The sequence below is a fragment of the Notamacropus eugenii genome, chromosome 1 (assembly GCF_028372415.1).
Source record: "Notamacropus eugenii isolate mMacEug1 chromosome 1, mMacEug1.pri_v2, whole genome shotgun sequence".
Lineage (NCBI taxonomy): Eukaryota > Metazoa > Chordata > Mammalia > Diprotodontia > Macropodidae > Notamacropus > Notamacropus eugenii.
The window spans coordinates 676,131,664-676,203,752 of record NC_092872.1 but is presented as its reverse complement, the minus strand read 5'-3'; the positions used below and the strand labels follow the sequence as shown (position 1 = coordinate 676,203,752).

The 72,089-nt window shown below is 39.8% G+C and overlaps 2 long non-coding RNA genes across 2 annotated transcripts; one reads left to right on the top strand and one right to left on the bottom strand.

The window, feature by feature from the left end:
- Positions 1-1,711: 1,711 nt before the first annotated feature.
- Positions 1,712-5,500, bottom strand: LOC140528254 (uncharacterized). Its single transcript, XR_011975127.1, has 2 exons — positions 5,124-5,500; positions 1,712-2,078 (listed from the first exon to the last, which is right to left on the bottom strand). It is a non-coding gene; the product is annotated as an uncharacterized lncRNA (long non-coding RNA).
- Positions 5,501-21,961: 16,461 nt separating this feature from the next.
- LOC140528259 (uncharacterized) lies at positions 21,962-48,447 on the top strand. The gene is made up of 5 exons (XR_011975128.1): positions 21,962-22,040; positions 24,090-24,143; positions 46,257-46,362; positions 47,143-47,191; positions 48,145-48,447. It is a non-coding gene; the product is annotated as an uncharacterized lncRNA (long non-coding RNA).
- Positions 48,448-72,089: the final 23,642 nt, after the last annotated feature.

Sequence of the window (72,089 nt, the reverse complement as noted above, 5' to 3'; positions counted from 1 at the left end):
GAAACTGAGGTAAACAGAGGTTAAAGTGACTTGCTCAGAGGCGCACAATTAGCAAATATCTCAGTCAGAATTTAAACTCAGATCTTCCTGAATGAAAATTCAATGCTTTATCCTTTAAACCACTTAGCTGCCTCCTTTTCAAGATGCACTACCCCCCAAAAGAATGAACCAAATTTTCCCCTGAATGAAAGACCCCTATTTCTGTTATCAGCATTCTTCTACTAATATTTGGCAGTAAGGCAAGGAATTGCAATCCCTGAAGAATTAAAACTGGGATCACCCAAAAGGTAACAGAGAGGAGCTTGGGGGACATGATCAATTATGAAACATTAGAAACAAGGGGCTATGTAGAAATGTTGCCAAAACCATAACCACTCCTCTCAGATTCCCTTTCCTCTTCTGGAAAAATGGGGATAATTACCACAAAGTGTTATTGGGAGAACTGGATGATAGAATGCTTGTGAAGTGCCTGGAAAACTAAAAGTGCTATATAAATGTTAGCTGTTCTCATTTATCTTCTCATCAAATAAGCATTCATTAAGTGCTTACTATATACCAGGCACTACAGAAACAGTCTTCATCTTCAAAGAGTTTACAGTCTAAGAGAGGGAGACCACATAGACATATGTAGGTACGTACAAGATAATCTTAGAAGGGAATCTGGAAGCACAGTGGAAAGCTTCCTACTGAAGGCAGCGTTTGAACTCAGGCTTAGAGGAAGCCAAAGGTTCTAAGAGGCAGAGGTGTGGAGGGAGAACATTACACAAATAGGGATTAGCCAGGGTCAAGATTCAGTGATGCGAGATGGAACATAGAGTGTGAGATAGGCCAGGAGGTTTTGATCTTACCATTTGTGAAGTGATGTGTAAGAAGCTGGAAAGATAAGAAAGGTCCAAGTAGCCACAGTAGAATGTAAACTCTTGGGAGGTAGAGATGGTTTCTTTTTTTTATGTTTTTCTCCAGCTTGTGTATTCTCAGTATTTAACCAGTGACTGGCCCCTATTCTGTACTTAAACGCTTTTTAATGTTGTTGAAAACACCTTGGCCAACATAGGGATAGTCCAATGGAGACACTGATCATTTAGGTGCTGAAATGTGCAGGGCAGCAGTTGGTTTTCCCCAAGCATCAGAGAAGACCTAATGGTAATAGCTATTGGAGCTCTTTAAATTAGGACCTTCAGCCCCTTTCCTGTGGCTAAAGGAGCTCAGGCTAAGGAATTTGGCTCTTGGTATGGAATAAAAAATTTTAACAAATCAAAGACTATTTACTTAAAGTGGCCAGTTTGAGTGGCACGTCAGCAAAAAACAAAACAAAACAAAGCAAAATCAAAATAAATAAAACCCGTTAACTTCAGGAAATCTGTCCAACAGATCCATTCATTTATAAACAGGCCATTTTTGGATTTGTTGATGTGTGCGTATGCATGACACGTTAGTCCTCTGAGGAAGAGGTTTCAGGTCTATGAGAATTTTGCCTTCTAAAGTTGCGTTCTTTATAAGTTAAAAAAATCATAATAAAGTCCAGGCTTCCCCCCTCCCCTCCCTCCCAACAGTGTTTTCTACAAAATTATGAGTCGTTACATTTTGATTTTCCGAGCTTGCTGCAAATGGAGGTGAATCGGACTACATTCCACATCATAATTGCTTTCTGTATGAAGAGGTCTTTTCCAGGCCCGTCTGGAGGCTGCTGTTTTAATCAGAAGCCTGTCTATTTGTATGTTAATAGTTTCATCTTGGTTTATTGGGCTTGTTGATGGAAAAGCTGGAATCAGATGCTTCACTATTTTCGAGATTTCCTATTAATCTACAACTTTTGTGCCAACATGAACCCATTTCAGCCTCCTCTGCTCTAAATCCTCTTAATGAAAGCATGAAGAATGACAAAATACTTCCTTTCAGAAAGTGAGGGCTGCGCCAATTCCCTTTTTCCATGCTCCTTCAGTGGGGTGGAAGGGAGATGGGGGCGACTCCACAGGTGCTTTGCCCAGCAATCATGGATCCCCAGTAATCCATTCAACTCATCTCATGCTCTCTTTGGGCCTGAGCCCAGAGTGGACCAGCTGCTGCTGTGAGGTCACCTGGGATAAAGTAGGAATGGGAAGCAGGTCAGGTGTGTGTTGAATTCTGGCCTGCCTGAAGGTGCTTTCTAATGTCACTGAGAGAAGATAGTCCACACCAGAGAGGACACACAAGTCAATTCTTCGCTCTTTGTCACAGATTATTGAAGAGTAAAAAACCTGGAACTTTCAGAAGCTGTAGCAATTTAAGCTTCTACTGTGATCACTGTACCCACCGGAGGGTTCAGAGTTTTTTGGACAGGGTAAGTGGCCATTTCAGTTCAGTCTTTGAATTAAGAACACACACACACACACATACACACACACACACGCACACACACACACTCTGAACGAGGACATTTGGACACTTCCCTCAAGGAGACATATCAAATGGTAAGATGGGGGTTGAAGGGTGGGACATGGTGTGTACACAAATTTGGCACAAATCAGGACGTAATAGAGGAAAAACAGATATCCAGAGACGATGCTCTAAAAAATCTGAGGAGAGATTACTTTCATTGGGTGGAGGGAGGCAGATGAAGAAGAGATTAGGTAGGGAGCAGAGAAAAACGTGGAGGAGGAAGCATTTGGAAAAATACTATGGACTATAGGGGAAAGAGTACTTTACTGAACTTCTACTGAAGTCAGAGAATCTGAGTTCAAATTTCAGCTATACTAAAGACCTGTGAGTTTTTGATCATATTACTTCCCTTCTTATGTTCCGAGTTCTGAAAAAAATGATGGGTTAGACTAGATTGAGGATTCTTAACTCTTTTTGTGTCATGGACCCCTTTGGCAGTCAGATGAACCCCTCTCAGAATAATGCTTTGAAAGACAAAAAATAAAATATATAGGATCACAAAGGAAATAAATTATATTGAACTATAGTCATCAAAATAAATATTTTTTAAAACCAGGTTCATGGACCCAGGTTAAGAACCCTTGGAGTAGCTTGAAGGCGATTTGAGAAGAGGATGCATTAGTAACTTAACATCTAGAAATGGATTCCTGCAGAAGATAGGGTTTGAGTTGAAACTTGAAGGAAGCCAACAAAGAGGCAGAGGTTATGCAAAAATATTTTATTTTAAAAAGGTGCTTACCACCCCCAGGTTAATAACCTCTGAAGTAGATAATTCCAAAGATCTTTTGTAGTTCTAAACCTGTGATCTCTTAGGACTCTGGTATATCTATTTTTCTTCTCCTTCCACACTCCTCTAGTAGAATATAAACCTTTTGAGGGAAGAGACTATTTTCTTCCTTCCTTCCTCTTTCTTTCTTCCTTTCTTTCTTCCTCAGTTGGGGTTAAGTAATCTGCCCAGGGTCCCATGGCTAGTAAGTATGTGAGGCCGGATTTGCACTCAGGTCTTCTTGACTCCAGGTCCAGTGCTCTATCAACTGCACCACCTAGCTGCCCAGAGGGCAGGGACTAGTTTCACTTTTTGTTTTGTCTTTGTATCTTCAATCCCTGGAACATGATAGACACTTAATAAGTGCTTTTCTCATTATATCATACATTTAAAGCACCATAGAGATCATCCAGCTCAGCCTCTTTATATTACAAATGAGAAGACCAAGCCTCAGTAAGTTTAAGTGACTTTCCCAAGGTACGTCAGAGGTTGGGCTTGAACCTCACATTCCGTGACTGCAGCTCTGGTATTTATTTAATCACTGGACCACCCTGCTTCTCTTGCTTGCTAGAATTCAATTGGTCTGAATCTTGAAATAAGAAGATTTTAATATAGCTGTGTGATGTTGGGCAAATGATTTAACCCTTGTTTACCTTAGTTTCCTCATCTATAAAACGGGGATAATAATATCTTCCAGGGTTGCTGTAAAGCTAAAATGAGATAATAATTGCAAAGCATTTGCCATAGTGCCTGGCATGTAGTAATGCTATATAAATGCCAGCTATTACTGTAATCGTTACTATTGTTACTGTTGTTATTGATAATAATGATTGATGAACATATAGAGAGATAGCTAGCTAGCTAGATAGATGGATAGATAGATGGATAGACAGATGGCTAGATGGATGGACAGACAGATTGGAGAGATAGAGAGACAGAGAGAGATTGGAGGGAGGAAGTATATTAAAGGCATTCAGGACAGCTTGAATGAATGCATGGACCCAAGGGGAGATCACAAATATACTACCTAGTAGTTAAGGTTGTCTGGGACATTGAGGACATCAAGGAAATTAATGTGAAATTACAGTGGAAGGGAGATACATTGGAGCCAAACTATGGAAGAACTTGAATTAAAAGGGTTTAGGAGTATACATTTTATGCTACAGGCAATAAGAAGCCTTTAAAGGTTTTTGAGTGAGAAGCAGGACTAGAGAGGAGTGAAACTGGAGGCAAGAAGATAGTCTAGGAGGGGAGGTAATGAGGGACCAGAATGGAGAAGTGGCAGTGGGGATGGAGAGGAAGGGACATAAAGGAAGGACATTGGCAAGGAAGAATCCATAGGACAAGGCAGATAACTAGGTTAGTGCCCTTGGATGAGCTTCAAGGGCTTCTCAACCTGGGATCTGTAAATTACTTTGTTTTAAAGTACTTTGATGACTATTTCAATATAATTGACTTCCTTGTATTCTTATATCTTTTATTTTGTGCAACTCTAAAAACATTCTAAAAAGATCATAAACTTTATCAGACTGTCAGCGTTGTCCAGAACTGATGCGCGCACACACACACACACACACACACACACACACACACACACAAAATTAAACCATAACAACAAAAACCAGGGTTAAGAGCTCTTTCTCCACAGGGCCTGGTGAGTCTCGAAAGAGAGGCAGGAGGCTAAGTAACCCTCTCTTTCTGTTCCTTTCCTCATATGGTGACCAAGTAAGGCCCTATTGTCCCTTAGCTAGAGAGGCAAAAACCAAGGGACCTTCCTCAATGGAGTTGCCCATGGCTGTGCTCTCTCTGTTTTCTTCAAGGTCTTCCTAAAAGCAGGCCACAAGGGAAAGGGTTTTGGAGGAGTCATCCGAACTACATTCTACCTCCAGCTATGGTGCTCCCTTCTTATGTCACCACAAGGTAAGTCACTTAGCTTTACCTTTTTCTTCTGGTAACATCACATTGCCTGTAAAGTCCTCAGAGTCCAGAACACACACCAGAAATACTTTCTTCATATAATAAGGCTTGGATCTCCCAACCTGATTTGATCAATGTGTGTTTTGATTTCCATCTTGTCTCCTTGGTGAGTGACTATTATGATGTTTCATTCGCACCACTCCCTTTCTGACAGTCAGGTCACATCTAGTATGTAGATGGAGTGCTGTACTGGGAGTCACTGGGAGCCTCTGATGGCTCGACCAATCTGAACCTTAGTTTTTTTCATGTGTAGAAAGAGGGGGTGGGACCCAGTGGCCCAGTTTATTTACTTCTAGCTCTAAATCTATGATCTTACAATAAAACCTGGGTTTAAATACTGCTTCAAATACCAGATTTCTGACCCTGGGCCAGTTATTTTTTAACCCCTCTCAGCCTCAGTTTCCTTAGCTATAAAATGGAAATCATAATTATGGTATATCCTCACTGGCTCAAAAGAGGTATTGTATCATAATGTATCATCACTGTATCGAGAGTATTGTATCATATTGAATCATAAACATAGTGGGATTAGCTAACTTAAAAGTCATATGTATTTTATTGTTATCCAAGGGGAAAAATTATGATGCTTATTCCAGATCTTGAAGTAGCTGAAGAGCAAAGTCCCTAGGATTAGAACTTACCCCTTGAAGTGCCCATACCTAAATATCAGAGGTGAGAGAGATTTATGGGTCACCTAGCCCAAACCCTTTATTTTATAGGTGAGGAAACTGAGTTCAGAAGAAGGTAAGTGACATATGTAAGGTCCTCTGTGGGTCAAGAGGCAGATCCAGAATCAGAATGCTGTTCCCTATCCACTGTGCTTTGACCATACTATACTTTCTGTGACTGGAGTCCAGAGTTCTTCCAATAACACCACCAGTCAGTGGCCTCATTCCCATTCCAGCATTCAGCATAGATGAGAGTTCTATGGCCTGGGCTCTGACCCAACTGAAACCACGTGGATTGGCCAGGAAGGCCTGTGCGTAGAGTGCTCAGTGGGACTGTTTCTCCTCTGGAATGACTTATTCTGGTTATGATTCAGCTAGGAACTTTAATACTCCAGTGGGTGTTTGGGAGAAGGTCTTGAACCATTCTTCACCTATCTGAGACCAGATTGTCTCTTCCTCCTGGATTCATGTGGTAGAGACAACCTGGAATGGTAGAGGTAACAACAAAAAAAAAGGTGACGTAGCCATGGCATGGGGCAGCTAGGTGGTACAGTGGATGGAGCACTGGACACGGAATCAGGAAGACTCATCTTCATGAGTTCAAATCTTGCCTTAGACATTTAATAACTGTGTGACTCTGGGTAAGTTATTTAGCCCTGTTTGCCTCAGTTTCCTCATCTGTAAAGTGACTTGGAGAAGGAAATGGCAAACCATTCTTGTATCTTTACCAAGAAAACCTTAAATAGGGTCATGAAGAGTCAGACATGATGGAGACAACTGAACAACAATAAAAAATCATAACATAGTTTACATAGTACTCAGCATTGTCACTCCCCACCCCTTCTCTCTTTTTTCTTAATATGGCACAGTTTTACCCTCCATCCCTTGCTGTCTGTCCTTCTTATTGATGCATAGATTCCTATCCATTGCCTATCACAGGGAAGAAAGATCTGTTACCCTATCCTTCTCAGTGTTATGTCTTCCATTTCTCCTTTCTTCTCAATGGTCTATAACTTCTGTTCTTTTCAGGGAGATACAGCATCTCCTCTCCCCCTCCTGCCCAGGAGTCACAAAAAATAGTTCTGGTCAAGGCTCTGTGAGTCTACTCCTATAAGATTCCCAGTATTGGAATTCCCTCCACTAATGCAGATTGGCAGTTCATCTGTATTAAAGTTCTTAATTTGGTATCTATGAACATGAAAAAAATAATAACTATTTTAATATAAGTAGTTTCCTTTATAATCCTACATATTTATATATTATTCACTCTAATTCATTCTAAGAAGAGGTGCATAGGTTTCAGCAGATGGTCAAAGGAGTTCATGATGCTGATAAAAGGAAAGGACCCTTGATCCATAACCAATAGACTAGATCATGGGTTCATAAATGGAGAGTTGGAGGGGGTCTTAGAAACCACCTGGTCCATCCATTTTATTACACAGATGAAGACCTGAGGTCATCTCGCACTCAGGTTCTCTGACTTTTAAGTCCAACACACTATTTTTCTTCTCATGTACCATGAGAAAGAGGACCATGGTTTGAGATTCAGAAAGAACCTTGTCCAACTGTTGAAACAGAAGCCCAGAGAGATGCCATAACTTGCCTCAACTGTATGGAAAACAGATACCTCTCCTTTCCTTCCCAAGGATAAGCATCTTGACCATTTTCTCAGACACTTCCCATGTAGACTGGGCCAGAACAGCCTGGGAAAAACAAAATCGTTGAGGTCATGGTAAGTGAACTGATGCAGTAGCTTGGCTATTAATTTACCTCTTTCTGAGCCATATACTAGACCTTCTGTGGAGGTGTCAAAGTGAGAGGGAACATACCGTTCCTGCCCTAGAGCAATTTACTGATGATAACGTGCTTCATAAACCCATTACAATGATCTGGGCAGTGTCTAAGAAAGAGCATTTGATCTGGAGACAGGACAATTGAGTTTGGATTCTAGTTTGGTCAGTGATAAGTTGGGTGACCCTGCGTGGGTTATTTCTCTTTCTGGGCCTCAGTTCCCTTCTCTGTAGAATGAGGATAATAAATCTTGTATTACCCTGGGTAATACGCTTCCCTTCTCCTGGCCTTAGTTTTTTCATCTGTCAAATGCAGAAAATAATGCTACCTCACAGGGTTATAGCAGTAGTATTAGTTGTGGTGGTGGTGGTGGTGGTGGTGGTAGTAGCAGCAGCAGCAGCAGTAGTAATAGTAGCTAGCATTTATACAGTGCTTACTATGTGTGAAGCATTGTGCTAAATGCTTCACAATTATTATCTCATTTGAGGCTCAAGACATATTAACCCCATTTTAAAGATGAGGAAACTGAAGTAAACAGAAGTGAAGTCATAGCTAATAAGTAACTGAGGCTGATTGGAACCCAGGTTTTCCTGACTCCAGGCCTACAGCTCTATCCACTGAGCCACCTGGCATCCCTTCTTTGTAGAGAAAGAATTTTATAAGGCATTAAATGCATTAAATGTTTGAGCTAGTATGTTTTACATAGATATATGTGTGTGTGTGTGTGTGTGTGTGTGTGTGTGTGTATGTGTGCATCCTAGACTCATGATTTCACCAATGTAGAGAGTTCACAATGTGGAAATTATCCTCTTTGATGCAAAGAGGCAATTTGTCTTCAACTTTTGAACTTAGAGAACTGCCTAGGGCAGCAGGTCTCAAAATTGTGGATCTTGGGTCCTTTCTACACTCTTAAAAATTAATGAGGGCCCCTTTCCCCCAGAGAGCTTTCTGTTTATGTGGGTTATATCCAGGGGTGTTCTGGAGCCAAGTCAAATGCGCTTACAAAAGATAACTCTTACATTTCCAGTATGAAATTTGCAAGCTACAAATCAGGGCTTGGTTTATTGTTTTGTTGATTCTCCAGACTTAAAAAAGTGAAGGAGAAAATGTTAATAATTCATAGTAAACTCAAAAGTATATTGTACATACATTTTTCCCTCTAGGAGAAATGGTTGCTAAATATTTACCAGCACACTCCTAGTTGTATCTATTCATATTTACCATATTAGAAATGAAAACATCAGTGCTATTATGAAAATAGTTTTCACATTATGAACACCCTGAATGGGTCTCAGAGACCTCCATGGGGTCCATGGACTATAATTAGCGAGCACCATTAGACTAAGGGCATAGAAAAGTTAAGTGATGTGGCCCCCATGCTGACAGGCCTCAGAAGCAGAAGTGAAATGAAAGGGACCTTAGAGGTCATTTAATACAACCTTTATTTTATTTTATTTTTAACAGGTGAGGAAACTGAGGTTCTGAGAGGCTAGGTAACTATTTCCAAGACACATAGGCAGGACTGGAACCCATGTCCTGAGACTATAAGCTGAAGTACTCTCATCCATTCTGTCATGTTGAGCCAAATGTGTTGATAAAATTGACAACAGTAATTCGGCCTCCCTTGGTCATTTTATACCCTTTTAATCTACAAGAAAACTATACTGGAGATTGTTGTTAGCAGAGCAGATAGAATGCTGGGCCTGGAGTCAGGAAGACCTGAGTTCAAGTCCCGACTCAGAACCTCACTAGCTGTGTGACCCTAGTAAGTCGCTTAACCTCTGTTTGCCTCGGTTTCCTCAACTGTAAAATGGGGATAATAATAGCACCTGCTTCCAAGGGTTGTTGCAAGGATCAAATGAGATCATAACTGTAAAGTGCTTAGTACAAGGCCTGGCATATAGTAGGGGCTATATAAATGCTTATTCATTCCCTTATCCATATCCCTAGGTTTAATGATGCTTGACCTTTTAATGCTTCTGTGATTTTTAATGCCTCTATTGGACAAGGACAGTAGACTGAGAGAAACAGAAGGCATCTTCTGTTTGTATATGTACATTTTTGAAAGGGTAAGGTATAATACTGGGTCTGCAGTCAAGGAGAGGCCTGAATTCAAATCCCTCAAAGCGATGCTTATTTGTTGTACAGCCATGATAAAATTCCTCAATCTTTGGGACCCTCAGTCTCCTCATCTGTAAAATGGGGATAATCATACCTACCTCAGAGAGTGGCTCTGAGGATCAAATGAGATGATTATGCTAACCACTTTGCAAACTTATGATTGCTATCATAATGTCAGCTTTTATTATAATCACAATGACAGAGGTGATGATGCTGAAGACAGCTGTTATGTTGGTTTCTCCCCTTGATTCTTATGGAAATTGGTTTAAAAATGCAGATTTTAAAACTATGCAGTGACGTAAAAGCCGGCATCTCAAAATGCCTCTTTTGAAGCATTTTTGCCCAAACATCTAGGGATTACAAGCTTTTCTATAACTCCTTTCTTTGTTTTAAAACAAAGCCAGTTCACATTTTATTATTAGCCTACTCCAGTATCAAGAGATCCTCTAACTCATGTGGTGTACCTTGAGTGGCCTATGGCAAATCTTTATGTCTCTGGATAACAGGGCTCTCTGAGCATCTTTTTATTTATTTATTTAACCCGCACCAGAATTATGGAGCTCTATTTAGGAATTATGGGATGAGGTAGGATGGTGCCCTGCTGTGTCTGGAGAAAAATTGTTTGAATTCAACTTTCCACAGTGAACTAGTTAAAATAGGATACTTATATGTATTTTTTTAAACCAGTAATAACCATGTCAAACTGCCTATTTTTGGTAAGCAGGGGGTAGGAATCATTCTTCCTTTTATTAAATTCACATTAAACCCTATAACAGAGTCATCACTTTGCAATAACTTCATTCAACCAAACACTGTCATTCTTTTAAAATCCCTCTTTCCCTCAGGATGTTTGAAATGGATTTAAGAAGGCAGGAGTTTTATACATACACATATTTGACTTCTTACTGGTAACAAAAAAATGAACAAAACATGCACTCCTAGATCTTCACTTCTCCACTGAGTGGGAAAGTCCTCCAAAGAGGAACAAATAGAAATATCCATTCAAAGACCACCAAGCATTTATTATGCACAAGGCATCTTTTTAACCTCTGGGGATACAAGGACAAAATGGAAATGTTCTCTGTCTCCCCTCATTGCAAGGACTTGCATTTGAATAGGAAGATTAATCAATTCAAAACCATCATTCCTTTTAGAAAGGGGATGGCAGTTGACTTCCATCTGGATCAGCTTACCACCCCTGTGACTCCCAAGACTAAGCTACTCCCTTCCATGACCATTATTTCTTTGCATATGTTATCTCCTCCTATTAGAAGGAAAATTTCCTCAGGGCAAGGGTTGTACTTATATCCTTAAAATTGAGGATAGTACCAGGCATATGGTAAGTGCTTAATGAATGGTTTTTTCATTCATTCATTCATTCATTCATTCATTCATTCATTCATTCATTCATCTATCCATCGTAAAATGAAATCCTCTTTGTAAAGCACTTAACTTGTATCAGGTGTGTGAATTAAAATCTAGACAATCTACATAGATGTATCCCTCTAAGGATTTTTTCAGCTTAATTTGGTGAAATGTAACTTTTTAACTGTATCAACACATTTGCACACATACATACACAAATTACAAACTTTTCTTGAAAACAAATATTACTTTTATTTTATATAGCAGTTCATAGTTTGGGTTTCTGAAGTATCTGCAGGTCAGAGTCTTACGATGCTAACTTGTGACTGATTTCCATCGCTTGTCTGGTTGTTGTCTTCTACTCCTCCGTTTTCAGATACCTGCAGGGAGCTTGCTGTTAAGAAACAAAGTTCTAAAAACAGTGTGTACATGTAACTAATACTTGGTGCCTTCTCTTTTCCCTTCCCTTTAATCATCTATTCATCCATCCATCCATTCATTCTAGCAAAGGAATAGAACCCATGATCAGATAAATATACGCACAATAAACCCAACACCTAGGGGATTAGGAAAAGCTCCCCTATTAACTAGTGGGAAGCAGACAGGATAGATGACTTGAGTTGACCCTTAAGGGAAACTTGGGGATTCTAAGAAGTAGAGGTGAAAAGCCAGTGAACTGGAGGCATGAATGACAGCCTGGCTGATCCGGAAGGTACAGGAATAGGACAGAGAATGTTGACTTTAAGAGGTAACAAGTGAAGATGAGTTGGAAATCACTTAAGGGGAAAGCTACAGGAGTAAGTTGGAGTAATACCAAGAGTCGTTATGCTAATGTTTCCATCAGGAATGGGTGAAACTGTCCCCTTGACAGGAGAGAAACAATTAGCAGTGGAGCTCTACACCAAGGTCTCCCATTTTTCACAGAAACCAATTAATAAGCACATCTTCCTTTAAAGCAAAGGGGGGTAATTTCTTACCACCTACAGGCTTGGAAATCTACTTTAACAATTCTTCCTGCCATCTTATCACAACTTCTATCACTCTACTTAGGAAATGCAAATATTAATTATTAGTTATGAAAGGTTGATATGATTACGAAATGGGCTATAGTCTCATTTGTGCAAATGGTCAGGTGCACTCCAGGCATCTGAATTCAAATCAATTCAGCAAACATTTATTATGTTTCTGCCCTGTGCAAGGCCAGGTCCCAGGTGAATAAGAAAAATGATTTCAGGATTGTCATTTACATCCTTCAAACAATCGCATTTCAACATACTGGAATGAGCCCAAACAAAATGCATTTTAAAATACCAAAGGATGGATTTCATTTCTTCTCTCTGGGTCTCAGATTTTTTTCTGTGAGGCTGTGATTAGATGGCTTTCTCCATGCTATTTTAGAGATGAAATTCTCTGTTCTGAGGGCCCTTCCTCCTCTAACCTTCAGGGTGTGAGTTGCTACAGTCTCCTCTACCTCTGACATCCAGTGCTGTGTGCTAAGGACTCCTCCAGCTATGACCTTCCAGGTCTTATGCACTGAAGTCCCTTTTACCTCTGCCTGTCCCAAGGCTCTCTACACTTATGACCTTCTGGTTTCTATAAGCTACAATACCTCCCCATCCCTCTTCCTCATCTCTACTAGCCTATGTCATTAGAGACAGCTTGTGACTCAGGGGATAGAATGCTAGGCCTGACTCCAGGAAGCTGTATGACCCTGGGCAAGGCATTCAACTTCTGCTTGCCTCAGTTTCCTCAGTACAAAATAGGGATAATAATTGCATCTACCTCCCACAGTTATTAAGGAGATCAAATGAGGTAATATATATCAAAATCACTTAGCCCTGTACTTGTAACAGTCTGTGCAATATAAATGTTTCTACCTTTCTCCATGCTCCATCATGTCCTAAAGGTCCCCTCTATCTCTGACAAACTCTTATTCTCTAAAGAACTGCACTTCCTATACAATAATCTTTTCTTTTCTATTCTACTATGTTATAGAAATGCTTGTTTTAGTTTTTAAATTCAGAATAAAATACAAAACAAAAAACCACAGTTCCCAGTGTTCTAATGGGACATCAAGGAAATCTGGGGAAATCAAGGCAGTTTTGAAGGTAGCTCCAAAGAAGAAAAAAGTTGGAACAATAGACAGATTTTCCTTATGTAATTCAAAGGGCCAGCCCTCCAGTTATTTTTATCCATGGAGCTCTATGCAGACACTCTTCTTCTCTTCCTTTTGGACAGACTAGTTTTCTCCTCAATGCCTTTTTATTCTAACCTAGCAGGGGAATAATCAAAGAACAGATTGGACATTCTTATCCTATTTTCTTTCTTTGTGGGCTCTGACTGGACATTGACATGGATCATCTCTCTCCCTGTCTCTCTCTGTCTCTGTCTCTGTCTCTGTCTCTGTCTCTCTCTCTCTCTCTCTCTCTCTCTTTCTCCAACCGCACTTCTCAGCCTTGTGTACCTTACCTGGACTCCTTTTCCTTTGAGGAGGCTTCTTTTTAGGGTTACTGAGACTCAGCATCAGGGAATATGATGATTTAGAGCATAAATCTGAAGAGATGTAGCCCAGAACCTTCAGTTCAGTTCTAGGACTGCGCCAGGGAAATACGTCTAAGCAAGTCAACAAACCTTGATTAAGCCCACTTTCACCTCTTGTCTTCTTCCTCGGAGACATAAAGCAAGGTGTAGATCATTCATGATGAAGGAGGGAATTAAAAATCACATGGGTTGCACTGAGATTCCTAGGATGTCAGAGTGGGAAGGACTCTCCCAAAATAATCTAGTCCAATGCTTTTGTTTTATAGGTTATAGTGTTTTTCCTTCATTCTTGAAGAGGATCATAACATCAAGATGATGATGTGACTTTCAGCTGACTTTGATTTGAGTGAGGGTTGTTTTATAGATATAGGAACTAAAGCCTATGCTTAGAATCCAGAACAATGGTGGCAGTTGGTTTCATTATCCTCTATTCTGATCAGACCATACTTAAAATATTTGTATTCATTTCTGGGCATCACATTTTAGTAAAGACATCAACAAACTGGAAAATGAAAGAAGAGTGTTAATAGGATAAGGAGGAGACTAGAGACAATCCCTCATAAGCATAATTTAAAGGACCTAGACTATAAAAAATTTAGGATGGGGCACGATATCTGTCATCAAGTATCTGAAGAGGCTGTCCTGGGCAAGAGGACTGTCTATCTGGCCCAAGAGAGATGAAGAGTAGACACTACAAAGAAACCAATTCAAGCTGAATGTCTGGAAAAACTTGCTAACAATTGCAGTTGTCCAAAAGTAGACTGGGCTGCCACTAGAGGTGGTGGATTCTTCATCACTTTAAAGAGAAATTGAATGACTATTTTTCAAGGATGCTCAGAGGAGGTTCTTGGCCAGATATGGAGAGACTAGTTGATTTCTGAAGTCCTTTCTAATTCTGAAATTCTGTAATTTTATGAAATCACTTGGCCAAAGATCAATGGCAAAACCAAGGCAAGAAGTAGTGGGTAGAAGGTATGTGCAGGCACACCTTACAGGGTGCATTATCATTGGTCTTGCCCTTGCCCTTCAGGGAACTAAGGGATGGTGGTGGTGTTAGAGCAAAGTGTGCAAGCTTATAGGGCATACCCTTAATCTATTTTGATTAGGTGTACCCTGGCATTTTTGATCTCCATGTTTTTCCCCATTACACCATATTTCCTTGTCTAGAAGTTGATACCCATACATAAAAACCCATCCAATATTAAATATTGCTAGTACTTCTATAAGAATGTTCTTCAGGAATTAATGAAATAAAGCAAATTTACACTTCAAACCTATAGTTTTTGAAAGACTGAAATTAGAAATTGGTCGATAGAAACCAAGTGGGTAAGATGAGATACTTGTGACTTAAGGAATTTATTCAGGAGAAGTGATTTGAAGAATGTGATCAGGGAAATGAAACACTAGAAGAAAAGTCAAGTCAGTCATTGGTGAGAGTGAGGGAAAACCAACCAACAGTTTACATGTTCTGCAGGTATCCACGCAAAGTCAAGAGAATGTAAGTCCTCATCATGTTGGTTTGGGCCACAGTAGAATTTTTATGGGAAAACATGCCTAGAATGGGCAAACATGGATGGGTTGAGAGACAATATTATTGAAGTTATACTTACATAAATACTATCACAGATCTATTGGTAACGCTGCCTGTCATCTGTGTATGAATTGTGAATGTCAAGACAGATGTTCCCTCCTCCCCCCCTTTTTTCATGTGCTATTTGATGTTTCTTTGAAAGTCTGGTGATTTAAAAAAAGAAATATGGTGAAGAGGTATGAATTCGGTGCCAGAGGACATGATTTTAAAGACAGTTTCTAAGTGGATGACCTTGGGAAAGTCATTGAATATTTCTGGCCCTCAATTTCCTTCTTTGAAAAAGGAGTGGCTGGTCCCACGTGACCTCACAAGACCCTCTCAACCCTAAATCTATGATCCTATTAACCCAACTGGAGTCTAGCTATCAGAATATCCCAAAGCTAAAATACCATAGATTAAAAAGTAATAAAATCACCAGTTAATAGTAGATATTTGGAGAAGCCCTCTGATTTTATGGGACTTCACAGGGGCCACTTTCAATGTGATGGGGTTTCTAAAAATTCATGCCCAAGCCTGGCTATGGGGATTACATTTTGCAGTGGGTTTCCCAGTCATGGGGAAAAAAAGTGGTTTCATCTTTGCAACCTATTCACTCAGTAGCTGCTTGTGCATAAGATCCCCAAATGCTCAGCTTAAAGTCTCCCACTGGAGAGAACAGACTGATTATGACAAACTCTGTCAATTTTTATTAGCCAAACAGCTGTTATGGTGAGATGAGAGATCTGACCATCATTCTTTCAATGACATGAGCTTGGGAACTGTAGCAGGCAGCTTCCTTTTCCTCCTCCCTGTTTCCCTCCCCAACCCCAGGCACATGTGAGTTTCCTGCCATTCATCCCAGAGATAGCTGCTTGTCCCAGAAATCTGGACTATGGCCTTCAGGCTGACATGATCTTAGCAGGAAGAGATAAATGGGGCTTCACGCTTTATGACCCAGGATGGAGGAAATAGCCATTTCTACGCACATGAAGTTGAGAGAGTATCTTAAAATGGAGAGTAAAATAAAAAAAAACAAACAAACAAACCACCAAATCCAGTTCCTATTTTGTACCCACTGGGTGTGTGTGTGTGTGTGTGTGTGTGTGTGTGTGCGTGTGTGTGTATCACTCAATTTGAAGATGAGAATAAAATTCTTCTACCAGCTCAACTGTTCTTGGTTTGCACCTGAACCAAGACAGTGTTGGGTTTACATTCCATATTTTTAACTTCTTTACACTAGACTTGGGAAACTGGGCAATTTCTAAGTTGTATAAAGCTACACATTTCCAATTCTTGGGTGCATGGATGCTCCCTATATACCCTTGGGAACCAATAACTCCCTAACCTGGTAAACACCAGGAGACAAATAGGGGTAGCCCTAGACATTGCCTTCCTAAGAAATTCTCTGACCTTCCAACTTCTCTCTTTCCATCCTATCACATTTTCCCTTCTAGCGCTTCATTCTCTGCTTTTCAAAGTAAAGCTCAGAGACCTAGAGAAGTAATGGATTTCTGAGCCCCTCTAGTACAGATCTCTCATTTTATAGATGAGAAAACTGAGGCCCAGAGAAATTAACTGATATCCCCCAAATCATACAGTATCAGACATTAGCTTTGAACTCAGGTCCTTTGACTCTAGAAAAAACCAATGTTCTTTCCACTCTATACAATTCAATTCAGTTCAAAACATTTAATATTCAGTTTCTGTGTAGGATACCTTATACTAGGTGTTGGGGATAGAATTTAAACTCAGAGTTTTTGATTCCTGATCTAATATTCTTCAGTATTTCATACTGCCTGAACAGTTCATGCCTAAGTCTTTAGGAGAGGTTTGAGAAAGGCTTTGCTTACAAGAAATTGTTGCCCACCAAGCCAGCAAATTTCCCTTCCTGTATCCTTACCCTCCACCCCCATTCTCCTCAAGTCAATATCCTTGTACCAGACAGGGCTCTGTTATATTGAGGAGGTGGAGTAGGATAGGGAGGGACGAGTGATATATCCAAAGATCCTAGAAGTGGTAAGGAGGAGTAGGGAGATAGCTTTTATTCCAGGTCAAAAATGGTATCCAGGTAACCAAGTGGATAGAGTGCTGAAGTTGGAGTAAGGAAGACCTGAGTTCAAGTTCTGAGTCTGATTCTTACTCTGTGACCCTAGGCAAGTCACCTGATCTCTTTCATCTTCATCTTTAGTTTTTCTTCTAGAAAACCAGGAATAATAATAGCATCTATCTTCTAGGGTTATTATGAGAATCCAATAAGGTAACACATCAAAGTGCTTTGCAAATGTCAAAGTGCTATATAGATGATAACTATCATTATTGTAGGTGGAGTTGCCTTCCAGTTCTACATGCATGACCCACCTCTCAGTTGCACAAAGGTCTGCTGATTGGAGTTTTCCCAGGCCTTCATCAACTGATCACACACTCTCATAGTCTAAAAAGTGGAGTTAGGTAGCAATGACAGCGAGTTCGCACCTGGCACATTCCCACCCCTAGTTAGACACAGGCACTCAAGAATTATTTTGACAGTCACCACCCTACCTCCTCCCCCATTCAACCCACTGAGCATGTAAAGACACACTTTTGCACACTCAAAAATCCTGCAAACCTCACACAAGAGACATTCATATTCTCTGCAGACTGTTTCATATGCTGTACATGATCCCTTCCTGAGGAAATCCTGTCAAAACCTGCCAACTTCCCACCCTCCCCCCAGAGCATGGGAAGAAAAGAGTGGGGTATGAAGGGGATGATCCATTGCTCTCTGTTTTCCTCAGCTTACTAAGGCCAAACCAAGTTTGTACTTGGAGAGAAGACTGGAAGGGGAGGCAGAACTATAGCATGCAGGATGTGGTTTTGGCCACAAAATCTGTGGCAGTTTCTCCTCCAAGTCAATGACATCTCCAGGCCTAGGGTACGCAAAGGAAGGGGAGGGGATTCATATTCTTCCGTATTATTGGTATCTGAGTCTATATCTTATCCCCCTACTAGATTCAAAGTGCCATCAGAGCAGGGCCATGTCTTATCTCAACTTTGTGTCTCAGACTCCCAGCTCAGTGTTCTCAACACACACACACACACACACACACACACACACACACACACACACACACCACTTAAAATTTGTTGAATGAATGAATGGATGCTGCATGAGGGTCTTAAAGCCTCTTCAGACTCTGTCCCGAGATTCTTTACCCCAGGTGTCAAGATGCTTGAGTTCCATGGCCTTTGATGTCTGTCCTAGGAGTTGGAATCCCAGACTGGACCTGTTCCAGGTGGTCTTTGATAATCCCAAGTGGTAATTGCATTCCATCAGTAGTTTTAGTTGGCTCAGTTCTACACATCCTGTCCTCAAGGGGGAAGAGGTGTTGCTGCTTTGCATGCCAGAGGTGGCTATGTTTCAAGCCTCATAAAGTTTCTAAATCACCCTGGAATGCCTTGGAGGTGAATGATGCTACAGGCAGACTCCTGGACACTTCCTCTGGTCCTGTGCAAAATCTCCCTTCCCGATGAAATGCCAGTGGATAAAAACACGCATGCAACTCTTTCCAGGGGTTAGCTCATTGAGCATCCAGCCCTTTGGAAAGCAAAATAAATATTTGCTCTGCAAATCGGTGCTCCTCTTTAGAGTTTATGAAGCTCTTTTAGGTTTTGAAAATATACTTTCTTTTGAGTTCCAAAGATGTGTGTGTATGTGTGTGTGCGTATGTGTGTGCATGTGTGTGTGTGTGTGTGTGTGTGTGTGTGTGTGTGTCTTAAGACTTAGATTTTGAACTGGAAGGGCCCTTAGAAAACACCTGGTCTAAGCCCCTCATTTTACAGAGGCTCAACTAAGGCTCTAGGAAGGAATATTATTTGCCCACGATGCCAGAGATAAGTCAGTAGCAGAGCCAGGGTATACATTCAGGTTTTCTGACCCCAAATCTAGCATGCCTTTTACATTTCACAGCAAATGATCTATGAGTGAGACAAATGTAACTGACTGTACTCATTTTACCAGTCATAAAGCCAAGAGGATCTGGGTTCAAGCCTTCCCTCTGGCACATCCTGGATGTGTGAAGCTAGGTAGATACTTCAGAGAAAGTGTCAGTTTGAATTGGTAGAGGGATCTTCCTCTTCCAGGAATTCCCTGTACCAACAAAATCAGGACTCCAGTTCTTACCCTTTTTCACAAACTGAGTCCAACTTGCTGACTAGAGACCTAACAAACAGCTTAACTAATTGTTTGATAAAATAATGGCATGCAGATTTGAGGGTAGCGGCTCACACTTCCCTTTCCCATCCCCATTTTCCAGAAATGTAAACTGAGATAATTGAATTACAATTTTTCCAGGATTCCAGGAGGCATATAAGGAACCAATGTGTAATTTCCTCCTTCCCCCATCTGAGCTTCACTTTCCTCATCTGTAAAATGGGGAGAGTTGGCCTCATTGGCTTCTGAAGCTCTTTCTAGACCTGTGATCCTATGATGTGTAACCTTACTTGCAGAAATTTTCTGAGGGGATATTTTTGCACATTTGTAAGGAGAGACCCAGACATTTAGCCAAATGCCTGCTAACTGTTTTAATTCTTTAAACAAAGGTGGGAAATAGCTGAATTCACTGAGGTGCTCCTCCCATTGATTTCAAATCCCCTAGAATGGATCTTCCTGTGGGCAGAATTTGGCCCCAGGGTCATTCCCAGATCATACTTATTTCTGAGAACATGCTATTTCTTGAAATTGGTGATGCAATGCAGTAGAGTGTTTCAGGGCTGATCAATTACATTCCAGGCTGTCAGGATGTACTGTAATTTGACTCAGCTCAATAAATCTCAGCTTCATGAAAAAGCAAGCCTCCTTCAATGCCTCAAAATGCCCAAGTGAACACAAATAACCCCCCTTTCCACAACCAGGCAACATCCTCATCCCTGCTATTAAAACATTTCAACCAAACAGGCAAAATGAGTGTTAAAAGTCCATGGATTTGTTCCTTACTGTGAGCCTAGGTCTTCGGGGGAGCCTCCAGGTTATCTTAAAATCTTCAGTGTCTCAAGATGTAAAACCTATTTCCTTCTTGCATGGCTGGCAGAGAGGGCAAGGATTAATGACACTGACCCTAGACCCTTTGGGGTGAAAGATATAGAAGGTCATGGGGTTTTGAAACAAACTTGTTTACTTTACAGATGAGGAAACTCTACCCCAGAGAGTGAAGGTCACTAGCCTGAGGTCATGGAGGTCATAGACTGAGCAGATGGTAAAGTTATTTGGGATTCAAATACAGGTCCTTTGGCTCAATGTCCTTCAGAAAAAGCAGAGCAGGACACCTTCTGTGTAGTTAGAACTGAAAGTTTTCAGGAAATGCCTCCTGTTCAAAGATATACCATGCAATGTTAAACAGTCAGAGAGCTATCTGTGAGTAGGTGATCCCGCCCAGGATCTTTGGGATTTTGCTCACCTTTAAAATGAAGGACTAGGCAAGATCAGTGGTTCTCACAGTGATTCTTGGAGATCTCTAGGAATCCTTGAAATCTTTTGAGAGTTTCTGCAAGGTCAAAATTATCTTTATAATAATGTTTTTGTTATTATTTAGCTGTTTTCAGTTATGTCCAACTCTTTGTGACTCCTTTTGGGGTTTTCTTGGCAAATATACTGGAGTGGTTTGCCGTTTACTTCTGTAGCTCATTTTACAGATTTGGAAACTGAGCAAACAGGGTTAAGTGACTTATTCAGGGTGATACAGTTAGTGTCTGAGGCTGGATTTGAACTCAGGTCTTCCTGACTCCTAGCCCAACACTCTTTCCACTGTATCACTTAGCTGTCATTCATAATAATAGTAAGACACATTAATTTTTAATAGCAAATATTGATAGATATTACTCACACAAACAAAAGCTCTTTGATGGGGAGTCTCCAATAATTGTTAAAAGTATAAAGGAGTCATGAAACCAAAAAATTTGGAACTAGATGACCTCTCAGGCTCCTTCAGCTCTGACATGTCATGATTTTTTAAAGTGTATTCTTTTAATTGAGATTTTCTTAGTCAATAAAATCTGCCCTCCCCAATGAAAAAGAAAGGAGGGAAAAGCTATTAGATATACATAGGCATGCCAAACAAATTCCTCCATTGTATTTAATGGCTTTTCATGAATCATCATGAACAATAACTTCCATTTCTGTCACACTTTAAGTAAATTAACAAAGCTCTTGCCTCACAATGATCTTCCATAGCATCCTCATCATCATCCTCATCATCATCATCAAAGGTGATGAAGTTGAAGCTTAAGAGAGGTTTCATACCTTGCCCTTGGTCACAAAGGTCATGCCAGAGCTGGGATTTGAACCCAGGATATTGACTTGAAGTGCAGTACTTTTCACTATTCTACAAAATATACACAAAGAATTTGTGCTTGTCAAATTTGTGAGATGACCCAGTGCTGGGAATGATAGTGAGTATACAAGGTCTGTGACAGCATCCTTGTAGATGGGATATCTATGGATTGGAAGATGCCTCACTAAATGGATTTAAAGTTGGTCAAAAGGCCTGTGGAGAGATTACAAGAGTTCCATAAAATTAGAGAGTGGAAAATTATATCTTAATTTTCGTTAAACTCATTGAAATTCAGTATTTCCTTTAATTATTTAAAATTATTATTCTGAGGAGTCTATAGATTTCACAAGGTTACCAAAGGGGTCTATGAAAAAAAAAAGAAGTAAAGAAGTTAAGTATCCTGGGACTAAATGATCTTTAAAATCCTTCCTAGGTCTAAAAACTGGAATGAAGGCATACTTAGAAAGTCAGTGTCTCGGCCCCAGTGTCCAAAGCTGACCAGAAGCTTCTTTGAAAAGGTCTGAATCTGTGCATGCTTCTAATATGTTCTTCTGATTTCTTATCTTTTTTTCCACTTAGCAAATGACCCTGACAAGATAGCAAAGGGACATGTGAGTGTCTTGCCAAACTGAAGCCTGCTCTGCTCTGTTAACCACCAACAGAGTAGAGGGGGGAAAAGTCTGAAAGTCCAGTGTGATTTGTACTGAGATCTCAGGCAATCTATAAAGGTCATGGGCTCTGGAGTTCAAGGAGCAGTGTTCAAATCCTTCCTCCCATGCGTCTATGACCTTTGGCAAATCATTGAACCTAACTAGGTCTCAATCTGCTCATCTATAAAATGAAAGGATTGGACTACATTACCTCTGGCCAGCTCCAGATAATGAATTCTTAAAATGTGTCATGGACTCCTTTGGCAGTCCACTGAAGCCTAGTGACCTCTTCTTAGAATACTGCTAATCCAAAATCAGAGGACACGATAAATTTCAGCTACAGGCTAGTGAAAATAAACGTATGTATTTTTTTTTCCTGTTCAAGTTCAGAGACCTCCTGAAATCCATCCATGGATCTCTTTTTAGAGATCTGCAGTTGCCATATTAAGAAACTCTTCTCTAAATCTATGATTCTACAATAATGGTTCAGGGTAGAGGAATTTATAAAAAAAGATCTAATGTGATTTGTACTGAATTCCCCTGTCAAGGCCACCCTCCACTGAGCTAAGAGAGATCTTATCACCCTTCCTTGCTTCCCCTTCCCTGCCACCCCCAATTCAGCAATATACATATACATATACATATATATCATATGTATGTATGTATCTACTTTTAAAGTCCTGCAATAACCTGGTCCCTCTCTCCCTTTCCAGTGTTCTTAGACCTTGCTCCCTTTCATGTACTCTGCAATAGTGGTCTCTTTGTTCTTCCTTGCACAGGACACTCCATTTCCCAACTCTGTGTTGTTCCCCATGCCTGAAATTCTCTTTATCTCTGTTTCCTGGTTTCCCTGACTTTCTTCAAATCTCAGGAGGCAAGAAGCCTTTCCCAATACCCCTTAATGCTACTGCCTTCTCTCTGTGATTATCTGCATAGATCTTCTTTGTATATAATTGTTTACCTGTTATCTCCCTCATGAGATAGTGAACTCCTTGAAGGCAGGGACTGTTTAAGCCATTCTTTATATCCTGAGTGCTTGGTGCACTGCCCTGAACATAGTAGGAGCTTAAGAAATACTTCTTTACTTGCTTGAGAGCACAACCTCAGGGATGGACAGCACTGACAGTTTTCTAGTCACTAGGCATAGAGCCACGTGTAGTCTGGTGAGGTCTATAGCACTGTAGGTACCTTGAGGCTGAAAATGTAGAGACTGGGTCATAAACTTTGGAGCTTTAATGGACCTCAGAAATCATCTAGTCCAGTTCTCTTATTTTCTAGATGAGCAAACAGAGGTGAAGTGACTGGCTCCAGGTCAAGTGGGTGATAAATAATAGATCTGGGAGTCTTTGATTATAAATCCAATGCCCTATACTCTATATTGAAGTCTGTGTCTGTGACCAGAACATCACCTCTTTTCCTGATCATTTAAGTTACTCTTCTGACTCTGTTTACCCTAATAGGTCATTTTAATGGCCATGAAGGGGCTGAAGCAGGCACTGTGGAGTGCTTAGAGCTTGGTCAGATATCAAAGACTCCAGGTCATCTACTGCATCATCTTGACTTTTGTCCTGCCACTAGACTTTGATGACTCTGGAAGAGAGTGAGGCTGAGACTTGGTACAACTCTATCTCACTTAAATCCAATTGAGGAATGGGCCAGGACATCACCCCATGATGTTATGGATCCTCTTGGAAAACAAAAGACAATAACTGAGCTCTCAAGCACTTGAAGAAGCTGGAGGGTCTGGGTTTAAATCCTGGGAGGGAATTTGAGAAATCTCCCCATGTCTTTGAACTTTTATTTCCTTATTTGTAAAATAAAGGGGAGAGGCTCAAGGACCTCTAAAATTCCTTCTAGCTTGAAATCCAACAATTCAATGACATAAAGCATTTTGAATCACTTCTCATTTCCTTCTAGGAAAATGGGCAGAATCATTCAAGTGGAAGTTACACTCATGCCAGCATTCTGATGGTGAGTGGGTGTGTTGCTGCCTTTACAGAGGATTCATCCTCTCACCTAGCTGTGTAATACGGGACTGGGAGGGCAGAAATGGTCCACAGTGGGGTTTGGGCTCCCCAGTGTGCTCCTCTGAAAAAGGACTTGTGGGTAACTTCAAAGGCCTTTACCAGCAGACAGAAGCTGGCTTGGCAAGGACTGACTGATCTGGGGAGGCTCAACTCAGTCAGCAGATGAAAGGAGGCCCTGGCTGCAACCTGCCCCAAATTCTCCTCCTCCTTTTCACCCTTGAGTTACCCTGCTTCTCTGTTTCCAAAGAGGGTGAATTTCTTCATTTCTTCCCTACTCCCCCTTCCAATGTGTCAACTTTCCTTCTTAGTGGTTGTAGGGCAGTGACAAGTTCCTACAGACTCCCTGGCAACTTTTGCTCCAACCACAAAGACAGAGCAAAGACAGAGCCTTAGGTGTCTTTCTCCCATAGTCCAGGGTTTGGGCCACTCTGGACCACTGTGATCACAAATGGCATCAGAGAAGGCCTCCTCTGGTTTGCCTCTTCTTGCCAACTTCTGACAGGGCCTGACTTGTCTCAGGGAGCCACTGAATGGCTAAAGTACATTGAAAAGAGATCTTTCATGTCAAAACCACCCAAAAAGCTATCCTGAAAATCAAATAAGCATTTTAAAGGCAGCATTTCTTTTCCCCCTTCTGCATTTTCTTCAGAGTCAATTCAGAGTTCTGCCTGGATCACAATGTTCTGCTGACCCTCACCCCATAATTAATCTCTTCCCTTAGTAATCCTGGCAGTACAGAGTAGGGAAAGACCACTAAAGAAAGAAAGCAAGAGTTTTAAGTTCCAGGCTCAACTATGCCATTAAAAATCTCTTTGGCCTCAGGTAAGTTACATCTCTTCTCTGGATCTTTGTTCCTCATCCATAAAGTGAGGGAGTTATGTATGTTAGGTGATTTCTGAAATCCTTACAAAGGCAACATGGCATATTAGAAAGGATTTGGAGTCAGATAATCTGAATTCTAATTTTGTCTCTACCACTTGACACCTGTGTGAGTTAAGCAAAAACACTTCTCCCTGTTGGGGCTCAGTTTTCCCATCTATAATATGGCTTGTTAGGAATTCTTGATCTCTCTGATCCTTCTCTAATCTGAAATGCTATATTTTAAAATTACCTTCACCTCAGAGTCTGTGTTTTATTTTGTTCTGTTTCTGAAGATTATGTCTTTAGGTTCTAAAAGTCCTTTCAATTACACTCTATGTTGTATATTTTAAAGTCCTTCCCGATTCTAACATTCTGTGTTCGAAGCTCTCTTCCAGTCTTTCATTTCTATTTTCTGTATACTACTGTCTCTTCCAGGGCTCATTCTTTGTGTTCTATATTCTAAGGTTGTTTCCCACTCGCTGCAATGTTCTATGTTCTAGAGTCCCCTCCAGCTCCAACATTCTATGCTTTATTTTTTAAGGTTTCTTCTAATGCCAACATTCTATTGTTCTATGTTGTTGTTGAGTCATGTCGGATTCCTCATGACCCCCTTTAGGGTGTGGCAAAGATCCTGGAGTAGTTAGCCATTTCCTTCTCCAGCTCATTTTATAGATATGGGAACTGAAGCAAACAGGGTTAAGTGACTTGCATGGAGTCACATGGCTAGTATCTGAGGCCAAATTTGAACTCAGGAAATTTGAACTGCTCAACCTAGGTGCCCTATTGTTTTATGTAGTAGACAATTAAGTTGTATCCTTCCAGTGTGGAAGAAACTCTTCAGGGTTGCAAATTTTTTTCTTTGGGCTGCTATGCACACCCTTTAACTAGTAGAAAAGGATATTGGGCAGACAATCAAAGCATACTTGGCCTCTTCTGGATGCACCAGGGATTAAGAACACATCTTGGGATTTCCTTTATTACTTTTGTTTCTGGTGATGACAACAGCCACAAAAAGTCCTACATTTTTATAACAATGCTTTTTTATGTCTGACAAAGTGCTTTGCACACTGTGAGAATTTTGGGAAGTAGGGTGTTAAGGATTCTTACAAGAGAGAGGGCTCAAGATACAAAAGAATGAGTTTCTAATGGCAGTTTTAAGCAGGAGGGGGTGGGGCCTGGGAGGTGTGCCTAGCATTTCTTTATAAATAATGGTGCACTATGTCTATAACCACTGGGCTATCCTTCTCTGGTCTTTGCTATAAGGCTGCCAGAACCTTATCATCCTGCATCTTCCCAGGACTTAACCAAATCTTATCTGTATCCTCTGCCCCTGTAGCCTCTCCCTGAGCTGGAGAGCTCCTCCCAGGGCCTCCTCTCAACTATCTTCTCATTTCCCACCTAGATTTAGTCCTCTGGGTCTTTCCTTCCTTTCTTCCTTCCTTCCTTCCTTCCTTCCTTCCTTCCTTCCTTCCTTCCTTCCTTCCTTCCTTCCTTCCTTCCTTCCTTCCTTCCCTCCCTCCCTCCCTCCCTCCCTCCCTCCCTCCCTCCTTCCTTCCTTCCTGCAGTAAGGGTTCATTGACTTGCCCAGATTCACACAACTAGTAAGTATCTGAGGCCAGATTTGAACTCAGATCCTCCTGACCCCAGGGTTAATGCTCTATGGACTGTGCCACCTGTCTACCCCTACCTCTGGACTTTTCAATCAAGCCATCCAGACCTGGAACCTTTCCACCTTCCCTTTTCATCTTCCTTTGATGTGTCATCTTCTCCCATTAAAGTAATTAGCTCTGGAAAGGTAGAGACACTCTTTTTCTTTGGATATTCCTGAGGTTCCTCTGGAACCTCAACTTTGGGATCAGAGGGATTCCCTTCCTTGTGGTAAGGCGTTTTTAGTTACTCTTTGAACGTACCCACAGATGTTTGCAGAATATAGTCAGGAATAAATTCTTTTACCCTCTCTAATTCAGGAGGGAGCCAGAGATGACTCTGGGTTTTTAAAAGTTCTGTCAGGAAACACAAATTTTAGAAGATTCTACCAGACAGGAATGCTTCCAGAAACTTGCCCACAATCACACAACATTAAGTATCTGAGGTCGGACAACTACAGGAGTGGTGGTCTATTCACTGTGTCACCTAGCTACCCCAACCCCTTTTTAAAATTGAGAAAACTGAGGCAGAGAAAAGTGAAGGGATTTCCCAAGATCTCAAAGCTAGTAAGTGTCTAAGGTCAGATTTGAACTCAGGTCTTTCTGACTCCAGCTTCAGCACTCTATCCACTAAAACTATGAGAAGATAAGCATGATCCAAAGCAAATGTCATAACTTCGGATAAAGTAAAGATCACTCAGTAGGTTTCATGAAGGAAGTGTCATTTGAAGTAGGGTTTCGGAGATGGCCAAGAGGTGAACATGTGGAGATTATAGAGAAGGGGAGGCTAGATCTAGAGAATATTGTGGGCAAGACTCTGGAGAGGGGAAAGCAGAGGACCTGTACTGGATAGGAAAGAGTTGAGATAGAGTGAGATAGGTAGAATGGTTCTGCCTCAAAATGACTCGGAAAATCTGGGGCTATCAGAGACTAGGTTTCAACCATTGTTATCGCTTCATTACCAAACATTCTCAGTACCTCTTAGGAACCCAAGGAAAGACCTTGTTTCCCAAGCATGATGCCAGTTGAAGTGGCCTGAGGGGGAAGGTCTAAAACTTTCCCTTTCAGAGTGACTGGGCCTGTGATTTCTCCCTTATAAGGTATTTCTAGGTGAGGACACTCCCTCCACAGATGCTGATCAGCACATTTAATATGACTTGTAGTGTTGGCCTTATATTTTTGTCCATAGTTTATGTGGAAATTTGATCATCTTGAATGTGTATATTTGATGCAAGAGTTTTACTTTTCTTTCTTTTTCCAGTAAAGGGGAAAAAGTAGGAGTGAAAAAGGAAGTAAATGCTTGTTAATTAAAAATTAAAGTGAAATAAAAAAAACCAAAATTTTATAGTCTGAGAGTTTCCTAGAGTGCTAAAAGCTTGAGTGACTGGCATAGAGTCACACAACCAGACTTGTGAGAGGCAAAAACCTTCAATCCGGGTCTCTCCTGCCTTGAGGGTTACTCTCTCTTTACTACCCATGCTTCCTTCAGACTTTGGAGAAGGTTGGCTAAAGATGGAGAAGGGTGGCATTCCGTCCTAATGAACACCAGCAACCTCTCAGATCCTTACCTAGGAAAATTAGACACACAGCCAACTTGCCCAACACCCAACCAAGGCACAGAACTCTAAAATTGTGCAATGGGCCCAAAAAGGAGAAATTGGTGGGGAGGATCTGGGGGAGCTAATTGGATCCATTTAACTTTGCAGAACTTGGCTCCTGTTGAAACAGATCTAGCCCCTGATAATTATACTACCCAAGTTGGTGACTGAAAAAGAAATCTCAGCAAGCTAATTACCTGACTTTGTTGCCTGTTGACTTCAAGGAGGTTTCCATCCAGGAGGTTCTGAGTGCTAATTGTGCCATTCTCCCTGCCCCACACCAATTAGCTGTGTGGACTGTTCTTAATCTGAATTTCTTAATCTAAATTTCTTCATCAGTCAAGGGATGAAGCTGCTTTATTGACTCAGGTGTGTGCTCCCTGGTTGCTGGTTATTAAAGGCTAATTAGTACATGATTAACACAGGCAAAATTAGGGAAACAAAGCTCATGGTTGAACCCCTAGAAGCAACCAGTACTGCTCCTTCAAGACAAACCAGTTCTCCAAGTCAGAATGTAATAATTGGAAGCCAACCTTATTATCCCATGAAGATCTTCCTTGGTAAAGAATATGTGCATGGGAAGGTGCTTGGTTTGACTGATAGAACTGACTATATGATATCCCATCCCTTTGCACTGTGCAAAAATCTCATTTTTAAGTTTTTTTTCTGATATGGAAGTTGAAGCACAGAGGTGACTTGGCCAGGGTCCCAGAACTAGTAAGTATCGGAGACAAGATTTTAACTTAGGCCTTTCTGGCTCTAAGTCTAGCATTCTACCCATTAAACTAACGAGGTCAGGGATTCTTACCCTGTAGTTCATCAACTTCTTTTATTTTTGCTTATTTGACTTGAATGTTTTCACTGGTGGTACAGTGGGTAGAGCACTGGATCTGGAATCAGGAAGATATCTTCACGAGTTCATATCTGGTCTCAGACATTTACTAGCTGTGTGACGCTGGGCAAGTCACTTAGCCCTGTTTGCCTCAATTCCTCATCTGTATAATGAACTAGGGAAGGAAATAAATGGCTAACCACTTCAGTATCTCTGCCAAGAAAACCCCAAAAAGAGTCATGATAAGTCAGACATGACAAAAACAACAAAACAACAATAAAAAATTTTTGTAATTGTATTTCAATAGAATTTCTTTCTTTTGCAATCTTGTATCCTTATTTTATGCATTTAAAAGCAATACTCCAAAAAGACATGTATATACTTCACCATATTGTTGTCAAGAGGGTCCATGATGCAAAACCAACCCCCCAAATGAATCAAAACCTAGCCTTAAGAACCTCATACCTAGATATTCCCAGAGACATAATCGCCCTTTAAATTCACCAGTATGGTGTTAAGATTTCATTTGGCCAGAGGTTTGTTGCCTTTCTGCATTGTCTTTATTTCCATTACTGTAGTCACTGTATGCATTGTTCTTCTGGCTCCACTCTTTTCACTGTCACTTAATAAGGCCATTCATATTTTCTCTGAATTCTTCATATTTGTCATTCTTTATGACCAGAAATATTTCATTGCATTCATATAACATAGTTTGTTCATCTGCTCCTGAAATATTGTCCATATTATGTTCTCATCTTTTTATTTTAAAAATAAGACTAATACAGATATTCAGGAATATTTCTGTAGATATGGATTTTTCCTTCTTTTGGTAACCTCTGGGTATAATCTTATTACTAGAATCTCTGCATCAAAATGTATAAATAGTTTAGCAAATTTTCTACCAAAATATAAAAGATCCAGAAGAAATATAAGGAAAACAGTAAAGGCTAATGATAAGGCACTCATTAAGGTCAAAGTATTTACTTACTGTATTATATGCTATCAGTATTTTTTAAAATTGTCCTCATTACTAAGGTAGTTGGAAAGAAAGGTTGGGTCTGAGTTGTGTATGATGGGTGATTCTAAAAAACAAAACTGGGTAAGAAAAGGTAAAAGGGAGGAATTATATTATAAAATTGGGTATGAAAGGAAGAATTTACACAGAGGAAACAGGTGGGAGGGGAGGGCTGGTAAAGTTAGAACCTAATACTCATCTGGTTTGAAGAGAAAACAACGCTTCCATCTGGAAGGCTATGGAAGTCTTCTGACCATAATTACAAATTGTTTTCTAAAGCAACAGAATCAATTCTCAGATCCACCAACAGTGACTCTCTTTCCACAGCCCCTCCAACATTGTTCTTCAATCTTTGCTTACTTGTTGGATTGCAAACATTGGTGTTATGATTATTTGCTGATTAAATGTTGAATATTTATTATTATATCGCTTTGGTAATTCATGATTTTGAAACTTGTTTCCCGTGGTTATTGATTGTTTTAATTTCTTATTTTGGGAACTGTTTATTCATGTCTTTGACCACTGATCTATCAGGAGAAGAATTTCATTTGAAAAAACATCTTGATAATGGTTTGTGCCCATTAAATAGTGTCGTTGTTTGCCTGCCTGACAGTCCCTTGATGATAGCGTAGGCCAGGGAGCTAATTCCTTTGATAGACCTCTCCAGTCTTTTGTACTGTGGTCAGAGACTATTTAGAATGGAAGTGGACATTGTCCTGGTGACTTTGTTTGACTGTTAAGCTTCACTCACATAAAACTGTTCTATACTTTTGTTTTTTACAGTCAAAGTCCATGGGTCTGCTTTCCTCTTTACACAGCCTAGTCAAGCGCAAACATGACTTTTCAGACATAGGAGAGACAGTAACTAATGACCCCAAGATGGATAATAAACTTTTCCTAATACTGGCCCAGAACCAGGAATTAGTTACTTCATCTCCCAGTGAATGATTGGACTATTTTGGCACCAGTACCCTTTTGAATTACCCACCTTTCACCCCCTGGTTTTGGAAATCTCAGACAGTTATATATCCCTAATGAGAACCCCACTGCTGTTGTCTTGGGCATGGAGCTATTGGCAGTTTTTTGTTAATTCTGAGGCAAAGAATTGTGACTTTCTCAGAGAGGACACAGAATGGTATATTAGAAACCATGATGGATTTGGAGTCATTCAAATTCCACTTTTGGCACATACTATCGGTGCCCATTTGAGCAATTCACTCATCCTCCCTGGGATTCATTTTTGTCATCTGTAAAATGAAGGGCTTGTTCTAGGTTGCCACCAAGATCCCTTCTGGGAGAAGCTAGATGGCACAGTACATAGAGTATTGGGCCTGGAGTCAGGAAGATGAGTTCAAATCTGATCTCAGAATGGTCTCACACTAGCTGTGTGACTCTGGGCAAGTCGCTTAATCCTGCTTGTCTCAGTTTATTCATCTGCAAAATGATCTGGAGAAGGAAATGGCAAACCAGCCCACTATCTTTGCCAAGAAAATCTCAAATGTTGTCACAGAGTTAGACACAACTGAAACAGCTGAACAACCACAGCCGTATCCCTTCCAGCCCTAAAGAAATCTTGGATCCAATGAACTGTAAAGCATTATGAGAAAACTAACTTTTCTCCTTGTGAATATCCAAATCCCAGAGTCACTCATTTTATGTGACTGAAACTACTTATGGATTAATAGAAATTTCACAAATGGCAATTGACTGCAGGGTGTCATCTTTTAGAACTTTATATTAGTGAGACCATGGAAAGGGAGGTAGGGAGCAGATCGCCTTTGCCTAAGGCAGAGGATCTTAACCATTTTTGTATTATGAACCCCTTTGGTGGTCTAGAAAATCCCACGGACCCCTTTTCAGAAGTGTTGGTCAATATGAACAATTAAATACATAGAATTACAAAGATAACCAATTATGTTGAAATATTATTAATAGTATTTTTAAGTGAGCTCTTGGGCTACAGTTTAAGAACCCCTGGGTGCTAAGAGTACCGCAGCGGCTTGCTGACTGACCCCAGACAGTGCTCACAATCATAGGATATCAGAGTCAGAAAGGATCTCAGAAGCCACATCATCCTGCCCATAACTGAACAAGAATCCTCTCTATAACTTCTTCAGCTAATCATTATCTAGTCTATGTTGGAAGACTTCATGCATGGACAGTGGTTCCCATTTGGACAGCTCTGATTGCTAGAGAAGGAAGTTAGTGTTTCCTTACATTGAGCCTAAATCTGCCATTTGGCAACTCTTCCCACCCTCCACCTCAGCCCACTGACATTGTTCCCAGTTCTCTCCTCTGGCTCCATATAAGAACAAACTGAATCCCCCTAGATTATAAATACTTAAAGATAAGCAATGGTGTGTGCTCCCCTCCTCCCCAATTCTTCATGTCTCCAAACTATATATTTCCTTACTCCTTCATTGAAATCTTTACATGGCATATAATGTCTAGTCCTTTAAAAATTCTGACTAGCCTCTTCTAAATGGTTCCCACTCTGCCAAGGTCCTTCCTAAAATGTATCCAGACATAAACAAAGCCTCGGTTTGACCAATACAGTTTTGAGTCACCCTGCAACCTGTGTTCTAGATACTACTACTTAAAATAATGCATAAAAGCATGGAAGATACTAAAATGACTGTTTTTTATTTTTATGAATTTCAGTGAATAAAGGGGAGGTTTTGAATTATTGAGGCAAATAAATTAGATACAACAGTATAAAAGTGGAGGTTTGATGCATCCTTCAATCCAGCAGAAAGTTGTAATAATTTTTGGTAAGATTCCTTTCAGTTCATTTCAGAGTAATTAATTAAGAGTCTACCCTACGTAACTCCCTGTTCTAGGAGGTTGAAATACAAAGAGCACAAAGATACAAGTCTTGCTCTCTAGGATCTTAAGATCTAATAATGGGGGATTGGGAGAGAGAAATGCAGCAATGGTTGCGATACTAGGAAGAGTGAGATAGGAGCAAAGCAGAGATTCAGACAAAACGCAATGAATGATTTGTAAAGAGGGTAATTGCATCCTATCTGAGTCCCAGTTTTTTTTATCTGGAAAGAAAGGGGATTGTATCAGATTACCTTCAAGATCCCTTGTGACTCTAAATTTGAGAATCTATGGAGTTTGAAAAAACCTTCCTCATAATAACAGATAGATAAGAAAATGGAGATCCAGGAAGGTGACTGTCCCTTGGTCACACAGCTTTTGCCCTTGGTTCAGGACAAGTCAGGATTTGAAGCAAGATCCTGACTCATGGTCTGAATCTCTTTTCATTGACCTCTTGCCTCGTGGCTAAGTGGCCTCAAGAAGTAACTTCCACTGAGGTTGGTCAAACATCTGTGTTTCATGTCTCTTTAACCTGTGAGGTGTCTATGCTTGCTAGAATCCAATTCACTTGAAGAACTATTACAGACTTTAAACAGTGAATGCTTCCTTCCCCCTCTCCCTGTTCTCCTCCCCGCTACTCATCTCCCTGGGGTCTGAATCTATTCACAGGAAAATTTTCCAATGGTGGAGAATGAAAGCTTTGGCATTCTACTGTAGGGTCTAAGGAGGGAGGGCTCTGCTATACATTTTCCCAGATCTGTGTGGGCAGCTACAAAGGAGCTTTTGAGGATAAACAAATAAAGAATTGAGAAAATAAGGAAGGAGATGGCATCTTAAGAATGTGAATATTTAGAGACTGCCTGGGAGGGAACATAGAAGAGGCTGTTCCCTTCTCTGTTAGATGGCCCACAACAAGAACAGGGAGAACAACTGTTGCTCCCAGGGGAAAACGGTTCCTTCAGACCCCACTCTTTCCCACAGGCAAAAGTTAATACCATTGAAAGGATGTGATTTTGTTTGGGAGTCATTGCGGAGGCTGATATCACAACCTTTTCATAGTTTGGCCAAAATCAGTTTATTAATTGTTTGTTTTGGGGCTATTTATTTATTTATTTGGTTGGTTGGTTCTGGCTCCAAAGAGGCCACTTTAATTCATGAAGACAAGCAGGACCCTGAAATGATGATGAGTTGCAGTAGTTCTTGGATTCCCAACCAAAGAAGTAGAGTTTTTAAAGAAAAAACAACTGAATATAGGACACTATAATGATCACCAAAAAAAAAAGTTCACTTAATTGGAGTAGGAATCATAGGATATTGGGTTTGGAAAAACCCCCTTTATTATACAGAGGGGGAAACTGAGGTTCAGAATCAGTCTATCAATAAACATTTTATTAAATGCACACTACATGGGAGGTGCTGTGCTAAGCTCTAGACATAGAAATAAAGTCAAAAACAGCTTTAGCATCCAAGGAGCTCACATTTTAATAAGAGAGATAAGTCAAACAAAGAAGTAGATGTCAGATACATGCAGAGTAAATTAGAGGTCGTTTCAAAGGGCAGGGGTTCATAGGAGGTGGGAGTGGAGAGAAGTACTGGGACATGGAAGGGCTTCTTGCAGAAGGTAAGATTCAAGCACTCTTGAAATTACCAGAGAAACCAGGAGGTGGTGGAGAGGAAGGTGAGAATTCCAGATAGGGGAACAGCCAGGACAAAGCCACAGAGGTGGAAGATGCAGTGTTATATGTGAGAAATGGGAAGAAGTTCAGTGTCATAGAATCCCCAAGTATGTGAGGGGAGTGAGTAGAATGGGAATATAGGAAAGGGTTCAGTTGTGAAGGGTTTTTAAAAGCCAAATAGAGGATTTTATACTTGACCCTGCAGGGAATAAGGAGACACTGGGATTTATTGACTAGGGTAGAGAAATGGTCGGATCTCTGCTTTAGGAAGGTCATTTCCATGGATGAGTGGAAGGTGGCCACAAGGAGGGAGAGACTCAAGGGATAGAAATCAATGAACAGGCTATTGCAATAACCCAAGCATGAGGTGAGCAGGGCTCATAGGAGGTAGGGTAGTGATGGTGCATTGGTATCAGTATTTAACCCCAAGTCTTCTGATTCTCTAGGATGGGCAAGTCATTCAACTAATAGTCAACAAGCATTGATTAAGTATTTACCATCTACCCAGCACTTGCTGAGGGCTGGGACCTCCCTCAGTTTTCTCACCTGTAAAATGGAAATAATAAAGTTTGTAGTATGTATCACACAGGGTTATAGTGAGACTTCTGTAAGATAATGAATGTCATGAACTTTGCAAACTTAAAGAGCTGTATAAATACCAAACAAATAAAGAAGTAAGTAAATAAGTAAAGAATTGCTTGTCCTAGGATTAGTCCTGGGAAAAGTCCCTAACCTGTTCTCATTCTTTTATATTTAAAGTTTCACGCACGAACTGTAGCACTGGTACATGTAGTCTCATCCTCTGAAGGCTCATTGAGAGAACTGTCAGGACAACTCCAATGGTTGCTGTCCTTCATTCTCAAAGAGGACCAAAATTCAAGGAACAGTGTGACCAACTGTGGCTGATTAAAGCAAAACCACAGGTTGGACATAAGTCATCCAAATGAACATCTGGATGGAGACCTCTCTAAATTTGCATGTTTCTTTTTAAAAGCAAAAAGAAAAAAATATATGTGAAAAGAAATAAAAGATATAAAAAAATAACTCCAGTAGCAAATAGAAAGAGGAGGATGGTGTATCCTTCACCTTGTTCCTATGTGATTTTTTGGAATATTTTATTCCATGCTATTTGGAGGTTATGAATATTTAGGATGGTGACATCTTTAAAAAATGTTGTTCTTAAATGCTTAGGATCAATGTTACCTTCAGCTGAACGATAAAAAATTTACGTCTGCCAACACTTCACTTTGAGTATAGTTTATGCTGAATTCTTCCTTAAGAATAGTTTGAATTCTATCTTTGCATTTGTTGTGTGTTAGTTACAAAGGATAGCAAGGTCTTGATATATGATTCTGGCCTTCTGACAATGACTTTCTAGATATTCAGTAGGTGGCAAAATTTTTTTAGCTTGCACATACAGTTACCACCATTTTGAATTCCTATCATAAAATTCCCCATTCTATTAACAAATCCACATGATTCAGCCATCTCTTTGATATTTTTTATGAACACATTGTTGGTTGAGTTCATGTGGATGTCACCCATGGAGGGTCTTTCAATTCCACTCTCATGTCTTTAGTGGCTTTAGAGCCTCTATCCAGAGACAAACCATTATAGGGTATACATAATGAGTTCAGAGGCAGTGCGATATAGGGCATTGGGGCCAGGACTTTGAGTCCTTGATTCAAAGCCTGATTCAGATGTCTTCAGCTAGATGAGTCTTGGCCAGCCACTTCACTGCTCTGTGACTCAATTTACTCATCAGTAAAATGAGAAGCCTCTAAGTTCTCTTTTGGTTTTGAATTGATGATCCTGTGATCAGTGGGATTAACCTATTTTGGGCCTTTGCTACTGTTCACTCTGGTCTGAAAGGTTTTTATTTTGTTGGTGTAAATTCTTAATTTATTTAATCAGGTACTTTAAACACATCCATCAATTTTATTCCTATTATTACTATGACTTCTTTTGTCTCATTTTTGGCTTTGTGTAGCACAGTGTGTGGCACATAAGAAGGTGCTTTAAAATGATTCTTGATGATGATGGTAAGAAGATAAGCCCATCACCAGGAAAACAGCTGGACAGAAGAGAGGGGGCAGTTCAGTCTGATGTTTTATTTCTGATCTTCCACAGATTTAGAATTAATATTATTTCAGAAAAGAAGAAAGGAATTCCAAAACATACGAATTACTTATACATCTGGGTGATAGCCATCTTTTGACAGACTAGATATGGAGATATTTTGGTCAACTGGTCAAGAAATGATTATTGAGCATCTGTTCCGCACACAACCCTGTCCTAAGCATTGCGTGGGATTGTGTGCATCCTTCATTGCCGCAGAAGACCATGCTATCAGATAAATGATGACATGACTTGCACTTGACTTTGTTTTGAGTGAGGGAGGGCTGTGCAGGTCACCAGCCTCACTTCTCCTCCTGAGCCATCTAAATCCAGTGACCTGATATTCATCAGGATGACTGGAGATGACCCAGGATGCATTGGGAGACCTTGGACCCTTTAGGCCAAGGTCTTTGCAAGTACTTAGGGTGAGGCAATGTCCATTCATTGAATAGGCCTATTTAAGAAGCAGCCAGGGCATTGTCCCTTTAATGAGATCAAGAAAAAGAAAGATATCAGGCTGGGTGGGAAATAGCAACAGTTACTATTGATAATCACTTTAAAGCTTGGAGGGGAGAGGTGCCATTAGGCAGTGGCCCATTGGAGTCCCAGTTTCAGAGTGCAGTAGGTTTAAGGTTTTGGGATAGGACAGGACAGGACAGGACAGCAAGGAGATACTTCCCTTCACACCCCTTGAGGGAAGATAGGACATATATGTTCATGGAACAATAGCAGGCCATCTTTGGGAAGTGCTCTAGGATCCTCATGGAGGGTGAAATCACTGGGTCTGGGGAAGGTTAGAGAAGGCTTTCTGTAAGATGTGGGTCTTGAAGACAAAGAGGAATCCAAACAGTGAAAGGAGGAGGAGATTCCAGACTGGGGAAGAGCAAAAAGTCTGAGACAGGAATTCTCAAGGCATGCCTGGGAAGAGGGGTGGGAGTAGGCGGACCTTGAGTAGAGAGGGACTCATTACCCTGGATTTCATAGTCTGTTGACCTCTGTTGACTTTTGGTAATTCGATTGTATGTACATGCATGCTTGCCTGTATTGGGCATACCGTAGGCACAGATTTTTCTACTTTGATGAAGCTATGTGCTTAATCATGTGGGTACTCTGAGCATCTACACTTGAATGGTTTACTTGAAAAGGTGCTGCCCTTGGAGCCAGCCTAGGTTCAAATCCTATCTTTGACACTTATAAACTGGGTACCCATGGCAAGTCACTTAACCTCTCTGATCCTATTTCTTCATCTGCAAAATGAGATAACCTACAGTGCATACTTGAAAAGATTGTTTGTGAGAACTAATGAATATAATTTAATATAATGTAGAATAAATATTCTATTCAAGGACTGTGCAAACTTCAGGTGCTATACAAATACCAGGGCAAATCATTCAGCTGTCTCAGGCCTCAGTTTCCTTATATATAAAGTGGTAGTATCACCCATCTCATGAAACATTGTGAGGAAAATGCTTCCTAAAGGTTTGAGCATTTGAGAAATGTGAACAGCTCTCATGATCACCCCCTGAAATTCTTGTTAGTGACTTACTGTAGACTTCATAGAGTATCCACACAATGGGCTGGGGACATTTTACTGTTTTTTTTAGTATTTAGTAGATTACAGTGAAAATAATCCCATCATCCCTCTCTGTTGCTATATCACAGTCATAATAAAATAAGAACTTCTTCATTTTAGATTCATATACAGGCTTGGTGATTTCTTCTATGCTAAGTTTTGCAGACTGGTCATCAGCAGACCTGCATCTTTCCTATTTCACTTTTCATTACCTGCAATTGTGATTTTTATAGTTTGATTTTTCATACTGAACCATGAAATAGACACCTCATTATAAATCAAATACACATACATAGGTACACCTGAGATCATGGTCATATACCCTGGGTTGGAGTTACTGATTCATAGTGATCTCCAGACCTATATACAGGAGGCTGGCCACTGATAAATCTGGGATCAGGGAAAAGTTTTCCCTCAGTGTAATCCTTGGCTAGCCTTTCAAGGCTTGCTCTAACCAGGTACCTTGTGCCTCCAGCAGCTCTCTGCCTAAGACATCCTGCTGAGACACCCTACCCAAGCCTATCTTTAGACCAGGGATTCTTAACATAAATTTCATGGATCCCCTAGGGATCTATGGTTAGATTTCATGGTGTCCACGAACTTGAATGGGGGAAAAGTGGCAACTTTATTTTCAATCACTTTAAACTGATATTTAGGATTTCCTTCAGTTATTTACAAACATTATATGGAGAAGGGGCCCATAGACTTCACCATAGCCCCAGAGGGGTCTGTGACATAAAAACGTTCAAGAACTCCTGTGCTAGACCTTAATATTCTATCCTGAGATGTCCATTCCCCAGAAGGCAAGTCATCTCCCTATTACCGTGACCTAATTCATTCTAGTAATGCCAATTGAGAGCATGCAGTCCTACCCTATCTACTTACATGAACACAAAACACTGAGAATGATTCATTAATAGCAGACCAACTACACAAATACAATTAACAACATAACCGCACACATTCAAACATGTGTCATCCCTTAAAAGTAGTCCCTGGGGAAACTAGACCCTTATTCCAGTCAGGACACCATTTAATTCAGTTCAATTTAATCTAACTTTTTTTTTTCATTTAATATTTTATTTCCCCCCAGTTATATGTAAAAACAGTTTTAACATTCATTTTTTAAAAAAAATTTGAGTCCTAAATTCTCTTCCCGCTTCCCTCCGCTCCCCTCTCATTGGGAAGGCAAACAATTTGACATAGTTATACATGTGCAGACATGCAAAATATACTTTCATACTAGTCATGTTGTGAAAGAAAATACAGACAAAAAATCCCAAGAAAAATAAAAAAAATGCTTGCTTCAATATGCATTAGTATTCCATCAGTTCTTTCTCTGAAGGACTGCATTTTCATATGTCCTTTAGAATTATCTTAGACCATTGTGTTGCTGAAAATAGCTAAGTCATTCACAGATGATCATTGCAAAATATTGCTGTTACTGTGTACAATGTTCTCTTGCTTCTGCTTATTTCACTTTGCATCTTTGTAAGTCTTTCCAGGTTTTTTCTGCTCCTAATTTCTTATGCCACATAGTACTCCATCACAATCATATGCCACAACTTGTTCAGCCATTCCTTAATTAATGCACATCCCTTCAATTTCCAATTCATCCCAGCAAACATTTATTAAGTCATTATATAACCCATTATATACCAAGTACTGTACTAATTCTGGAAATCTAAGGACAAAAATTAAAAGTCATTATCCTCAAGGAGTTTCTAGTGTCCTAGAATTTTCACAATGTCAGTACTCTCCTTTGGCCATTTCTTTCAGTGAAAGGGCATATTCTTTGGAATCTCTTAAATGGTGGTAAACCTTTGCACCTAGAGGATTTGTTTTATCCATGTATTTAGCCCTAAGTCATTGAGAACCATGTTTGGGAAGGAAGAGTGAGATCCGACCGGTGAATTTTTGTTTGTTCAGAAAAGTTGAAATATGAGTATAAATAAAGCAATTAAATTGGGTTTCCTCTAAGGTCCTTAAACATCTAGGAATTTATACCTTATTCAATGGGCAATGGGGAGCCACTGAATTATTGTAAGGAGGCACTATTATACTGGTGAATTATGATGACCACTTAGGCAGTGATGGGGAGGATGGGTCAGAGAAGCAACAGAAAAAGGCAGGAAAAACTGCTAAAATACCAAATATGTTCTTGGTCATGGTAGCCCCAATGATGCTTTGACCTCTAGGGGAAAGACTTTGGTAAAACAACCTTTCTTTGAGATTTGAGGTTCTAATATATTTACAAATAAAATGGTCACATTGCTAGTCAGGCCTTATGTTAAATATGGCAGAGGCATTCAGAGGAATGATTCTGATCATGGGATTTTCCAGTAGGTAGTGAAGATATCTTGGGAGGATGGTGGGTGTTCAGAATCTTTCAAGATATACTTGCTCCCCAATTTACTATTTGAAGACAGATAACTATGATGTGTAAATAGAAGCCCTAAGACTGGGTCTAGAAGACAGAGAATGAAGAGAGCTGCGGGTTGTTTTCTGGTTACCTTGAAAGTTTTATTGATGCTTTTTGTTTTTACATGATAGTCATTTCCAATTCATTATGTGATACAGCAACTGAGTCAAGGAAGTCATCCTCAAGTCTTCATATATAGTCCCTACCTCTTCAAAAAAAGGAGTGAAGAATGTATGCTAATCTCTTTTTTGGAGATAAGATTGATCATTATTCTAATTACAAGGCATTTGGTTTCATTTAAGTGGGAATCTTTTTTATCTGGTGTTTCTACTCATACTGTAGTCAAGTGATGGTCAATTCAATGAGATAAAAATCAGTAAGAATTTGTTGAGTATCTCCTAAGAGCTGCTGGGTACCATATGGAAAAATAGGCAAAAGGTAAATATATCAACATCTCCCCTACTCTTAAGTAGGTGACGTTTTAATTGGAGAGACAAGGTAACAAGATGGATCCCCATGAAACAATTTTGGAAGGCTGTGCTTATGATTTTCTGGGAATTCATCACCAGGCTACCTCTTGGCTACTTTCTTTTATATTCCCTCCTTTCAGCTCCATTTTGTGTCTTATCTGTCCCGTTAGAATATAAGCTTCTTGAGGGCAAGGGTTGTATTACTTTTTGTTTGTATTTATATCCAGTGTTTAGCACAGGGCCTGGCACAGAGTAGGAACTTAGTAAATGCCACTTATCTACCTCCCTGTTATTTTTGTTTAGTCATATCAGTCATGCCCAACTCTTTGTGACCCCATTTGGGATTTTCTTGACAGAGATATTAGAGTAGTTTGCCATTTCCTTCTGCAGATCATTTTGCAGATAAGGAACATGAGAAAAAAGGGTTAAGCAACTTGCCAAAGATCACACAGCCGATAAGTGTCTGAGGCTAGATTTGAACTCAGAAGATGAACCTTCCTGACTCCAGACTCGGCACTCTATTCAATGCATTACCTAGCTACCCTACCTACCTATCTAATCATGTACTTTTCCTGGTTCAGCTCACCTTCCTCTGCATCAGGTCCTATAAGTCTTCCCATGTTTCTCTAACTCATTATATCCATCATTTCTCGCAATGAAAAAAAAATTTCATTACATTCACAGATTACAATTTGTTTAGCCAATTGCTAACATTCTCTAAAATGGATAGTCACTTAATTTCTAGGTTTTTGCTACCACAAAGAGTGACCTTTGGATATTTTTGGTACATATGGAACCTGCTCTGCTATCTTTGTCCCCTTTGGAATATATATACCTAGAAGTGAGATCTCTAAGTCAAAGAATATGAGAAATTTAGTTAATTTCCTTCAATAATCCCAGATCATTTTTAAAATTAATTTATTTAACTTTTAACATTCATTTTCACAAAATTTTGGGTTCCACATTTTTTCCCCTTTTGTCCCCTCCCCCCACCCCAAAACACCGAGAGTTCTAATTGCCCCTGTCTGTCAATCTGCCCTCCCTCCCTCCCCACCCCTTCCCTTTGGAAGGCAAGCAATTCAATATAGACCAGATCTGTGTAGTTTTGCAAATGACTTCCATAATAGTAGTGTTGTGTAAGAACTAATTATATTTCCCTCCATCCTATCCTGTCCCCCATTACTTCTGTTCTCTCTTTTGATCCTGACCCTCCCCATGAGTGCTGACCTCAAATTGCTCCCTCCTCCCCATGCCCTCCCTTCCATCATCCCCCCCGCCCTACTTATCCCCTTATCCCCCACTTTCCTGTATTGTAAGATAGGTTTTCATACCAAAATGACTGTGCATTTTATTCCTTCCTTTAGTGGAATGTGATGAGAGTAAACTTCATGTTTTTCTCTCACCTCCCCTCTTTTTCCCTTCACTAAAAAGTCTTTTGCTTGTCTCTTTTATGAGAGATAATTTGCCCCATTCCATTTCTCCCTTTCTCCTCCCAATATATTTCTCTCTCACTGCTTGATTTCATTTTTTTTTGAAGATATGATCCCCTCCTCTTCAGTTCACTCTGTGCACTCTGTCTCTATGTGTGTGTGCGTGTGCGTGTGCATGTGTATGTGTTATCCCACCCTGTACCCAGATGCTGAATAGTTTCAAGAGTTACAAATATTGTCTTTCCCTATAGAAATGTAAACAGTTTAACTTTTGTAAAGTCCCTTATGACTTCTCTTTGCTATTTGCCTTTTCATGCTTCTCTTCATTCTTGTGTTTGAAAGTCTAATTTTCTTTTCAGCTCTGGTCTTTTCATCAAGAATGCTTGAAAGTCCTCTATTTCATTGAAAGACCAATTTTTCCCCTGAAGTATTATATTCAGTTTTGCTGGGTAGGTGATTCTTGGTTTTAGTCCTAGTTCCTTTGACTTCTGGAATATCCTATTCCATGCCCTTCGATCCCTTAATGTGGAAGCTGCTAGATCTTGTGTTATCCTGATTGTATTTCCACAATACTTGAATTGTTTCTTTCTAGCTGCTTGCAATATTTTCTCCTTGACCTGGGAACTCTGGAATTTGGCCACAATGTTCCTAGGAGTTTCTCTTTTTGGATCTCTTTTAGGCGGTGATCTGTGGATTTCTTGAATACTTATTTTGCCCTCTGGTTCTAGAATCTCAGGGCAGTTTTCCTTGATAATTTCATGAAAGATGATATCTAGGCTCTTTTTTTGATCCTGGCTTTCAGGTAGTCCCATAATTTTTAAATTGTCTCTCCTGGATCTATTCTCCAGGTCGGTTGTTTTTCCCATGAGATATTTCACATTATCTTCCATTTTTTCATTCTTTTGGTTTTGTTTTGTGATTTCTTGGTTTCTCATAAAGTCATTAGCCTCCATCTGTTCCATTCTAATTTTGAAAGAATTATTTTCTTCAGTGAGCTTTTGAATCTCCTTTTCCATCTAGCTAATTCTGCTTTTGAAAGCATTCTTCTCCTCATTGGCTTCTTGAACCTCTTTTGCCAATTGAGTTAGCCTATTTTTCAAGGTGTTATTTTCTTCAGCATTTTTTTGGGTCTCCTTTAGCAGGGAGCTGATCTGCTGTTCATGCTTTGACTGCATGTCTCTCATTTCTCTTCCCAGCTTTTCTTCCACCTCTCTAACTTGATTTTCTATGAGCTCTTCCATGGCCTGAGCCCATTGAGTGGGCTGGGATATAGAAGCCTTGACTTCTGTGTCTTTGCCTGATGGTAAGCATTGTTCTTCCTCATCAGAAAGGAAGGGAGGAAATGCCTGTTCCCCAAGAAAGTTCTATAGTCTTATTTCTTTTCCCTTTTCTGGGCATTTTCCCAGCCAGTGATTTGATTTCTGAATATTCTCCTCACCCCCACCTCGCCTCCAGATCCTCCCAGCCAGTGCTTGAGGTTTGAGATTCAAATGCTGCTTGCCAGCCTCAGGGCTTTTGGTGGGGGCAGGGCTGCTATTCAGTGTGTGATTAAGTTCAGGTGCTCAGGTGGGGGCAGGGCCGCCTCACGGGCTCAGTTCCCTCAGGGGGTTTATGCAGAGACCTTCAACAATGGATCTGGGCTCCTGCCTGCTTGGGGAGCCCTTGTCTGCTCCCGCCTCCGCTGCTGCCTCCCAAGGGGGCCTGAGTTATGGGGGCAGCCCACTCCCCTCTCGACCCGCCAAAGAGACCCTCTCACCGACCCCTGTCACCTGTGGGTGGAGGGACATGCACGGCCGCTGGAGAGTCCGTCCCAAAGCCCGCTCGGATCTTTTCCTCTCGGTGCTGCGGCCGCGGCAGGGCTGTACTCAGCTCCCAGTCCCGGCGCCCAGTCCGCGGCGTGAAGGACCTTTTGCAAGAGGTTTGCAGGTCTCTCTGGAACAAAAATCTCCCTCTCTCCAATGTTCTGTGGCCTCTGGGTGCAGAATTCACCGTGAGTTACTTTTTTGTAGATGTTCTATGGGTTGTGAGTTCGGAGCTATGTGTATGTGCGTCTTTCTACTCCGCCATCTTGCTTCGCCCCCCCAGATCATTTTTAAGAGCATCATGGGACTCTGAGATGGAAAGAACTTTTGAGGCCATCTAGTTCAGACACCTTGTTGCCTAGGGAGGTTGAGACTTGTCCAAGATCAAACAGAAGTGGGGTTGAACCACTTCACAGCTTTACTAAGAACACAGTGAATCTATCTGCCTGCAGTCCCTCCAGCATCAAACTGAGTCCTTATCACCAAATCAAGTTTTTCCCAACTTGTTCTGGCCCCTCTATGACATTCAGAGGTGCATTTAGCTGCCTAATGAATTGTTTCTTCCCTCCAGGCTCTGGAATGATCTCAAAGAGTTAACACATCAGAACAACACTTGCAATCTATCTTTCAAATGGTATTAAATATTCATTTTCCAGAACACTAATAGATCCTTTCCCCCCTCCCTCATACAGACCAGAACCTATGGTGTTTTCACCATCCATAATTTAAACCCAATCCTTTGAAGGAATGTTAAAATGATAAACATGTTGCTTGTGATGTGTGACTGTTTAATGGTGAAGTTATTGAGTAAGGAAATTAGATCCATGTCAGATGTGGTTTTGAAGAAGATACCTGCAGAAGAGGAGGATTTTCAAAGGCATTTTTCTTCTGTGTTACTTGTGTCCCTCTCTTCTTGAAGTATCTTAAAAACACATTGGCTTTTTTTTCTCCTTCTGATTCCAGTTTCAAAAGTGGGCTATTTTATTTGTTTCAGATTTCTCTCACAGAAGGAATCCTAAATTGATTACTCATTAGATTTTAGCTGATTTTTGTTAACTTTTTCGATGTGGTTATACTAACACGCTGACAGCACATATTTTATTTAACAGGGGGTGAAAAAAGTGGTATGTTTAATGTTCACTTTGAGAAACCCCTCCTGGAGTTTCCATCTTCTGAAAGGAAAAAAAAATATAAATTGACTAAGAGAGAATTAAGCACCAGTGAGGAATGAAGCATGAGAATGCTAGTGTGTTAGACTTAAGAATCTAGAGAACTAATTTTAAAACTTGCTGCTGATCCCTCCAAACTATATGACTATGGGCAATACATTTAATTTCTATGAGTTTGTATTTTTTCCTCTGCAAAATGGGGATAGTGAATCTCACATTGCCTCTTTGATAGTGTTGTTAGGAGGAAAGTGGTCTGTAAAATGTAGAGTGCTTTGACTGGGCAAGGTATTTTTTTGGGGTATGTGTGTGTGTGTGTGAGTGTGTGTGTGCATGTGTGTGTGTGTGTGTGTGTGTGTGCATGTGTGTGTATGTGTGTGGGTTCATTATGGGCTTTTTCAAGGGGCCTAAGCTAGGACTTCCACAGTGCGAAGAATGCTTTGATCCATGTTGTAGAAACATCTTTGCACAGACTTCCAATGTCATTTAATAATAGTATTACCAATGCATTATAACCAAACCCTACTATTAGCATGGTTTGGTCCATTGCCCATTTATGATATCATTCCTATAGAGCTAATTGCCTTCCTGTAATGTTGTTTCACCTAATTTTATGCTTTTGCAGAAACAGCGGATCATTTTCGGATTTACCTTGATTTCTTCATGGATCTTTCCTCTACAAAGGAAGATATCTATACCCTTCTAATTGGTTGTGAAATCTCACAATGCAGGTGAAGTATCCCATGTCCCATTCTAGAACCCATTTGTCCATCAGTCAGTCAACATGCATTTATTAAATCTCTTTCTATGTGCTGGGCACTGGAACCACTCTCTGGGAATACAAGAAAATGCAAAATCACTGTCCCTCCCCACAAAGATTTCACATTCTAATGGAGGAGACAGTACATAAACAACTATGATAATACAAGATAGGTTTAGAAAAGATACGAGGTAATGTCAGAAGGAAGGAAAGGAGAGGTGGGAAAGTTTGAGTGCAGAAAGCAGGATTTTAACTGTCTTACAGGATGCCAGAGATGCCAGGAGGCAGAGTTGCTATTGTGTGTGCTTCTCTAGCTGGACTAGCTTCCCATCACTCCATGCCTTGGCCTATGTCCTCTGATTCCTTCTTCTCTTTCCTTATCTTCAACCTCACTTGCCAAGATCCAATGGAACCAAGAGAGAAAAGGGGAAATCAGGTGCTTTCAATCCCATGGGAATGCTTAGTAGCACCAGCTACTAAGACTTTCCTGGAAGCACCACTGGATGTTCTGTGAAAGAAGAAGTAGGAGGATTGTGCAAATACATTCAGGTTGTATGTTGCAATAAGATTTGAGAGTGAAAGAGTAGCATGTTTGAGGAGTGTATGAGATTCTCATAGTATTTTATAGGAGAAGAAAAGGGAGTCAACTGATAACAGTAGCTAGTATTTATAGAGAGCCTTTTAAAATTTGTCCATTCTGTCCTCACAACAACCTGCTAATGAAAGTGCTATTAATACTCCTATTTTATAGATAAGGAAACTTTGGCCTGGAGAGTTTAAGTGACTTGCTGAGAGTTCCAGTAAGTATCTGAAGTAAAATTTGAACTCAGGTTTTCCTAACTCCAAATCCTATGACTCACTAGGCCAGTTAGCACATTCTGAAAGTGGACAAATCAGTGAAGATTTTGACCTCAGTTTCCTCTGCTGTAAAACCAAGAGGTTCCTTCCAGTTCCTAATAGGTTTCTGTGTTCCTACATTTCCTCTGAAGAGACGCTTTATCTTTGGTGGCTTATGTGAAAGAATCTTATAAAATAATAAGCACTTTAAAATGTTTGTTGGACCAATATACATACATACATATATATGTATATATACACATACATATATAATGTATATATGTATATATAAACATATGTGTGTATATGTATTAGAATTTTATTAGAATATCATAACATCATAGACATAGAATTAAAAGGAATCTCACAGGCCATCAAATCCAACTTTATTCATTTCATTTTACTGACAAAGAAACTGAGGCCCATAGAGGTGACTTCCCCAAAGTCACACATGAAAAAATTAATATTCAAATCCATGTCCTTTGTCCCTGAAATCAATGACCCTGCCATAAGGTCATGCTGCCTCCCAAGGAGGAGTTTTGTACCAATTGAAAACTTTTTTGTGAATCCCTGTTCAATCTCCTCAAGCATAGATTCAGTGCAAAAGAATGCTAGGTTAAGAAACAGTCTACCTAAGTTCAAATCCCAGGCTTGCCTATGCCTATATGACCTGGGGCAAATCATTTAACATTTCTGAACCCTAAATCCTTACCTATAAAATGAGGGTGCAGGATTAGACAACCTCTAAGGCCTCTTCTAGCATAAAATCTACCATTGTCTATTCTGTGTACCTATTCTTGAAACCTGATGATGCAAATTTAATAAAAAAATGCAATTAAAATTTAAAAAATAAAATGAAGAAAAAAATCAGTTCTTAAATTTACTTGGGACCAATTCTGAATTCTTTCTCTTCCAGGAGATAGCATTTCTAGAACCTGTCAGGAAGAAAGTCTACCTTTTGCAGGGCCCAATTTTCAGACCAAGGGAAGATCATCACTGCGGAGGACGCTGAGCAGCCCAGACTCGCATGCAGACCAGGGGTAATTTCATGCACAAAATGGTTATTTTGCTCAGTTTGCTGAGCTGAAGATAAAGGTGCCTGGTGGAAACCTGACATGACTTTCACTATAACAGCATAAACAGGCTGCTGCAAGAGTCCAAAACCACTTTAAAGGAAATGCTTAGTTTTCCAAAAGAATCATCAGTGCCTTGGAAATGTGATGCCAATGGAACGGGGCTGGGGGGGGGGGGGTGATATTATGGGGGAAATAAGCAGAAAGAGCAGAATGGAATCTACAGCTGATTTTTTGACTGACTCTGGGAACTCTGAATGGTCCTTACGCTTATAGTGCATCCCCTGAAGAATGGTGAACAATTTGAGAAGTGGAAGTTGAATATCAGAAATAGAAGGAATTGATTCAAGTCATTCACTCAAATATGTTATTCACCCTATGATGGGTTTCAGGAGCTAATGATGAAGGCAGTCCCTAAGCCTGAAGTGAAGCAGAGAGTGGAGCCAATTGTTCAAATCATTCTAGCCAGGAAACTGCACACACCCCCCCCCCCCCCCCCCCCCCTACTCCCTTACTATTTGATTATGTGTATGTTTTTTTTTTCTCTTTACTGGATAGAATGATCTGAAAAATTGCCCCAGGTCTCCAATTAAAATACATTCAAAATATATTTTTTAGCAAATGGGGGAAGGGAATATATAATATATATAATATTTATTTATTAAGTATCTATAATAGAGTAAGTGCCAAGCACTTTATAAATATTATGCTGTTGGATCTTCATAATAATGCTTGGTGTAATAAAATTATTCCTACTTCAGACTTGAAGAAACTAAGTCAGGTGAAGCAAAGCGACTGCCCTAGGGTCACACAGCTAGTAAAGTGGTTTAGGGTGGATTTGAACTCAAGTCTTCATAACTACAGCCTCAGTGCTCTATTCACTGAACTAGCCAGGATGATACCACAAGGTAAAACAGAATTCTATACTAGATGAAATAGGAAATTTGGATTCAGAGGACCTGGGTTCATAGCCTGGCTGTGATGTTTTAAACCTGTATCCTTTCAAGTCAAGTAGTGAGTATTAAAGTGGTGTATCCCAGCTGGGCATTCAATGTATCATTCAGTCAACAACCTTTTCTTGAGTGATTGCTGTGTTTTGGTCACTATGTTAGACTCTTGGGAGTATAGAGAAAAACACAAACAAAACAAGTCACTTGACCTTTCAATTTCAATTTCCTTGTTTATAAAACCTCACATGGCTATTAGAAGGGTCAAATAAGATGATGTATATAAAGTTCTTTGTAAAATTTAAAATACAATAGGAATTTCAATTATTGCTGTTGGTGTTAATATTGTCATTGTTTTGGTCCAGGCTTATTTTGTCAAAGGGATCAGTGAGATATTGGACAATTGGCATTGACCCTAATGCTAGAGTCACACACAAATGTTCTCCTTCCGTCTCTCTAAATTCGAGTGTTGGACAGCTCCCAGTCAGTGTACAGTGTTTCCCATGTGGAAAATAGCTGTAGTCCAGCAGCCCTGGTCACCAGCCATCCTCATTTATCAAGGTCACTAAGCATGTATTTAATTCTGTGCATCCCCCTGCTAACATTTGGAAATTACCCTTCATTGAAGAGAGATCACTGAATTTTCTAAGGAGTCAAGTACGAGTTGTGACCTTGGGCAAGTCACTGCTTTTCTCTGGATATTCATTTCCTCATCTGTAAAACAAGGATATTATGATCATTAATGTCTAAAGTTCCTTTCAATTTTAAATCTTTTGATGCTGTATGCATTTTCTGTGTGATTCATGGATGAATACCACTACTATTTGCTCCATATAGGTGTGACTCTTCTTGGCAAGATTTTGATTTTTTTTTATCCAGATATATGATTTTATCCTTGTCAGGAATTCTTGGTGTAGAAACTACCCCCTGACCCTCACCCCCTACATCACTTATGTACATTTTGCCTCTGCAATCTATGGTCTTAGATAGATATTTAGAGGCTACTAAGAGGTCAAGTGACTAACACCTGGCCACATAGATAACATCTATCAGAGGTAGGATCTAAATCCAGGACTTTCTGACTCAAAGGTCAGCTCTCTGCCCAATATACCACACTGCCCCTTTCCAGGATTATAGGATAAGTCAGTCAAACATTTGTTACCAACTATGTGTGAGGTATTTTGCTAAGCAATAAGGAAACAAAGAAAAGAAAAAAATCTTTGTTCTCAGTGAGCTCAAAATCTAATAAAGAAGAAAGATTTGAAAACTCAGACCTTTGTTCATACATTAGTCCTTACTATAACTAGGGTTACAATTAGTGCTTTTGGATTCTTTTACAAAAGGCAATTATCTAACAACGATCATGGAAATTCTCTGCATCAGAAGTGTTCTATAAGGAAATGGGTATCCTCCTCCCTTGGGCCCTGCATAGAGTCAGAGTCAGGGACAGAAAGAGATGAGCATTGAGTGGTTGGTAGTTGACATCTTGTGGAGTATGAAGCTGACCAACTGGGCTGGGAAATCTTGCTCTCAAAAAGTGGATCCCATGGAACATGGGATTCGTTCATTAGAAAAGCAAGAAGGAAAATACAAAGCAAAAAGGGGCCTGAGCGGAAGTCATGCCTAGAGATCAAAAGTACAGGCAGGAAAGCACAGTCCAGGCTGATGTAGAGTTCAGAGAAACTGGTGTACTACATGGTCTGAGCCTAAGAAAAGAAGCTCCAAACACCCTTTCTCATGTCCAATGGGCATAGTACATAAGCAGCCTTTTGAGTCGAAGGATATGGATGCTATCTATCTCCACCTTCCTTGTCTTCTAAATGAGCCTTTGATGTGGTGAGCCCATAGCCTTTCCAGAATTGTAAATAACTCTGCCCAAGTAGTGACAAACATTGACTATCCTTCTTAGTGAGGTTGCGAAGTTTATATTTCAATCTGCATCTCTGCTTGCCCAAATTTGGAAAGTATACTGAAATTTTCTGAGAAGTTAAATAAAAGTTGACATTTGAGAAAAAAAAAAGATCACAAACAATTGCTAGAATACATCCGTGTGCTTATGGCCTGTGATGAGAGGATGCCAGTCTTTAAATGGGGAGGTTCAGATTTCTTTCTGGTTAAATGGGAATGCCCTGACCAAGACTGACAGCCGCCAGCTCATGCTTTGTTTTCAGCTCTGAGTAGCTGCACCTGGCCTGCATTCAGACATAGCTTTTCCTGATTTCTGTCCTTCCCTCATTCCTCATGTTCTCCCTCCCAAACAACCTTGTATTGAACTGCTTTCTGTGCATTTGTATTTATTAACTTTATATCTGCTGTTTGTTGTTTTTTTTTTTAACCTGCACTAGTTTCCCTCATTGGAATGTGAACTCCTTGAGAGTCGGGATGGTTTCATTGTTTGTATTTTTACTGCCCTCCTCCACTCCTTCCAACAGCGTCTGACGTAGTAGGCCCTTAAAAATACTTGCTGATTGATCAATTAGCTTAGACAAGGTCATTAATATAATCTTTACTACCCAAGTTCCTGATTCTCCCACCTACTGGTTCCTTTGTCAGGAAGACCTGAAGTGATTGCCCCAATCTCTTGTCTGGGCATCTACTTTTCTTAAATATTTAGATTTCAATAAAAGAGATATGATAGGTGTATACTTCCCCTACCACATCCCATGTAGGTTAGGTTATTTTTTTTTCCCTAAGAGATGAAGAAGCTTTCCTCAAGACCTGACTGACCCCAGAGGATGAGGCACAAGCCACTTAGCTGTTGACACAATTTTCTGGTGACCTCAGGCCATGCTGAATTGGTTTCCTGTTTGTGTAAGTGTATAAAAAAGATGTATAAAAACATGGTGGCTGTCCCTAGAAGTTACTACATGCTTCTTGGTTGACCACATGTTCCCATATGGAGGCAAGGGGAGCCATGTCTATCTGGTTATGTGCTATATTTTTGTCATTTGTTATGCTATGGATAAGTACATTTCCTTTTGTAAATATTGTATGACCTATTACTGTCTCTTTTCATTCCCATATTGGACCTCACCAACCAGGTGACCTGTCAGGCTCAGCCTAGCATATAAGAATAGGAGCTTATCCCTACCTGCCCCTCATTCAAGCTCTACTCATGTCAAAAATGTTTATGGGGGAGGGGGGACGGACCTGCAGCTTCAAGGCTACATGTAGGTCCTTGAGTGTGTCTCTTTTACTGAAACTTCACAGAACAAATCACTTAAAAGGATTTATTCTGTAAAACTTGAACTCAGTCAACAGAAGACCTACATGATCTGCATGAGCTCACTCTGTCAGAAACTGGCTGTGTGACCTAGAGCAACTCATTTTCCTTCTCTGGACCTCAGTGGTCCCATTTGTAAAATAAGTTGTTTGGCCTAGAGGACCTCTAAGGTTCTTCTCAGCTCCAAATCCCATGAGCCTCTGTATGTTCCTAAGGGACTGATTCATGGAATAAATTAAACTTACAGGGAAGCTAAGAAAGTTACCAATATCCTTTGTATACTTTTGTTTATTTAAACCTCACATGCTTGTAATGAGAGCAAGGAAGCTCTTCTGAGCACACACACACACCCCTTTTCAGATAAGGAAATAGACTTAGAGAAGGGCTTTGCCTTTGCTGGCAGTGACACAGTTACTGACTAGAGTAGCTGATTTGGGACTTAAGCCCCAGTCTTCTGCCTTTTCCAGGATACCACATTGCCTCTCCATAGAGATTCTAATGCTTGGATCATCTGAATTTCGTGTGGCACAGAGGCAGAGGAAGACTGTAGACTTTGGAGGAATGTTCTCTTCCAGAGGAATGTGTAGCCTCTCATTGAAGGGAAAAAAGAGGGAAGTGTATTGGAGTCCAATAAGAATCCCTTGACTTCCTGCTGCAAGAACCTTCTATTTCTCCAAGTTTGGGATGGAACGGGGGAATAAAGGGGTGGTATTCAACATTGCAGGGGACAGCAATGCAAGGGGAAAATCATTCAGTCATAACTGGGTGGAAAAAAGAGAGCTCAGCACAAACATCTATTCCAGGCTGGAAGTCACGTGGAAAGCAGTAATTGTAGATCACAAGGAGGATGTGCAGCATAGTAGCAATATGCTAGGGTCTGGGAGCCAGGAGAAATGGGTCCTAGACATGCCTTGTCTAAAAAGTTGTTGGAGGGTCTTGAACCAATTCCTTCTCTCTAAAATTCACTTCCTTTATCTGTAAATTGGGGTGAAGAGGTGGGGGAGGAAGTTGTACTAGGCAATGTCTGATGTCTCTGTCAGTCTGGACATTCCTTATTCTAAGGTCCTTTCTAGCTTGGCCCTCCAGTCTCTTCATTATCTTCAACTGCCTTATTCCCCAGCCTCAACTTTGAACTCTATCACAGATTTTCCCACTCTGATAGGTGAGCTTTTGCCTTATCTTGCTAGGAACTAGGATTCTAAGCCACTCCTGGATATCTCCAAATCATCCTACTGTCTACAAATTGCCCCCTCCCCTTTCAGCTCTGCCTTTTTTCTTGTTACTCTTCCCAACTGGAATATAAGCTCCTTGAGGGCAGAGACTATCCTGTTTACTCATGTTAGTATCCCAAATGGTTAGCACAGTGCCTGACACAAAATCTATCTATGTATTATCTATTTATCATCTATGTTCTAAAGTCATCTTAGATCTGACATTCTGTATTCTATGTTCTAAGGATCCTTTCAGCTCTGATGTCCCATGTTCAATATTCTACATCACATAGCTCTGACATTTCTGTGTTTTACATTCTAAAGGTCCTTTCAGCTCTGACATGTCTATGTTCTATGTTCTGTGTCACATAGCTCTAGCATCCTGTATTCCATATTTTAAGAATCCTTTCAGCTCTGGCATGTCTGGGTTCTGGGTTGTAAGGGTCCTTTCAGCTCTGACATGTCTGTGTTCTATGTTCTGTGTCACATAGCTCTAACATCCTGTGTTCTATATTCTAATGCTCCTTTCAGCTGATATTTCCTAGTTCTATGTTCTAAAGGTCTTTTTAGCTCTGACATTTCTGGGTTCTAAAGGTTCTTCCAACTCTGACATTTCTGTGTTCTACATTCTAAAGGTCCTTTTATCACTGACATTTCCTAGTTCTTTGTTCTAAGGGTCCTTTCAGCACTGACATGTCTGTGTTTTAGGGTCCTTTTAGCTCTGACTTTTCTGTGCTCTAGGTTCTAGGGGTAATTTCTTCTCTGACATTTCTGTATTCTACATTCTAAGCATCCTTTCAGATCTGACATTCTGTGCTCTGTATTCTAAGGCTTCCCCCAACTTCAGAATCACATGATTTGCTCTGTCCATTTCCTCTGTACTGAAACAAACAGCCCCAGTTATTTTCTACAGTTCTTCCCTGAGCTAATTAAACACAACCTTAAGTGGGAACAATGCTGATGATGCAATTCAGAATTTAGTGTTTTTTCACATCCTCAGTGAGGTTGGCTATTTCAGACTGCCCATCTCTACCCACTGCAGAAAGACAGCATTTGATACCCAGAGAAGCTTTCCTTCCTCTCACTACATCCTCTTTCAAAGTTTCATTGATTAGCTCCTTCTGATACAAAGAAGGAGGGGTGATAGAGGGAGCAAGATTGTCCCAGTAAAGTCTAGACATAGCCTTATTTCCTGTTCACTGATAGAAGCCTCCCCCACATCAAGGCTGCAAACCTGAACCTACAATGGCATGTATTAAGCCATAGATTTTTCTTTGAGAGAATCAAACTACTATAGCTGTCCCTTGATCTTAGTTTAAAATGACCCAAATTCATGCAAATTCCCAGGGCAGAGATGACCAAAATGACAAACAACTAGGTGCTGCTGCTGGCAAGAAATGAAGATGAACTATGGCCATGGTCTAAATGCATTTAAAGTCTATGAAATTAATTAAATTAATATTTGTTAAATGTATTAAACTGTATACATTAAAAATATATAAATTCACATTTATTTCTCCTTAGTGTTTGCTTTTCTGGCATCTTTTCCAAACAGTGTCAGAGAAGACAGGCAAAGATTTAACCAACAGCATATGGAAGGAATTGAAGGTAAGTGGGAGAAGAAAATATTTCAGAACAAGTTTTTAATGGGAAAAAGAGAGAGCCATTTTTACACAGCTGGAGGAGAAGCTGCTTCCAGAGTGGAAGAATCCCCACAAACAGCCAGTTGGGGATAAATTTACTGAGGTATCCCATTATAACTGGTTTCTGACAACACAAAACTCAGGTTTAGTTGCCCATGGGAACGCGACAGGCCCTAATATCCATCAAGCTAACCCAAGTTCATAGGGAGTTGAACCAGATAACCTCTAAGGTCCCTCTCAGCTCTAAATCCATGGTCTTATGAATCACTGATTCTTTTCCAAGCCTACAAACCAACTGTAGCTCCTTTGGTCATTGGAATATATATTTAGGGGAGGTAATCATAATTGACTTTCATACCAACCATTGGAATAGTATCTGGTGCTGTCCAAGGTTTGACCTGTGGAGGCTCCATGTATGTGCACTGATTTTTCTGCTTCATCATCTCCAGTATCTGCAAGCCTGGCATCCTGTTCTGCAGATCTTCCCCTGGGGTCTGCCTTCTCAGGGAGTTCCTGTCCTCCCTCCCTTTTCTTACATTAATCACTCGATCAGACTAAAGTTATGGATGCAATTAATTTTTCCTCAATGAAATGGTTTGTGCACAATTACCCAACTGTAAACCACTGCCTGGGAACATCCCCAGAGGATAGAGGAGGGAGCATTGAGTGGAATTTTAGCTTTCTTAGGGAAGCCCATTTCCCTCTATCCTCCACTCTCCCGCCCCCCCCCCCCCCCACACGCACACATACAGCCTCTGAAAAATATTTTGACCTGAGTGACAGAATGACTCTCACCTGGTAATAAAAGGCCACGGCACTGAAGTGGTTACCGACCATTTTGTTCAACCAGACTATTTACAAGTAGCAACAGGGTATCTGTTTCCTGTCATCTCCATCATATATCTTGAGGCAGAGAGATTGGAGCCCAATTACAGCCTGATATCTAATCAATACACACCTTATTCCTGGAGCGGGAAGTAAAGGAATAGGCCCTTGGGAGACAGAGTTCAAATTACTCCACTGTCAATTCCAGATAGCAGCTAATGATAGGCTATACTTCGGAAGAGGGAAGGGGGAAGGGAGAAAGGGGACAAGGGAAGGTGGAGGGAATTTGCACAGGTTTTCAATAGTATAGTTAAATCAAAGATCAGATACGTATTCACTTAGGCTTCTGAAGCTATACTAAAGCTATCAGAAGAGGGACTTTCCAGGAGGAAAAAGCCCTTGTGTCAATTTGCTCCCACTTCAGCTTCAAAATGTTTACTTTCTTGAATAATGAGTTTATTTGTTCAAATAAGGCTCCACTCTGTGGCTCTGATACTCAATTCAATTCTGCAAAGACTTATTAAGCACCTATGAAGTGCAAGCCACTGTCCTTGGCGCTGGCAATACAATACAACAAAATGAGAGAGCTCAGAGTCTGTTAAATGGGATATGACATATACACAAATCATTATGATACAATGGGACAAAATTAGGAGGATAGAAGAGATCCAAACAAAGGGGTCCAGGAAAATTTGAGGAGGCAGAGAACATTTTCATCTGAGAGGACTGGGGGAGATGATGACTGAGTTGGGTCCTGAGAGAAGAGAAAGATTTCAATGGACACCTTCAGGTATTATTCAAGCAGGATAGTAAAAAAAAATAATTATGAGAGTGTTTTGTATCTCTTTAGAGATTGTAAAAATAAAACAGTGTAGTGGGGCACTTGTGAATTCTGCTTTCTCCACTTGTATTTTGTGACAAGGCATCTCATTTTACCTTGCCTCAGTTTCCTTATCTGTAAAATGAAAGCATTGAATATTGCCACCAAGGTCCTTTCCAACTCTAAAATGGTTCATTTTACTCATCTCTTTGACCAGTTATTTGTCCCTTTGCAACACATAACCAAGATTTAGCTCTCAATGATTCTGAAGATTGGGAGAGTGACTCTGTTTTGCCAATATTGAGCTATGGGGCAATCTCAGTAGGCTGACATGGAGAAGGCTGAAGGCTGGGCCAAAATAGACTCTGTTACCACTATGTGTATCTTGATGATATCAGACCTTTGCACATAGTAGGCACTTAATAGATATTGTCTGAATGGCGATGGCTTTTGCAGCAGCTGTCTCACGCCTCCTGGTAGTAGTTTGGTTTTCCTCACTGCCACAAACAGTGGCAGGTACATGAGAGACAAGAGTAGTAGATGGAGTGCAGCACCAAGAGTCATAAAGACCCAGATTCAATTCCTGCATCTGGCCCTTACTGGCTATGTGATCATGGGCAAATTTATTAACCTTTGTGAACCTCAAATTAGTACCTACCCCCTTGGAATTAATATGAAGCTCAAAATATCGTGATGAATGTAAATCACTTTACAAATTGTAGTGTTAATAAATGTTAGTTTTATTTTCTACTGGAGCTGGGAGTAAAGATCCAAGGCCTTGAGCATGAAAAGGCGGAATAAGCTGATGTGCTTGTCTGTCTTTTACCCGTATTCCACGCCCTAGGCTACAACTTTTGCTCCTCTGTCTCATGAGTAGCACAGACTCATTTCTCTACTCGATGCCTTGGTTCATCCAAATTCTAAAGCAGACTTCAAGTTCCTCCTGCTCTGAAACATCTTTCATATCCTTCAGGCACCACCTTCTCCAGGAAGCCTTCCTTAGGTAGGTCTTCACCAGACTACTTCTCTGAAACCCCATAGTGTTCATAGTGTCTCCAGCATATACATTTAATCAAATATTCTCTCAATTGTCCTCTGATTGGAGATAATGTTATCTCTGATATTTGGGGTCAGGATTCCTACCTTCTATTCTTGTCAATTGTGTGACCATGGGCAAGCTATCAAACATCCTTTACTCTCAGTTTTCTTATCTGTCAAATGGGTAGAGTATTAGCAATTTAGCAAAATGAATTATGAGGAACAAATTTGAGGAACAAAATCCTGATTCCCTAAAGCCAAGTCCAGCCCTCTACCCACTATGACACTCTTTTAAAGTGCTTTATAAATAAAATAATACATTAATTAATTAATGAAATATGATTAATCGATAGCATAAGAAGAAAACAGGAAAAAAGATACTATGAAAAATAGACATTTTTTACAAATATAGAAAGAAGGCTCTAAGCAATTTGTGCCTGTAGTTATGAGCCATAATACAGTTCTTTACAAAACACTTTATTTTTCCCCTGGCTACATGTAAAAATACTTTTTAACATTTGCTGCAATTTTTTTGAGTTTTGAGTTCCAAATTTTATCCTTCCCTCCTTCTCTTTTCCCCTCCCTGAGACTTTAGGCAATCTGATATAGGTTACACATGTTCAATCATGTAAAACATTTCCATATTAGTCATTTTGCGCAAGACAGAAAAAAAAGAAAGGAAGGAAAGAAAGAAGGAAGGGAAAAATAGTATGCTTCTGTCTGTGTTCAGGCATCAGTTCTTTCTCTGGAGGGTGGATAGCATTTTTCATCATGAATCCTTTGGACGGAATATACTTCCAAACAATTCCCTCCCTTCTCTCACTCCACTTGTTTTCTGAACGTACTTGTCTTACTTTTCCATTTAGGAAGGCAGCGTGTCAGCGTCTGGGAAGCCTTGAAACCAGGAATACCTGTGTGGGAATCCTACCTACTTACCATGTGACCCTGAGCAAGTCTCAACCTCTATGTGCCTGAGGTCAGAAGGGCCAAACATCTCATGTAGTTCACAAAACTCCCTAGAGGTGACAGGACTAGATTCAAATATAATTGGGAAATATTTAGCAAAATAAACAAAAATCACAATAGAACATGGATAATGTTTTATGTGATTTTCTATGACCCCTATGGATTTTTATGTATAATTTTATTGGTCCTCCTTTCTATTTGAGTTTGATACAATTGCTCTAGATCCCTTTAAGACTATATATTGTGGGGAAGATGCTGAAATGTACTGATTGAAATATCAAGTTCAGTCCATATCCCTTTTCTTTAGTTAATATGATTTTTGAGCAGTAGAATATATGTAGCCTGAGGACATATGCTTCATCTTTTTATCCTGAGCATCTAATGTAAATGCTTTTCACACTCAAATGAATAATTACCCTCAAGTGTTGTAGTCTGAGCCCACCGTTGTAACATCTGAAATATCTGACACAGAACATTGTCTCCTAATGCATCTGTTAAAGCTTTGAAGGAGACTGAAAGATGACTTGCTTATGGAGCAAATGAAACCTCAGTTCAAATCAACATGCATTTCTTAAGGATGGCTCTAAGAATGCAAAGACAAAAGTCAAGTTGTACTGGAATCAAGGAGTTTATATTCTATGGAGATAAACTGTAAGTAATCCCTCTCAATGGCTCCTTATGGTGTAGAAGTGATCTGGGGTCCTCATAGATTAGGCCAGGAGAGCAGATGCTATGACCGGATCTTCTTGCCATGTTGGAAAGTCTGGATTATTGATGGGTGATAGACTATGTATCTATCACAAGAGGATCAGAAAAGCTCAATGTGTAGACTTGACCACTAAGCGATATCTCTCTCTCTCTCTCTCTCTCTCTCTCTCTCTCTCTCTCTCTCTCTCTCATATTCTTGTCACTATCTGTCTCTCATGCAAGCACTCTGTCTTCCATATATACATATGCATGTGTATATATACTATGTACATACATACATATAAAATATGTACAGTATATGGAGACTGACAGATACAAATATAGATGTGTCCACAGCAACTCATACAGGTGTAGAAGTCTGGGACCTCTGTGGGTAAAAAAAGGAAAACTCTCTCCATGGATCCTTGAACTGCTGAAATGTCTTAAGCAGAACCATCTGTGCCCACTAGCCATGCAATTCCAGTATTGCCACATAACACAGGCTTCCAGAATTCCAGAGCTAGAAGGAGCTTAGAGATGAGCTAGGATGACCTCTTCATTTTACAGACTCTCAAACTGAAGCCCAAGAAGAGAGATGGATTGTCCATCATCCCAGAGCTCCAGAGGCAGCAGGGCTGGCACTCTAAAGCCAAGTCTCCCATCTCCTCACCCTGTGTTCTTTCCCCATATCAGGTTTTCTTGCAAAAAGTCACCCCTAATAAAGACAGCCCCTGCCAGCATCCAGGACTCAGCACCCTGCAGCTGCTATCGTGCCATTCTCAAAGTACCTGTAGGCCTTCTGGACAGTAACTATTTCTGCCCAAGCCTCTGAGCAAAACCTAGTCCAGAAAAGAAGAGGGAGAATGTGAAGGCTGCCTTTATTACAGCTAAACTGTTGGCTTCACTTCCTAAAATACTGTGGAATTTTCTTTCGGCGTACAGCTGTGTTTATAGAAGGCAATATCATGTATGTAAATAAATTCAGATGCTGCTTGAGTTATTTTAAAACAATCAGTCTAAGACTAATCAGCTTACTCAGAGACATAATCTTACCCCAAAAAAGTGACAAATCAGTAGAGAGTGTGCACCGTAAAGTAAAAGTTGAGTAAGTGGAATGTGAATGTTGTAAAGCTACCAATTTTATAAAAAGCTTACTCGCAAATATGGGCACACAGATATAGTAGCTTCTAGTTGTCTCTTCTCTGAAGTTTTACCATATATATATAGCTAGGCTGTCAGTCTGACAGCAAATGTTCACACAATCAGAGCATTTCCCTCCTGGAAGGGGTATCAGAGGCCATCTAGATGTCCCTGAATGATGGATATAGTAATTTACCTAGCACCTACTATGTGCCAGACACTGTGTTAAATATCTTGTAGATATTAACTCATTTGAGTCTTACAAAGCCCAGGGAGGCAAGTGTTATAATTATGCCCTTTTAAGTTGAAGAAATTGAGGCAAATAGAAGTTAAGTAGCTTACTTAGTAAGTTTCTGAGGATGGATTGGAACTCAAGTGTAGCTTCTTGATTTCAAAGTCAGAGAGAAGCAGAGAGACACCGCCCCACTGAAAAATCCCTGATATGACACAAAGAGTTATGTGACTTTTGCTTGAAGACTTCCAAGGAGGGAGACTCCCATACCTCCCAAAACAACTTCTTCTGTGATAGGATGGCTCCATAATGCTGTCCTGACATGAATCCCAAATCTGCATCTTTTCAATCGCTAACCAAAGCACCTAATTCAGCCCTTTGAAGCCAAGAAAAGTGAACCAATTAATTTCCTCTTTAAAATGAGGCCCCTCAGATATTTGAATACAGTTGGAATCTCCTTCACTGTCTACCCTGTCCCCCCCAACTCTGGGGCTACTCTGTTCCAGACTGATTATTCTTTGTTCGTCTAGTCAGTTCTTAAATGACAAGTTTTCAAAACCTTTCACCATTCAGATCATGTTCTTCTAAAAAATGTTGAATTTGTCAATATCCTTCATAAAATATAGAGCCCTTCATTGGACACAGTGACCCAGATATGTTTTTGTTGGTCAGATTCCAAACACCAAACTTGAACCTTATCTTCCTTAAGTGAGGCATCTATCAAGATTTGGGGTTGGAAGAGTCCCCGAGGCATCTATCCTCTTTCAACTTCTAGAAGAATCTCTAGATGCCACATTTTAAGAGGAATATGGACAAGTAAGAGAGTATCCAAAGTAAGATGACCAAAATGTTGGGGGTATATGAGGTGACTCCATTTGAAGATCATTTGATATAATGGGTAGCATTTGACCTAGAAAAGGAAAGATTTAGGGCAAGATGTTTATGTTTAATTATTTGAAGGGCTGTCACATAGAAGAGGGATTAAACTTTTCTGTATTAGCCCCAGAGAGCAGAACTACTATAATAATTATTATCCTTATTATTTCTATTTTACAGATGAGGAAACTGAGGCACATAGAAATTAAATGAATTGCTCTGGGTCTCATACCTAGTAATTATTTGAGTGGGATTTGAACTCATGTCTTCTTGACTCCAAGACTTATACTCTATCCACTTCATCACCTGGCTGGAAATCAGAGAGAGAAACATAATAATGCTTCCTAACAATTTGAACTGGTAGGAGTAGAATGGTCCTCCCCTTCTTTTCTGAGATTTAGTTCATTTTTCATCACTGGTGGTCATACCACAGGACAGATGACTATTTCTTGAGGATATCATCAAGAAGACTTATGCTTGGGTTGGGTTGAGGTAGATGCTCTACAAAGTTGCTTCTCTCTCTGAGCATCTGTGATTCTACACTCCCATAAACCACAGCAGAAAAAGATCACAAATTTATTTATTTAGGGTTAAATATAAAGTTTACATATATATGATATAAACTTCATAAATACAAGGTTAGTGAAATAGAGCTAGAAAATAGTTTATATAAAAAAGATCCCAGGGTCCTAGTGGTCCATGAGCTGAATGAATTCAGTGTGACTAGAAACCAAGGTGGGAGACATGATTAATAGAAGCATGATGCCTTGATCAGAGATCGTGATGTCACCATTGTTTTCTGCCCTGCTCAGGCCACATGTAGATCTTCGCGTTTACTCCTGGATGCCGTTAGTCCTACAAATCAAAGATCTTTAGAGATACATTAGGAATAAACCTTTTGGTTGCTTTTTTGTTCCTTTCTACTATAGGTAACTCCCAGAAAGGAAACTTCTACCCGTGCAGATCAGCAACTACTCTGTAATGCAATCTCAGTGAACTGCCTACGAGCAACTAAAAGGTTAAATGACTTGTCCACATTCATACCACCATTGAGTGTCCGAGGCAGGACTTAAATTCAGTTGCCTTAAATTTCAAAGTAGTTCTTTTTTCATTGTATCATGTGTAGTTATTACTATACAGATAGTATTAACATATCACATTTCTATAGTCCTTTAAGATTTGCAAAGTGTTTTCCCCCAACTTTCTTCCAAAAGAATTTAGCTCAATAGAATGTACACTCCTTGAGCAGAGAGATTGTTTTTCTATTGTCTTCCTATCCCTTCACTCCTTCATTAGCACAGGATCTAGCACAAAGCAGGCATTTAATAACTATTCAATTGAACTGAATGTATAAGAAACCTATAGAGCAGGTATTATTATTGTTCAGTCTTTTCAGTCCTGTCTAACTCCTTGTGATCCCATTGGTGTATTCTTGGCAAAGATCCTGGAGTGGTTTGCCATATCCTTCTTTAGCTCATTTTACAGATGAGGAAACTGAGGTAAACAGGGTTAAGTGACTTGTCCAGGATCACACAGCTAGTAAGTGTCTGAGGTCAGATTTGAATACAGGAAGATGAGTCTTCCTGACTTCAGGTCTGGCACTCTATCCACTCTGCCACCTAACTAGTGTTATCACTCTCATTTTACAGATGAGAAAACTGAGGCTCTGTTAGGGTCATGAGCAGCCCAAGATCACCCAGTAATTGTACCAATACCCAGATTCACATCTCTTGACTCCATGGCCACAGTTTTTCCCAGGTCATCAGGCTGCCTCTACTCAAGTAGAATAAGAAGCTTTGGTCTGGAAAGCGAGGTCTTTACCCATCTTTCTAACACTGTAACCCTTCTTTTTAGTTAGTACAAATAGACTTCAAAATGAATGGGCTGTTTTTGGAGATAAAACAATTTTTCTTTATTTCCAGTTTCTTGCATAGACAGTTGGAAGCTGATGCAGTGGGAAAGGAAAGTTGCTGGACAGTGAGCATCAATGGGAAGCGGGATACTCACAGCCCAGCCTGTCTGAGTAGCTTCCTCTGATGACCTTCCTTTTCCTTTCTCAGCCCCCTGGGACAGCCCTTTCTCTCCCTTTCTCTATTGTCTAATCTAAATGATTCCACACCTGACTTAATCACCTCCTACTTGGCTGGCCTCCCAACATGCCTGCCTAGCCACCAAGCTCCTATTCTACCTTAATCTTAGAATCTCTATTTAACCAGATAGGATGGAAAGAGCAGAATCACAGAAAGGAGAAGAACATGATGTTTTCAAGCATTTGCAGAGCCATCTGCTTTAATCTAAAGAGCAGAATTAGGATCCAGTGGGTTGAGGTAGAGGTAGAGGGTTACAGAGAAGTAGACTTCATTTCTACATGGAGAGACACATTCCTAATCAAGACACCTATCCCCATATAGAAAGTATTACCTCCATCAAGGAAAAGCTGGCTAGCTGTGACAGTTGTAGAAATTCAGGTAGACTTTGGCCAAGATGTCTTCTAAGTATTGGTTCTGACAGCTGGTGATTTCAGTCTGGGCCATACCATTTCAGCTCAGCTATTAATCTTTCTACTCTGTGCTCCAACAGCACCAGGAGTTGTGTATATACAGGCCCACATGATCAGGAAATATTTAATGGATTTCCCTCATCAAGTGCTTTAGCTGACCATAGAAGTCATTTTTCTTCAAACCTTTATAGCTCAGACCTCATTAAGTGGTGAATATTGGTATATGTGTGCCTGAAAGTGGGTGGGGATTGTATGTTACTGATAAATATAGGGATGCCCTACTTTTCCTTTGTCCAAAAATGCCAACCGCAAGACAATATAATGGATATGCACAGTGTAAAGTCAAAACATCCAGAAGAGTGAAAAATGTGTCAGTCCTTCACATTCTTTGTTTATTCCACATGAATGTGGGCACACCAATGTGGGAAGGGAGGCCAGTCAAGGCTTAGGAAGATGGATTGGAGAAGAGAAGGTTTAAAATTAATTTTTGAATGTTACTATCTACTACAATTAGAGTCCAACCAAAAAGTAGTTAGACTATAAACCTATTATCCTTTGCTTCACTGGAGATCCTAAGTCATTTATAATATAACCCAAGTTACATATAAGACAAATATAAGAGAATCCAAGAATACTTTTCATTTTGTGGAAGGAGGATATAAGTCTCAGGGCAAAGGCATGGGAGCCCTCAAGCAGTTGTAAGATTTATATGCTAAGAAAAATAAAACCAAATTCTGAGGATTCAGTAACATAGTCAACAGACAGTTATAAAGAACCTAACATGTTCCTAGCCCTGGAGAGCAAATCTCAGAACAGTGCCTTCCCTCAAGAAGCTTCTATTCAACTGTAAGAAATGTGATCTCTCCACAGATAAGGCAATATCAGGAAAGGAGTAAAGAGGACAAAAGAGAGACCAAATTGTGTGGTAAGAATATTTGACTGGGAGAAAAGACCAACCCCGGGGTCAAGGATCAAGGAAAGCTCTACGGAAGATACTTAAATCTTGAAGGAAGATTAGATATATGGATAGTAGAGCTGATGAAGAAGAATATTATGGATGTGGGGATAACTTTCTAGAACGAAGAGACAAATGATCACATGCTGAACTCAAGGAGCAGTTTGAGAGTGTTTTATCTGAAGTGAAAGAAGCTAGAATGGAGTAAGGCTGAAAAGTTGAAGGCAGATTTGTGAAGGCTTTCAATGCTATGTTGATGAGTATTTATCTAATGTCATAGGCAACAGGGGCATGAGAGGGACCTTGTCATATGTACCTTAGGGAGTTAATTCTGGTAATACCACCTCAAACCATTCAGACTGGCTAATATGACAGAAAAGGAAAATGATAAATGTTGAAGGGGATGTGGGAAAATTAGAACATTGCTGCATTGTTGGTGGAGTGGTGAACTGATTCAACCATTCTGGAGGGCAATTGGGAATTAGACCTGAAGGGCTGTAAATTATATATACACTTTGATTCAGCAATACCACTACTAGGTCTGTATCAAAAAGGGATTTTTTTAAAAGAAAAGAATTTATTTGTACAAAAATATTGATGGTAGTTCTTTTTTGTAGTGGCTAAAAATTGGAAATTAAGAGCATGCCCATCAATTGGCAAATGGCTGAACAAGTTGTGGTTTGTAATAGAATATTATTGTGCTATAAGAAATGACAAAAAGAAGGATTTCAGAAAAATCTGGATGCACCTGAACTTTTTAAGTTGTTTTCTTCCACAAAATGACTAATATGGAAATGTTTTACATGATTACACACGTATAACCATTATCAGATTGGTTATCATCTCCGGGAGGAAGATGGGGAGGGGAAGGATAGAGTTTGGAACTCAAAACTTAAATGTAAAAAAATTGCTTTTACATGTAACTGTGGAAAATGAAATAACATTTAAGGAAAACTAATTGTGGTAGCTATGGAAAGGACATATTTGAGAGGAGGAGGTTTAAAAATATATTTTTGTATCTTACTATCTACTAGAGATAGATTCCACCCAGCAAGCTAGTCAGAACATAAACCTATTACCCTTGCTCCACTAGAGATCATAAGTCAAATTCCAACAGGCTTTAGAGAGAAGAATGTTATGGTCATTAAAAGGTATGGATTTTGAAAAGTTATATGATAAAGTATCTCTCCTTGTCCCTCCCCATAGGTCATGTCCTAAGTAAATGTCTATGTTACTTATACCTAGTCCTGGTTCTGATACCTGGAAAGGCAATGCAGCATCGAAGGGCAAAATAAACAAGATATACTATAAAAATTTGGCCTATATGAACCTCAGTCTTTCCCTAAGGGAGGTTATAAAATCAAAGAAAATCCTAAAATTCTGGAATTGGAAAGGATTTCAGAATTCACGTAGTCCAGATCTGACCTAAGATAAAGGTAATGGGTCAAAACTGCAAAGAGATGAGTTTAGTTTTGATGTCAGGGAAAGCTTTCTAATAATTAGAAGTGGCATGGGCAACCTTGAGAGATGACAGGTTCCCCTTTTTTGGAAGCCATGAAGCAAAGACTGGATAACCATTTGTCAGGTATGATATTATAATGAGAATTCATTTTATTTATGAGTAGTACCCATTGTCCACCAATGTCCCTTCCCACTCTCAACTTCTGTAAAAGCAGAAATCACTTCATCTACAGCATCTCTAATAAGTGATTATGTGGTGTTTACCCGACCACCTGAAATGGTGGGGAATTCTGACTATTGGCTCTGACATATATTCCCTATGTCTTCTGAGACAATATAGACAGCGCATATAAAATGGAAAGCATGTTTGAAAGTAACATTGAAAGAAAATTTGGACCCAACTCTTCTGACCCTCTGTGTAGCCCTGAGCAAGTTATTTAACCACTTTTGGTGTCATTTTCCTCCTCTGTGAAGGAGAAAGGTAGATTAGATGGTCTCTATGGGCCATCCCAACTCCCTATCTATGAACCTATGATCTCCAAAGGTGTACCATTCCATTATTAGACAACTCTATTGGAAAGTTCCTCTTTGAATTGAGCAAATCCCTTTTTTCCTCTCTTGGGACCAAACAGAAAACATTTAATACTTTTTCCTTATCACACCACTTCAAAATATTTGAGGAAAGTGATTGTTTTCCCAGTGTCTCCTCTTCTTTTTTTTCCAGTTAATTTGGACTTCATTAAATATCTTAATGCTAGACCACTAATCTGAACGACTCTGGCATAATCTCATTGGTCCACCAAAATAAACCCAAAGAGTGAAGTCCTTTGGGTGAATGTCTGGCTATTTTGTCATAGAATAGAATGGAAGATGTAAGTGAAATTCTTGCTTTTGCAGGCCAGCTAGTTGCAAGATACCCTAAAGAGTGTCTCTGAGACCTGACATTAGTTAGCAAGTCAGTAGGAAGCTCCTTAAATGTAAGAAATAGCTCCTGGGCTTTCTTGAATAAAATGAAACAAAGAAATATAAGATGAAATACATAAATGGCCTCTTCTACCAATGATTATTTCCATGTCTACATAAGCATGATGCAACTGTGGGAAAAGCAGAGGCATTATGGACTGTCTTGATTATTTTATTTGGTCTCTTGCAAGGTCTGAGGAAGCAAATTCCCTCTGTTAGGTCATTTATTGTTCACTCAACATGATATCAAAGAACTGATTTCTCAGAATTTTAATGAAATAATGATGTATTTTTTTCTTTAAAACCAGTGAGTTGACTGTTGGAGAATCATTTAGATCAATGAACTTCTTTTGGAGAAAGTCAAGCCTATTGTTTGTTTAATTGTACAATGTTTTCATCCTCTACCTCCCTTAAGAGCACTATATAGTACATTGATCTCTAAATTCATCTAACTTGAGGATTTTTTTAAGGAAAGAACTTTATAAGACCTGCTATGGATGGCTAGAGACTTCCAAATGTCTTGAAACTCCATGGAGGGTCTCCAGTATAGACACTGATTTAGATGATTCTTGCACACAGCAGAACAGGCATGTATGTATGTCCATTTTCTCGGTAGGATTGTTTAGATCAGAAATTTGGAAAACCAATTAATAAGCCAAGTCATCAAGTCTTTACACCACAGAGTCAAAATTTTTGCCCTTTTCCTTTTTCTCACCTCCCTGAATATGATAGAGCTCGTTTTTGCCAGCTCTAAGGAAGCTTATTGTTAAATTTTTCAATGTGAGCATTCACATATTAGAAAATAGCAAATGCTATAAATTAGGTCTTAATTTACTGTTTTATCAATTATGTAGCCAACTGGAAGTGATAAAAGCAATGTTAGTCATGGAGATTAAAGTTAAAAGTATATCCAGGGTACATTTTGTCTTCTGAAAAGCTGTTTGTTAAATATCAACCAACATATCCCTGAAGTTATGTCCCATCAATTACCAAGTTCAGTAGCTTTGACTTCTATCATACTCCTCATATCTTTCTCTGCATCTTCCTTTACACCGTTACCATCCTAGTTGAGGTCCTTGTAACTTCTCACTTAGTTCTTTGAAGTAGTTTCTTATTTGGTTTTCCTTCATTTACTACCTTCTCCCCTCAACTCAATCTTACATGTCAAGGCCTTAATGATCTTTGTAGGAGGTATTTCTGACTACGTTACTCCTCTGTTAAAAAAATCTCAATTTCTTATAGGACAAAATGAAAATTCCTTAGCCTGGCTGGTGCCCAATGCCTTTTACAATCTTACTTCAAACAATCTTTCCAATCTTATTTCACGTTACTTCATTCATTGTTGCCAAATTCAGACTGTTAGCTATTCCCCAGAACTATTATCTCCTGGTCTTTGTTCATTTTCTAGGACAACTGGAGGTGGCTAGAAAGATGGTTCCTCTCCCCTCTTATCTCTACCTTTTTCTACCTTCAAGAATCTAGTACTTTCCTCCTCCTTGAAGTCTACACCAATCTCATCAGCTAAAAGGTTTTTTTCCCCTCTCTCTGTAGATTTTCTAGAGTATTTTATCTGAGTAATACAATATTTCTATCCAAGGATGTGCTATTAAATGCTTGACCACTAGCTCACTGAAAGCAGGACATACTTTTAAGTTTAATTTATATTATTAACATTTTCCATCACTTTCTTACCTCTAGACAATCAACAACAACAAAATCAAGCCCTCATGTGTAGCCTTTGCCAGTTTCTGGAGTGTAAATGTTCACACTGGAAACTTAACAACTGGCTCACATTATCCAGCTAGGAGTTGACTCCAGAATATTTGTCTCTATTAGCACCTAATTCTCTCTTAATAAAATAACAATATGTACTATTATGCAGGGCTTGCTAAGCACTTAACACACATTATCTTATATGATCCTCACAACAATATATTTTGTAGGGGAGAGGACAGCTTTATTGATGAGGGGGCTCCCAGGGAGACAGAGCCAAAGTGATGGAGTAGAGGCAGCAACCCAGTCAAAATCTCCCAATATTCCCTTCTAAACACTTGAAAATAAAACCTCAAATCAAATTATGGAGTAGCAGAATCAACACAGTGTCACGGTCAGACAAATTTTCCAGGCTATGATAACTTAGGAGGTCAACAGGAGAGGCCTATGGCTCAGGGAAGAAGTCAGCCTGGAGCACATTTAGTGGCAATACTAGCAGGAGACAGCTCCAGCAATGGTGGCTTTCAGCCTGGAGACTGTAAGACAGTTCCACAACTGGTTAGAAAGAGATTACAGGGGACCCTTTGATGGCAGGATGCAGCTGGCACTGATTGACAACTATATTGCTCATATATAGTTCTAGGTCATAATTCTAGGGCAGAGAAGAGCACTTGAGGTCAATCACAAGTGAACAGAAGCTCTAATCAAAGTTCCAAGGCAAAGAGGAGCACTGGCACTTGCAGCTGTAGGAGAGTAGGGGATCTGGTCACAGTTCCAAAGCCAAAAGGTTCATTTCATGGTGGGGGAGCAGGGGTTTTTTTTCTGGATAAAGGCAAGAGCACAGTTGAGACCAATAACCACACCTCAGAAACAACAAAAACTTGCAGACCTCCAGAACAAGCTCCAAGAACAGTAGCATGACAAAAGTTTGAAGCTTTAAACAGTGCCTCTCCACCCCAATGTGAGCATAGCCAAATTTTAACATAAAGTTCAACATAAAAAAAAAAGACAGGAAAAAATGTGCAGATGACAACAACAAGCAAAAAAAACCACAAAGACACAAAAATCAGAAGACAACAATGCAAAAGCAGTTAAAACAAAGCCTCAAAGAAAAATGTTAATTGGACACAGACCCAGCAGGAATTCTTGGGGGAGGTAAAGAAAAAATAAGAGGAAAATTAAAAAATTGATAGTGCTGTAAGAAAGTTATGAAAAGAGAATTAACAGCTTGTTAAAAGAAGCATAAAACAATAATGAATAAAATAGTACTTTAAAAAACAGAATTGACCTAATGGTAAAAGAGGCATAAAATTCACTGAAGAAATGAACTCCTTAAAAAAGATTAATAGGCTAAATGGGAAAAGAAAGGAATTCCTTAAAAAGCACAATTGGTCAAATGAAAAAAGAAGTGCAAAAGCTCAGTAAAAATATAATTTGTTAAAAATTAGAATTAGGCAAGTGGAAGCTAATGAGTTTATGAGATATCAAGAATCAATCAAACAAAATTCAAAAAGTGAAAGAATAAAAGAAAATGGGAAATGTCTCATTGGAAAAACAATTGACCTGGAAAATAGAACCAAGAGAGATAATTTAAGAATTATTAAACTACCTGCAAACCATGATGAAAAAGAAGAAGCCTGGAAAGCATCTTTCAAGAAATTACCAAGAAAATCTTCCCTGAAATCCAAAAACCAGAGGGTAAAATAGTAATTGAAAGAAACCACCAATCGCTTCCTGAAAGACATCACAAAGTGACACCTCTCAGGAACACTACAGCGAAATTCCTGAGATCCCAAGTCAAAGAGAAAATACCTCAAACACCCAGAGAGAAGCAATTCAAGTATCATGAAGTCATAATCAAGATTCAAATATTTAACAGTTCCCATGTTAAAAGGAGCAGAGGGCTCAGGATATGATATTTCAGAAGGCAAAAGGGATAGGATTACAACCAAGAATAACCTTCCCATCAAGACAGAGCATAATCCTGGGGGGAAATGGACATTTAATGAAATAGATTTAAGCATTTAAAGCACAACTTATAAAAAAAAAAAACTGAATCAGAAATTTGCCATTCAAACATAAAACTCAAGAGAAGCATAAAAAGGAAAACAAGAAAGAGAAATCATAAGGGACTCAATAAAATTAAATTCTTTTCACTCATATATGAGATGGTACATGTAACTCTTAAGAACTGCATTATTATTATTCAGGCAGTTAGAAGGCATCTACATAGATAGAGGGCACGGGCTTGAGTCAGTTACTTGAAGATGATCTAAAAGAAAATGAAAGAGTGAGAAACAGGGATGAAATGGGAGAAGGGAGAAGTAGAATGGGGAAAATTTTCTCACTTAAAAAGACACACAAGGAAAAATTTTTACAGTGTAGGAGGAAAAGGGGATGGTGGTGGTAGGTTACAATTGACCTTCACTCTCATAAGAACTGATTTAAAGAGGGTTGGACACACACAGATGGACACACACAGACACAGACACGCACACACACACTCAGGTTGGTATAAAAATATAATTTACCCAACAGAGAAATAGGAAAGAAAAAAGATAAGAAAAAGAAAAGGATGATAAAAGAGA